The sequence below is a fragment of the Anabrus simplex genome, chromosome 7 (assembly GCF_040414725.1).
Source record: "Anabrus simplex isolate iqAnaSimp1 chromosome 7, ASM4041472v1, whole genome shotgun sequence".
In the NCBI taxonomy this organism is placed as follows: Eukaryota; Metazoa; Arthropoda; class Insecta; order Orthoptera; family Tettigoniidae; genus Anabrus; species Anabrus simplex.
Window position 1 is genome coordinate 113566115 of NC_090271.1, and position 72089 is coordinate 113638203.

At 38.4% G+C, this 72089-nt stretch overlaps 1 protein-coding gene across 5 annotated transcripts; it reads right to left on the reverse strand.

The window, feature by feature from the left end:
• Positions 1–4122: 4122 nt before the first annotated feature.
• On the reverse strand, positions 4123–41084 carry sicily (NADH dehydrogenase (ubiquinone) complex I, assembly factor 6 homolog sicily). Of its 5 annotated transcripts, XM_067150715.2 has the most exons (6): positions 40967–41078; positions 29541–29698; positions 25673–25895; positions 15493–15652; positions 6132–6367; positions 4123–4371 (listed from the first exon to the last, which is right to left on the reverse strand). In XM_067150715.2, exons 3-6 carry the CDS (start codon positions 25757–25759, stop codon positions 4186–4188), a joined length of 669 nt encoding a protein of 222 aa, XP_067006816.1. In that variant the 5' UTR covers positions 25760–25895; positions 29541–29698; positions 40967–41078; the 3' UTR covers positions 4123–4185. The 5 variants fall into 5 exon arrangements, with proteins under 5 accessions (XP_067006816.1, XP_067006813.1, XP_067006815.1 ...); XM_067150712.2 differs by lacking the exon at positions 29541–29698 and having other exon boundaries at positions 40967–41084; XM_067150714.2 differs by lacking the exon at positions 29541–29698 and having other exon boundaries at positions 40853–41078.
• Between the last annotated feature and the right edge of the window lie 31005 nt (positions 41085–72089).

Genomic DNA, 72089 nt, shown 5'->3' on the forward strand with positions numbered 1-72089 from the left:
TTTACAGTAGCATTTCATGGTTTCCTTATTTTTATACTAAGAAGTGGATTATTACAAAAATTAGATTTCTTAAATGTATGAGTGAGACCTGTATAGATTTTAGGTAGAGAGTGTTCAGAAATTCAAGCATAATAATTTCGTAATTTGTTTCCCTCTCAAGTGGTTTCATCCTAGATGTGGAATTACATGTACTGGAAGAGGATGACAAAGACGTAAGGAATATATACACTGAGCCACTGGATGTGGTTGTACATTCTATAAGGAGTCTGCTAGGGAGAATAAAGGGGGTTTAGTAGACAAACACAATAGCAGTTGTATGCATTAACCAAAATAGTTTTCATCCACAAACATGATAAACATGTAATGTTCCCCCTGATGAGGATATCCTGCCAAGTAAAAGGCCTAAAAATTGCCTCAGGTCCCCTTACTGTGACCTCCAGACTGAATCCTCCTCCTCCTTGTACCGTATCCTCTTTGGATGTTGGCTGTCATCAGGATGATCTGATTCTTATTATCATCAACTTGGAAAAGAGTTAGGGTACCGAGCCCATACCATTCTTGTAGATTCCGTAGCCAAAATATTTCCTATCTTCCCCAATTTTTCCTTCCTTACCGCTTCCCAAATCAGACTAATCCTCACTCCATACTGGAATATTTGATTGCTTCTTTGACAATGAATAAAATTACATGTTACAAATCTCGTTCTGACGCTGCAAAGGCAACTAGTTCATACCACAAAAATCGAGATGATTCTTAACCACACATCCATCAATAGTCGTTCTCAACATTCAAGCTACAGCCAACATCAAGCATGAGTGTTCCCATTTGACTATTAGCACAACAAAGAAACAATTGCATCAGCTAGCGAAGACACACACGGCAACACTCAGCCGTGAACCTTTTATAATTTTTTTCAACAAAAATAAGAAGACTGTGGACTCACCTCACAAATACGGGTCTAATAACAACAACAATAACTCCATCAGTCACACAGCTGTATATTCTATGATAATACTATAAACTTTCTACAAAAATATTTAATGTCTTTTTTAAATGATTAAGCCACGTAAGGATCGTTGTAACCATTCTACGACTTCAAATTGGGTTGCGTTTAACCAGATTCCTTTCATTTTGATCTTGTACCTCAAGGCCATAATGATAGCCATAGACTTTCTTATCATTTACGTAAATAAGGACAGTTTGGCTATTTTAAAAATGTTTTAAGGATTTCAGTGTAAGATTGCACCAACATTACTAATTTTTCTCTTACATATTTTTAAATATGTTTTAATTGTGTAAATTGTATTTTGGGAACTTACTACAAGTTTCCTCATTTTTTTAACACACATATTTCTTAATGTAACACTTTGAATAGAATAATCAGGATCCCGATCTTTATCTTTTAGGCATGAGATTACGGCTGATGATGCCCATACAATGGGCGAAACATGTCCCGTTAAATTAGAATGACAAGATGTAATAAATCTTAATTTTTAAGAACCCAATGTGTATTGAATAGGTGAATCTCAAACTTTTGTATCATTGTTGAATTAATGAGTAAAAATGAACAAAAAAATAGGTCAGTTGTGGAAGTTGACTCCACAGAACAGACCTGTATAACATGAAGAAACAAACTTCCATTTGTTTCCTCGTAACAGAGAACTAAATGCAGCCCGATTTTATGAAGAGTTGTAAATGATAGTATGTACATATACTTTTTAAAATTTTATGTGCCTATATTTTTATGTAAATACATTTTCAGGTCATTTTACATCCAAATAAAAGACCTTATCGAGTCACATTCAATAATTATGCAAGTTAAGTGTATTACCAAACTCCGTAAAAAATTTGCTTTCATAAGGGAATGTGACACCGTATGACATCAGGTAATTATTGACAATCCATAGAGCCAATGTACATGAACACAGATTTTTTTTACCTTCCCACCAATGAATATCTTCAGATTTAATCAAATAAAGCAGTAAGAGAAAAATAAAATCTCCGTCCCTTCGTATTAATAATATAATAACAAATTACATAGTGCATTACCCGCATGGTTTCCTTACACAATGAAGTAGTTTGAATGCCTGTGCATGTCATTAACGTAAAAATGTCATGTTAATATAAAACATGTTCTAGATATGCACAAATGCATTATCCACCATTGGATAAATTTCCTCCTCACCCTACACCTTTACTGCTCCATGGCTTCGGCATTCGAGCATTGAGAGCATGGGAAACATTGTATTATGTCAGAGCAGTACTACAGTAGTTGGTCAAGCCTGAGCTAGAAGTTACTGAATCCATAATGACCAATGAATTATTAATTTTTGGGAAATAAATTCATAAGTGAAGATCACAGTCCATTGCTTAAAAAAAAAAAAAAAAGAGAGAAAGAGAAGTGTCTATTTCCCACTTCGACAACAATCTGACAATGGTATTATTTTATGAAATTAATTGTAAAATATGAAATATTTACAGAATTTTCTAATATGATACTAACCAAATGCTAAATAATACTGGCAAAACCTGCTTCACTGTACTCCCAATAACAAGAAGTGACTGAATCTCATCTAGCCAATTTTACCTCTACTCTCCAGTTTGAAAACACCAGCAGATGTAGGACTCATTTATCCCAATGTAGTGTAAACCTTGAGCAAGTCTCCTGTGTTAAATATCCAGGTCTAATAAACTTGGTAACATACCCACAGTTTGCAACGCAACAGGAGTTAAAGACATTAAGAAGGTGTGTAATAGACGTTAGAGTCAGATTAGCATCCTCATTTGCTGAATTTAGAGGTTTACAGAAAGACAAGTATCATAGGGCAAAGCCCTTGTAACAAGCTTTTGAACTTCTAATGGAATGGGAAGGTGAGAGCAAGAAATTATTTCTTTAAAGTTACAGATTTGAATAACATGCTGTGTGGAAATATCCAATGATTTTTCTGTGTTTCTGCCTTTCAAAGCAAAATTAATGAATCATTCAATTACTCAACTAGAAATATTTTGCTTTTAGAATGCAATTCCATTTCAATTCATTTCTGGTGGTTTATACTCTTTCAGCAAGCAGCTTATTTATCAGAACTGAAATATATGGGGATATATCTACACGCCTTTCACCGGTTGTATTGCCTGCAGACCAACACAATAAGAATACCTTATGAAAGGAACTTTTTTGTTGTATGTGGTTACTTACTTATCATATGGCTTTTAGTGCCGGGAGTGTCCGAGGACATGTTCTGCTCACCTGGTGTAGGTCTCTCTATCTGGCGCTCATGGGTCACCTGCACATCTGGATGTGGGATGATGATGATAATGAGGTAGGGAGAGGGTGAAACCCAGTGTTGGCACATAGCTTACTCCAGCCGAATAACACCAAGGAGCCTGCTCAAAGCTTTACGTCCCCATCCAACAGACAAATCACCATCAACAGAGTCACATGCCCTCACTCCCTATGAACATTGCGGAGAGGTTTGGAATTGAATCCAGGCTTTTGGCACGCTGGCCAACATTCTGATGGTGAAATGTTTTTTGACCAACGGGACTCGAACTGGCTAACCACAATGTCAGACCCTTTAGACTTGATGCCTTAATTATCATGGTCACCAGGCGGACGTTGAATGTGGTGTTTCATGCATCTATTGCACACAAGGACAATGATAAATAAGTTAGAAACAAGCAACATTAATGGTATCGTATGTCTACCCCTTAGTCCTTTCTCCTGATATGGAATTGAGGATAGGATGAGATGAGATGAAATTATATGGCATGCTTTTATGTCCAGATGCCCTTCCTGATGCCAACCTCAGTTGAAAAGCTCATGAAGATAAGATGAATAATAGTGAATTAAACTGGGTAAGGAAGTGAAAGGAATCTGCTGTGCCTTATGAAGAGGAACTGCCCAGACGCTTTCCTGGAAGGTGAAAATAGGAAACCACAGAAAACCATTCTCAAGACAGCTGACAACGGAGTTTGAACGTACTTGTCTCCTGAAGCAGAGCTTGGCTACTTAGCCGTAGTGCATTAACTAGCACGGTCACTCTGTTCAGTAAGCAACATTAATAGTATTAAACATAGTAAAATAATTCTCTTTAAAAAAAGCTAAAAATTAAAGTCCACTGATATAGAAAAAACCTAACCATTATTTTTATTTAAACTATGCACATGTAACAAACCACATTACAATTAATATTTCAATCGTAACTTATTCCATAATAATGAAATAGGTAGGAAGTTATTTCTTTGCTGTAAGCTGCCATCAAAAACGTCGAAGTCACTCTGCTGTAGTTTCTCAAGATACGAATCGATTGTGATCGCAGGCAAAAAAATAACGTGGGCTGACTTGGGAACATCAGAACTCAGAGATCTTGCCTAAAATCAGAACACAACGAAGAAAAATAATAATTAAGACATTCACTAAAATTTCTTTAGAGGAAATAGGGCGATTGATATAATTTCCACAACTGCATTTTTAAACAGGCATGATACTGATCACAAATCAATCATTAACTGAGTTTCACACTAGACTAGTTTTCTGAAAGAGAAACTCATTGACCACTACAATATCTACATCCCCATAAAGTGTATCTTGTGCTCTAGTCTTTTAACTTCTTTTCACTGCTTAGAGATTTAAAAAAAAAAAATTCAACCTGTCTTTTGTGTTCCAAAATCAAACAGCTGGTAGGGTCAGATCAGTCAGATGATAATCTACAAGTGTTCCTAAAATAGGCAGATAGTACTGGAATACATGGATTTAAAAATAAAACAGAAAAAAAAAAAAAATCATACACAAATATATATAATCTAACATTATAAGAAGAGGAAAGTTTTCAAAATACAGGATTTCATCTGAATAATCTGAGCAAAAGGGAGGTATTATAAGCATTTCTGTTTTATCAATACCTCTGGCGGATCCATGGCTAAATGGTTAGTGTGCTGGCCTTTAGTCCAGAGGGTCTATCGGTTCAATTCCTGGTCAGGGATTTTAACCTTTAATGGTTAATTCCGCTGGCTCAGTGACTGGGTGTATGCGTGATGTCTTCAGCATTAGAATTCATCACAGGTAGTGCCCCATCCTCACAGCTGAGCAGACCGCCTATATGCATCAACTCGAAAGACCTGCATCTGGTCTCTCTGAAGGCCACACACCATTATTATTATTATTATTATTATTATTATTATTATTATTATTACAATACCTCTCATTTGTTCAGATTTTTCTAATTAAATGCTATATTTGAATGTATGAATGGTATGCTGTCATAGAAACTTTAATTAAGAATATACCACATTTCTTCACAATTTTTCACCAGTTGCCCTATTCTGACCCATTAAATTTAAGTGCACAAAATATACCAATTTAAAAAAAAGCAAAGGCCAAATTTATTCATCCTGGGTTCCTTGGATAACAAAAAATGGCCAAATCGTCTGTCCTTTCTTGAGATTCTTCATGCACTTCTTCAGACAAATGTGAAAGTGAATGTTCCAATTGCTACTCAAAAACGAGCTAGACAGGGGCACATTTTCTTGAGCAAGGGAACTGCTCAGAATTATTTCATAATGAAATAAGGCTCTTCTTGTTAATGGATTTGTGTTTGACAAGGACCTAGAGAAAGATGTACAGTATTTGAAGAGAAAAAAACACCACATGATGCTTTTTGATCTTGAAAAATAATTTGTTTTGTTGATTAACTTAAGCATCCAGAAAAAAAAACATATTCTGTATATGTAAATTTTACTTAGTTGAGTTCCTTGATTGATTTTTAAATCACAGAAGAATCGGGGGATAGCCAGAAATTAAGGCTTGAATTTCCTCTATATCCTACATCTATCGTAAGGCTCTGTTTATAAAAGAGTTAAATGCTTTTCGTTTACTATCCATAAAAAAATAAAATGTGGCACCACTAGCACCCACTAAGGGTTGCCTGGCCGATTACCATTTAGAAATCAATCTTAAAGACATTGTCATTTAACAATCCACTTAAAGCCAATGTCACTTTCATTAACTTGACATGAAAACATACTGAATGATTTACCACGTGGAGTATTTACATTGTCATCAAGGAAATAAGGGAAATAAAATAAGTTGGTTATGACAGAAGATAAACAATATATTGTCATTCATACTTTACCTTGTCAAGATGCTGTCTAGCTCTGCACGCCACATCAAAAATCACATCACGTAATGGTTTTTCACGGGAACCACGCACAACCATTTCCTGAGAGACACTGTGCTTCACCAACACGTCTTGAGGCAGAGGTATAACTCTGTGCTGTGCATTGTGAGGAATTGACCGAATAAGGTTAGTGATACCTTGCGCCTTTCCTAAGTGACTAGCTGCATGATCAGCATGGACGTTCTGCAGTCCTAAACAATAACCCATGATATATTTGACACCAGAAAACATAAGCATTAATGACATACAAGTTAAATTAACCCAGACACTAATTATGATAGCACGGCGGTATGGCAAACTTCACAAATGTTAACCATGACAAATAAAAGAAATGTTCAACACTCCAAACTTCATGCATATTTCTTAATAAGAAATTTACAAAAACATTTCTATTAAAGAGGTCTTAATCTCTAATATACTACATTACCTTTAATTCTAGCATAAACAAATAGCAGGTTATTGGATTCACCTGGAGTATTTACTGGACCTATCAATAGAAATGAAGCCTTGAAACATGAAGACATTAAACCATTACTTGAAGCCTCAGTCAGAGAAGAACGTTTAATAAAAAGTAATGTAATCGTGCACAAATACATGAGTGTCGCATCAATGACAGGTACAACAGATACTACCTAATAAAGACAGTTCAGAAATCTTTTGCTCCATATATATAAGTAATGGCATAAAAACTATCTGATTTCATAAAACTTATTCAATGTAACAAGGAAAAAATAATACTACACAACTTCACATTAATTTGGATGTACCAATGGAAGATGAAATACAGATATAATTATATATTATATGCTTTTATTCATCATAGTTCACAGCCCAGTTCAGATGAAGATTTGATCAATATACAAATATAGTCAAATATAAGTTTATTTCCAAATCAAGTAAACTTGTGCCTTTTAACTGATAAATACTACTGAGTACTAAATACAGAACTAGTATTATCTCACTACAGAGATTTGACAATGGCCTAGTTAATAATGTCCTATTCATGGAAAGAAACATACAGCTTTGACTTACTCAAATAATTATCTTTGATCCCATAATCCTTCAAAATGCTCAACATGCCTTCCTTTGGCACTTTAAATCAACAAAACATGAACACAAATATCTGTACCTCTTACAGAATTTCCCAGTTACTTGTCATATACTGAAAATTAAGTATGATTACCCCACTATAGTTTAACACCACACTGGCTTTCATCTCGTTCTAGACCAAGCATGGGTGGACTCTAGGAGAATAGTCGCTCCATTTACTTCGGACGTAGCTGCAGTTGTTTACGTCAAGAAGAACTTTGCATACACTGCCTTCTCCTGCATCCAGGAGTGTAGAAAACTAATACTGACATGTCACTGTACTGAACATGTCTGTCATAAGAATGCATTTAGGAAAAAGCATCATACATGGTATAAGTAATGGAAAGAAAGAAAGAAAGAAAGAAACATCAAAAATGAATTGTGTGTGGACTTTAATAATGCGTACTTTATTCACATGTTATTAACTTATTAGAAATACAAAAATGGAGTATTGCATCTGTAACAATGACAATGACAGTCATTTAAATGCTATAGATTGCTTACATTGTTTACTGTGGACAAGCTTATCTATATATAGGGAAGAACGCTATTCGTACAGAGATGTAAAGATGATCATTAGTTATTTGTACCTACATGTACACTGTTTTTAATCTGGTTCAGTTTTGAGAAGAGAGTTGTTAGGAGCCTTGTCCTGCTAAAGTAACTGCTGCCCAGCCAGATAGCCTGCAGATAATGGAGTGTCACATGGTCTGAGTGACAATATCCTCAGCTGTATTGCTTGGATTTCTTGACAAGCTCCGCTGCCTCTCACATTAAACAGCTCCTCATTTGATCTCACGAAGGTAACTGAAAGACTTCAACAGATTTCCATGTCTACATTATTGAATGTTTCATGAAAGGTTGCAGTGCTGCACTGATTACTGTACTTCATTTGCATACAGGTTGGTTTGTTCACACACATACTTAAAGAATTCTTCATTCAAGAATAAGTCTGCAAGCAATGATAACACATTCATTATCAATTAATTTAAAACCGAGCTCGATAGCTGCAGTCGCTTAAGTGCGGCCAGTATCCAGTATTCGGGAGATAGTGGGTTCGAATCCCACTGTTGGCAGCCCTGAAGATGGTTTTCCGTGGTTTCCCATTTTCATACCAGGCAAATGCTGGGGCTGTACCTTAATTAAGGCCACGGCCGCTTCCTTCCCACTCCTAACCCTTCTCCGTCCCAAAAAAAAAAAAATTAATTTAATGGTCAACCCTGTATTAGCCTGGATGGTGGAATACCTAGGAAGTAACTAAGATGATGTGTGACACACATTTCATTTCCCTTCATTTCTGGAAGCAGTAATTTGTCTTCAATGTCACATTCTGAATCGACTAATTCAGGGATAAGTTCATCCCCAGAATCGTCATTACAAAGAACATCTAGCACTTCCTCATCTAATAGGCTTTGAATATAACAATGTCTTGTATTTGACACTATGGTACGTTTTCACTCGCACAGCACACGGCACTGACACCAGATAGACTCCAACTGTTTAGCATAAAGATAAGATGAGGCAATGTTCACACATTCCATTTCAGGGAAGAACCACAGTACATTTGTTTGCTTTGAAGTAAAAATGTTCATTCTTCTGCTCTCTCTCTCTCCCATTAGGAGTTATGGACTATTTAAATAGAATCAACATTAAAAGTTAGAAACTTCATTATGTGCCATATTGAACTGGGACTACAGTAAGAATCAACAGTTGCAAAATTTAAACTAGTGTCTGCACGAGACCTCATCTGGCATAAGCTGGATATGGACCACTAACACTGACAACTCTTATCCATCCTATGCCAGATACGGTGCCTAACATGTTAATAGGAATACTATTCTGCACACTAATTACCTCTAAATACCAGAGAGCTTCAAAAGTTGTGATGACAGGGGATTGGTAAAGAAAAACCATTTTTTATCCTTTGTTAAATCCCATGCTGATCCAAAGAGTCTATGGAATAATTCCTCTCTCCCTTGCCATTATACTCCACTATTTCTGGCCTATTGACTGAGATCTAATGTGAGACACTGTGGCTTATTTACCCTCTTCTCCAGTTCTTCAAGCATAATCTTTATCAACATTATTTCAGAATTGGTGAATCAAATAATTTTTTGAAAAATTCACATAAATCACATTTATTTGGCTCAACCCTCAATTGAGCACAGAACATCTAGCAACTTAACTCCCCTTCTTCTGCCAATCAGTGTAGTATTTAGTGGTAGTGAGTGAGTGAGAATGAATGAATGAATGAGTAAACTTAAGTTAGGTACTGCAAGTCAGACTGAAGAAAAGAAAATGAGGTGCAGTAAACACTCATGTAGAAGGTGAAATTATTATTTTTGTTAAGAGCATACAGAAATTGTTGTAATGAAATGCTTCTGCAATGCTGAAAATGAATATATTTGAAATGAAGAAATCTGAACTAATGACCGATCCTAGCAGAATAATTTTGACCAGTTAAATGGTTCATGTGACTTGTTAACATCATTGTTAATTCTTTAGTTATATAACAATTTATTTTAACATTCTGATTTCCACTTTGTATTATATTTTTCAAAAACATGATGGTATGATCAGTCAAAAGTTCCTATTTCTTTAACAACTACATTTTTTAATGTTTGTAAATAATCAATAATAGTAAAAAAAAAAAAAAAATGAAAAATGAAATAAACAGAATATTACAGACCAATTATAATAGCCGCACACATTTCAGTATCTCAAGGATGTTTTGTGCCGTACAGAGGATTAAAAAAATATTTTTACAAATTTAAACCAGATTCTTTTGATTTAAATAACATTTTAACAATGTTGTGCAAGAGGCAAGATGGAACACTATGAATGATGGTTTACATTCTTATTCCAAAAACCCGGTCAAACATTGTTAAGGTCTGTGTAGCTCATAGAGATGACATATTGATAATTTAATTTGTACAGCAAGTCCTATGTGTTCCTAATTTTTTCTCAATGTATCTATGAGGGTTGTTATTCTAATAGTGGCAACTATTTTGTTACAGCCGATACAAAAGAGATACCTCCATGGAACTTCTACAGTCACTTAACATAGCCAGCAGCATTGTGTAGAGGCCAGCGATGCAGAAGCTGCAGTTTACTTGTTGCAATACCTGTCCTCTGAAAGGTACAAATGGAGCAGTCTACCACCTGAAGAATATCTGGAATGGTTTAGAAGTGGATGCCAAGAAACAGTTTCTTCATTTTGGAATCAAATCAAAATCACTAGAGCTTAAGTCTGGGGAGCACTTCCAGCCCCATTAAGTATACTGTATAAGTCTGCCTCCAGCCCCATTGAGTATACTGTATAACTGCCACCAGTTGTGCCACATGTGCATAAACACAGTCCTTCAAAATAATGGAAAGAACCTATTGAAAGTGTTGCTGTTTCTTTTGCAATGCTGGTCACAGGTTACCTTGAAATAATGAATAGTAATGACGCTCTTCTTCTTAGCCTGGCACATATGCGGAGCACTGGATGGGAGAAACTGCGTACTGTGAGGTAGGTTAGGTAATGACCTAATATGTGGTCTAGGCAAGGGACACTGTGTTCGTTTCCTGGCATACGTAAGTTACAAAAGTGTTGCCATTATTACATCACCAACCCTCATATTAAAAAAACTTACAACCTACTCATTTCCTATTTATTCTTGTCAACTAGTTAATGCATGTTCCTTTAAATAAATATATATATAAAACATACTTATAATTAAAGATGGTAAGTTGGCCCATAACAATAAAGACAATGCAGAAATTCTGGCTAAACATTTCAACAAGCTTTTAAATTGTGAGGAACCTACAGAACTCCTTCATTTGCACACCAACACCCCGATAAAAACATCACCAGAGAACATCAATCCCCCCACAATAAAGGAAGTATACCAAGCTCTGAATAAATTAAAAAAACTACAAAGCACCAGGAGAAGATCAGACCTTTGTGGAAATCTGGAAATATGCAGGAACATCAGCAAAAGTTGCCCTCCATCAACAACTTGTCTCTATCTGGATTAAAGAACTACCAGAACACTGGACAACAGCCCTCATTCATCCACTGCACAAAAAAGGAGACAAAACCGACCCTAATAACTACAGGGGAATGTCGCTCCTAGACATAACATACAAAATATTTTCAATAATCATCCTTAATAGGATAAGTTTACAACTTGAGAAAGAACAAGGAGAATATCAAGGAGGTTTCAGACCCCAGAGGAGCTGTCCTGATCAGATCATGAGTCTTAAGTTGATAATGGACTATAACAGGAGAAGAAACAGAGATATGGTGATAACATTTGTAGATTTCAAGAAAGCTTATGATTGCATCCATAGGGAATCTATGTTTAAAATTTTAAGACACCTTGGACTACACCCCAAATTAATAAACATGATAAAATTGACTCTCACCAACACCAAATCAAAAGTGAAGTTTAGGGGTGAAACATCAGAGACATTTGAAATTAAAACTGGACTACGGCAGGGAGATGGGCTCTCACCACTATTATTTAACTAGTGCTCTAGAAATGGTAAGGAGGGAATGGTTTAGGAAATGTCCCCCCAAAATAAAGATTGGCCGAAAAATCAAAACAAATTGCCTGGGTTTTGCTGACGATTTAGCATTACTAGCAGTGGACATAAAAGAAGCAAAAACCCAGATATCAGAACTTCAAAACATTGCAAATAACATTGGCCTCAAAATATCATTTGGAAAAACAGAAATTATGCCCCAAAAACCAACACAGCTAAAAGAAGTCACCATAAATGGTAATAAAATCAAAATAGTAACACAATTTAAATATCTTGGAAAAGTAATAACACATAACCTAAATGAAAAAATCTCAATCCAAATAAGAACAAATAGATTAGCTAAAGCACAAAAATTAACATGGGATATCTACAAAAAGAAATGTCTATCAATAAATACAAAAATAAAACACTACAACACAGTTATAAAACCGGAAGCTACATATGCAGCAGAAACACTCTTTTACCTGAATAAACAATCAAAGACTGACAGACTTCAGAAAATTGAAAGGAGGATTGGAAGAACTTGCATCAACAAAAAATACCAGAAAGTTGGACAGTGGCAGTTAATACCTAACAAAGTCGTGCAAAGAGCTAGAACCCATTACAGATACTATGCGTAAGAGGAGACTGGGATTCTTTGGACATATCATGAGGATGCAGGATTCGAGACTTCTGAAACAACTAGTACAACACAATCTCGTCTCAAAAAATACCACAACAGGATGTAAATGGATCAGAGAAGTACGAGAGGACCTGAAGGAAATAGGCCTTACAACAGAAGACACCACAAATAAGATAAAATTGAATACAAAACTCAAGAATACAAACCTCCGCTTTACCCTTACACAAAACAAACCAACAACACGCACATTTTCAACTGAGGAAAGGGCACAAAACATTGCAAATAAAATTGGCCTCAAGATATCATTTGGAAAAACAGAAATTATGCCCCAAAAACCAACACAGCTAAAAGAAGTCACCATAAATGGTAATAAAATCAAAATAGTAACACAATTTAAATATCTTGGAAAAGTAATAACACATAACCTAAATGAAAAAATCATGCAGCAGAAACACTCTTTTACCTGAATAAACAATCAAAGACTGACAGACTTCAGAAAATTGAAAGGAGGATTGGAAGAACTTGCATCAACAAAAAATACCAGAAAGTTGGACGATGGACTGACTAAAGTGATCCTATGTGGTCATAAAAGAAGAAGAAGAAGAAAAAAGAACATGTATTTTACAAAACCTACACAAAAACGGTTTCAAAACTATCATCTCCACAGTAACAAGGAAATGAACTTTTTACTTTTCTGTAATTTCTGTCTGTCTGTATGTACACGCATCACGAGAACACGGATGAAAATAATTCAATGAAAATCGGTATGTAAAGTCGGCAGATGAGCCACTACAATCTAGGCTATAAATCATTTTATTCACGCTGAGTGAAATGGTAGTTTAGGGGGAAGGCCCAAAATGTAACTCTTAAATATTTACGTTATTAGTGGTCATATCGATAAATACAACATAACTAAAGTTATATAGAATTAAATTTCCGATCATTTATGTTTTATACGCTTTTACCGTATCGCCTATGATAACAGAGATATTCATGAATTTGTATTTTTGTTGCTAAGTCCATATAAATGCCGAGTCAAGAGAAAACAGGTAGAAAGAATTTAATGAAAATTGGTATATAGAGTCGGGGAATAAGATACTACAGTTTAAGCTATAAACAATTTTATTAACCCTGGATTAAATTGTAGTTTAGTGAAGGGCCTAAAATTTAATTTTTAAATACCTATGTTATTGGTCCTATCGAAAAGTACTACATAACTAAAGTTAGAGAGAATACAATTTCCGACCATTTATGTTTTATTCAGTTTTAGCGTACCGACTATGATAGGAATGGTATTTTAGAGTCGGAAGAAAACTAAATGTGAAGGCCTACAATATCGAAAACGCATAACAGTGATCAACAATAACGTTACATTGACCATTGTTTGTTGCGATGTTCTTTGTATCTTATTGTGCCACTTACCTCCGATAAATGGGATTACTGCTGCGTACCAAGTATAACAGCCTGCCTGAATATTGGCGGAAAATTGGACAGGAGTTAGATAACTTTCTTCTTTAGCATGTCATTTCTCTGGTTCATACATTTTCTGATACTGCTGATACGTTACACATTGGTTCATCATAGTATTCAAGCTATTTGATCCGTACTCTGACATGCTGTTTTGAGTTAGCCGTGTGCACATTTAAGACAGAGGCACACTTAGTAGTGGTAGTAGTAGTACCTGGTCTAGAATAACAATTTACACCTATTCCAAATTACAGCACCACAATTCACTAAATAACTAAAAATTCAACCCTGAAAAGAAACATTTCTTAAGAAAAACTTCTTCCTCTTCACTTTTATTAAATTCTACATTCATTTTATTCCAAATTAGCAGTGAAGAGGAGATTTCTTCTCTGGCTTGGAGGAAAAATTTGCCTCCAACTCAGATAGATTTTTCCGCCGCCAGTGTAGTGAATTGAGATTTTCTGACTCCTCGGGTAATCCTATTAAACAGATGAGTAAAAGGGCATAGTTTTTGCCCTGGGACTCTACACTATTCACCCCATCCCCCCCACCTTCACTCCCCTCCTGCCCCCCTTTCCCCCGCTCCCAAAATTAAAGAGTGTTCACGCCTCACGGCTGTCTGCGGCCTAGTCATTCCAGCTCTGGAACTTTGGACTGTTAGATCGGCAGCGTAATACTGTTCGTTGAAAGTGAGAAAATGTGTGGTTGTTAATTTGATCGAGTATTTCATGTAATAGCATTGCTTTTAAACGTGACATTCCTACTGGCGTCAATGTCTATGTTGATTTCAGTTGGGAAAATCACTAAGACAGCCTTTCTGAGGTTGTAAAACGACAGGTGGAGAGTGAGTGGGTGCCATAATAATGAAAACTCCCCAACTTGATTGTTACCAATGGTAGGGAAGAGGGCCTACCATTACAATGAAAATTCCCTAACCAAGTCTTCACATAAGAAAAAACTTTTGCTGACTTCCCCATCGCGTTTCTAGGGTAATGTTAAGAGCTATACAATTTAATACAATCTTGCTTACAACATGTACACTACCTAACCTAGAATTCTGTATACGATGTAGAATTCCGTAGCGAAGCACAGGTATATCAGCTAGTTTTAAATATATTCAAGTTATAAGTGATGCCTATTCGACTACTTTCTTAGAAAGTCCCTCCTTGTTGCTAATCAATAAGGAGTAACTAACTTTCATTACCGTCAATAGAAACAGCTCTATATTTCAAGATCAGGAATATATGTTCTGCATTCCTTTGCACACATCTATCGACTTTTTTCTTTTTCTATAAATGTCATTTCCATGAGCTTTATCAACTTTAACAAGTTTCACCCAGTTTTTTTCAAATATGAGTCTAAACTATCACACACAGTATTTCACCTTGTCCCTTGCAATACAATAAGTGAGCATTTGTTGGGGAACAACATAATGCCAGCTGATCATTCTAATCCATGAGTACCTATGTTAATATATCTTCTACAGAATCTTGAAATATTATTGAAAACATTTATGTACAATCCACTGACAAGAGCAACAAGTTTTCCAATTTAAAAAGGAAAAAAAAAATCCTAATTTTGAATAATATACTAAAACAACAATACCTGAACACTCAAGCATGAGGTATAGCACAGATGAGACAGAATTTTCAGCATAAGATTCCATAGCCTCTATATTAGGGTATGTTGATGTAATTAAGTGATTAGCTCGTACACTTATCAAGCGCTTCAAATATCGCTTTGACAATTTATGTCTCTTGACTGCCTGGTGAGAGAAAAAGAAATAACAGACAGTTTCTTTGGAAACCTTTCTTTCAGTTATTATCTTTATATTATTTTACTTGTGATGCAAATAATATAAATGATAACAATAACTTACACAGTAATAGAAAAATTCAAGAGGATATTAAAATGAGTTCAGTCACTTCACATACCATATATCTGTGTGGGATAAGGGGTGGGTGCAAAATGGCTTGAGATCTTCTAATTTAAATCCGGTTATTCTCTGAAAAGAATACACACTCACAGAAATTCTATTTTACCATGGCAGAAAAAATTATCAGAAATAGAGAACAAGAATAGAATCTAAATGACTTGTAACAAAGAATGACCAACTTTATGTCTCTTCATTTCAATCATCTGATCAGGAACTTATAACAGAAAAACAATGGTTCTTTTTCATGGTCCTATTTCTCTCTATCTGACTTGATTTGAGACTTGTTTGCTCCTTTCCATTACCATCTTTATGTTATGTCTCTTCCCTTCTCCCTTGTTTATTCTTATTCTACACTTCCTGCATCAAGACTAAAAACCTGTGAAGACTGCTCCCAAGTGTATGTTGAGGCTGTGAAGCAGAAACAAACTTGTCAGGGGCTGAGAAAATATAGATGCACCAAGAAATTTGACTGAGAAGGAGAGAGTCCATCTATTTGAAAATAGCAGTGTATGAAGATGTGACTCTCACTGCCCTTTTGTGTTTTCATGTTTATCTTCGTTTCCTCTTTTCATTGCTCCCTCTTCCTACAGTGACCTACCATAATGTTATTTCTATTATGCATTCCTATTCATGTTTATACCTCTTTATATTTGACAATAATTCACAATTTGTCATGATTTAAACTTGGTTATTTTGAAACTCTCACAAGATCATTTACAGTGATCGCATTTCCACTCACATGACAGTTTTATTTTTAATATCAACATGAACACGAGTTGAGAAATGGAAAAGCCTCAACAGTAATGAGAGAGGAGCCTTTTCCCAACTGATCATCAAAGCTAATTGTTGAGGAGAGTATCGTACCCATGAAGTTGAAAATCAATAGAAAGAAGTGCACAAAGTCACCTTCTTTTGCCCCCATAAATTAACCTAATACTCATTTCTTATGTAGGCTGAAATGAACTCCAAGACCATTTGCCTCTCAAGTAGTGACAGTCTTATTCCTTAACTTCTCAAATTTCTGACAGGGATTTTAACCCACATCCTTCTGGAAGAATAGAGCACATTTTCTGTAGATTTCACTCTTTCTAACATTCACAGTTTTCTCTCCTACAAAGCCATTTAATACATTTATATAATTATAGGGGAGTCCTGGAAACTCAACTCTCAGTAACTCAAAATTATGTAAAACTTGACATCTGCAGAAATTCCTTTTTACCTCATAGTAATTAAATCTTGAAATTAGTCATTATTTCTGAATTTACACTGATGGAGCAGTTTGACTAACAGCAGTGTATATGTCCAACCCTTGTCCCATTTCTCTATGGGGTCAGGTAGGAAGAGAGAAGAATCATTGTAGCCCTTCCTGATGTCAACCTCATCACAGGAGTTAATGAGATGAAATGAACACATGTGATATATGATAGTAGGAAGGGAGAGGGTGAAACCTGATGCCAGCATATAGCCTACTCCTGTCGAATAGCACCAAAGGGTCCGTTCAATGTTTAACGTCGCCATCCGATGGAAGAATCACCATCAACAACATCATATTGTACCGGTAACGGCGGTACGAAACTAAGTCCCCGTAATGAAAATTTAAAAACTTACGCGTTACGCTCCAGACCGACAGCGAAAGACTGACTGAACAGCGAGCAACAGCTGTGTGCGTGTGACGTAGAAAGCGGGTGACGTCACAGCATGCCTCACCACAACACAGAGCCTAGACTGGTTTGGAATGTTCCTCGAGCTTCCGTGGATAATAACTTCCCCATAATAATAATTAGACAAATTTAACCATATCATCGTGCAGCCAGATCCTTTATCTACGTTCCTGCAAAGTTTCACGTAAATCCGACATGAGACAACGAAGTTATCGAACGAGATGTGAAGGCACAGATCGGATATAAATACAGTACTGTTTCGCTTAGCAGAGCAGTGTGTGACCAGCATGTGTATGTGCAAACATGGCAGTGGAATTTGTGCAGTCGGTTCGCGAGGACCGCGATATAGCGTGAAGCGGCCGTCATACTTTGAGTCCGTGGACTTTAACTCGATTGTGACGAGTATGAACTTGTACGGGTTTCTTTCAACTGTGAATGATAAACTTCTGCTCCAACGGGGCGTAATATAAATTGTGCTTCATCTGAACATCAGCAAGTGACTATTTATTCTACACGAGTGTCTAAGACTTGTGAATATTTTTCAAGTACTCGTAATTTAAAGTTTAATGTTGTGGACAGGATTTGGAACAGTTTGCTCCTTACAAAGTACTGAATACTTCAAGTTAACGAGACTGTGCTTTAATTCAGAATTACTCAAATTGCAAGCATGACTACGTCACTAATTTACCATTTCATGAACTGTGTAAATATTTGTAGGTAATGAACTGTAGATTGCGTGCGTGAACTGTGCATTTCAATTCTATTAAGAACTGTACCTTTCAATTCTACGAACATTCAGCTGTGCGTTTCGATTCAATGAACAGTCGAACCGAGGACTATTGATGCATGATTAATTTCGTTTTATTTTTTTTATGTCATTACCAATGCGTGAACAAGTCTGAATTCACGAGTGAAACACCCTTATTTTTCCCAATCCAAGTGATTACATTGAACAATGCTTTAAACTAAGAACTAAGTCGTGTGGTGTAACTTCACATTATGCCAAGTGCTACAAACTTTAAGCGACTATTTCGAAATTCGATAAGTTTCGAGTGGACTTTCATTTTATGAATGTTAAACTTATATACTCATTCAAGTTTAATGACCTTCTTTTTCATTTCAAATGATTGAGGATTTAACACGGGGTAGATTTCTACCGTGTGATAGACCTTCAAACATACATTCTCACGTGTCATGAACCTTGTTAAAACCAGTGATAAACCTTTCTCTCATCTGTGCAGAAGCAGTTTTTTGCATTAACTCGCCCCAAGGCTTAACGGTGTTCATTCACGTTCGTCATTTACGTGGTCTGTCTCAACGCCCTTCATCAGCACCGTATGGATCTTCTAGAACTTCCATCGAGGGACAAATGGTGGTCCACTGGTATGAAAAGGAGAGGAACTGCCGGAATCCAAGGACGTCGCCAGCCCTAGGACGGGGAATACTTCTACTATATCTGCTGTACAGAGGTGACATGGTTTGAACTTATTAATAAATTCAGAAAAAAATTTTTGAAAGATTTTCTTCTAAACACACCCTCTCCCTCTGTATGCACTTCAACAAATTGGTACATGCCCTGCGTTTCTCGTGCTCACCAAAGTACCACATTTACTGTTACAATATACTTATGACTAGCAGCACTAATGTTCAGAAAATACTGTAACACATAACAATGCTCCTCGAGGCAAGTAAATTATACAGAGAAATTTCTATCAACCCCCAGGCAGCAGTTTTCAAAGGTGGGACAGCTCACTCAACTACTCGTCACTCAGAGACTCCTTTCTATTTTTGCCAGTCGTTATATGGGGTGGATATCCCACCAAAAAAATCAATTGTAAAGACTGATTGGCAGGCAGTACCTATACACCTATACGAACTTCTTTCAATTAAATTTTTCATGGATTGAACTTTCCATTACTATGTGATTTTTATTTTTATTTGAGTGCTGTGTTCCTTTAGCAGTGAAAATGTTGAGTGAAAAGAAGAGTGGCAGTGCTGACAATTAATTTAAAAGGAAGTACAACTGGGCAACCATCCTCTCTTAACACTAATCAGAAGGAAAATGAAAGAAGAACAAGAAACTTGTGCATGGGCACAGAACATTATCTCTGTCTCCATCATACACCCCACTTCCCCTCCTCTTACCTGGAGCACGGCAGCGGCTTGTGCTCTGGCATAACAAATACTGCGAGTTCGTCAATTTGAATCGCGTGCCCGGAAGTAAAAAAGTAACCTCATTTTCTCTAAAAAAACATCTTCTCCACCAATCCGATTGCACTATTGTTCTTAACATAACACGAAGAGCATTCCTAATTTTTTTTGTCGGTATAGTTCTGATACATCCTGCAAGTTTATTGTCAATTAATTTATTGTTATCTAATTCATTTATTGTACAATTAAATGTTTATTGTTTCTGGATTGAGAAAATTTAGAAAAAGACATAAAGGAAATTGTTTTCGGATTTGATATAACTATTCAAATTGTTGCTTCTGAATATAAATCTTACATGAAGTGTCTCATCATTCATCCATACATAAAAACTATTCCGTTTGAATTTTACATAGTTGCCAGCCCTAACAAGTGAAGTTCCAGTGGGTATGTTTGATCAGTGACATCATACTATCTGTCACTTCCCATCAAGAAAACCACTGTTTGAATCCGGACCAATACACAAAAAAGAATTTTGAAAGATTCCACTACAGCCAGTGACTTATCATAAGATTATGGTAGCCACATTCTACAAAGTTATTTAGGTAATTTCTTGCAACCATCATCACATAAATTATCAACAAGCTAATGAAAGGATCATTACAAGATTTTTATTTTTGCTAGTGGCTTTACATCGCACCGACACACCAGACAGGTCTTATGGCAACGATGGGATAGGAAAGGGCTAGGAGTGGGAAGGAAGCAGCCGTGGCCTTAATTAAGGTACAGCCCCAGCATTTGCCTGGTGTGAAAATGGGAAACCACGGAAAACCATCTTCAGGGCTGCCGACAGTCGGATTCGAACCTACCATCTCCCGGATGCAAGTTCACAGCTGCGCGCCCCTAACTGCACGGCCAACTCGCCCGGTTACAAGATTCTACCAGCAACGATTAAACTGAGCACCAACCTAAGAAAGAACAATAACCGTTTCTACATACAAATAAATTTCAATATATCGAAGGAAACACAATCATTAACCTTTAAGTAGGACAATCTCGTCAACAAAAACTTCAGTGTAATCAGATGTTTATGTGGCATGCTAGAAAAGCCTACATACACATGAAAGCACCAAAATAATTCATGTGAAACATGAATTATGACCATCTTTTATGTCCGCCACTATCACTTTGGCTGTAACAGTTGTGAAATAGGAGCTTTAACCCTTTCCAATCAAAGATTGAATCAGCTTCTATATATTATGTAAAAGGAATGGATTTTGTGTAAACTCCTTGATTTAGTGAGTAGAGCCATATACGAGAAAACACAGAACTATAAATCACCACCTCAGATGCAAAAAAATTTGTGGGCTTACATAATTTCCCGACAATTCAAGAAAACGGGTGAGCACTAGCTCTGCCATGACAAGAAGAAATATCATAATATCGTCAGCCAACAGGCGCCAGTTAGTCACTTCTCTTCCATGAGTGCAATTAGATGATACAGTACAGTGTATCAGCCGGTTGGTCAGCAAAGCATTCATCACCAGAAGAAAGACACACACACAAAAATGGTTTGATACAGAGTGCTACATCACCCAGAAAGCAACACTGCGTGTGTTGTATAGAGCAAAGTGCACAAATGACAGAAGAGACATAGAAGAATAAGCTAAGAGTAGGAAAGAACATAAACTGTTATTTATGACTAAAAACACTGAACACATTGAAGCCAAAACTAGGGAAACAGTAGAATTAGCGAGAACAGATCACTTCTTGGCGGCGAGAGAGATACCGATAGAGACATGGGTGAATCATGCTCTGGGATCCTCAACAAGAATGGAACAACAGACCATCCAATCACAGCTACAAACAGCATCACTACAGTAGCCATCCAAATTATCCCAGCAGAAATACAAACCAATATCACGACTGCTAAGAAGGGTAAAGCAGAAGGGACTGACAAGATATTCATGGAACACGTAATAGAGCCACAATATCTACTTCTCCAAGTATGGACAGATCTGTTCAATAACTGGAGACAGCCCAAATGGCAATTCTGTATAAATGGAAAGGTTCACAAAAGATCCTAATTCTTACAGAGGAATAGTTCTAGAACCTACGATGTTCAAGCTTTTCTCCAAAATTTTAAGGAAAAGACTAGCGAAGGACGTGGACATATTCATACCAGACTGCCAATTCAGTTTCCGAGAGGGAAGGAGCACTCTAAAAGCAGTGACACTACTGCAAGCAGAAGTGGAACAGGCCTTGAAGCACCAGAAAGGGAAATACCATGTGGTCTTCATAAACTATAGAAAGGCTTTCGACTTTATTAACCGGAATATCCTCATACACAAACTAAAAGAGATGCTGGGAGACTCTCATCTTCTGGTGAGAATAGTTGAAGTAATTCTAGCATACAACCACAGTTATAAACGATGGCGTTGTCTTCTCACAGAAGGTCAGATTGATGACTGGCGTACTCCAGGGCGACCCCGTGAGTCCCCTACTAATTAACATCTTAACAGCTGACATTATGAATGTTATTTGAGACTGCCCCACAGTGAAACTAATTATGTACGCAGATGATATGGCACTAGGATCACAATGCAAAGGCGAACTGCAAGCTGCCCCTCAGAAGCTTGAATTATGGGCCGACAAAAACAGCTTAGAAATCAATAAAGAGAAAACAGCGCACATGATCTTCAGAAAAGGAGGTAAACTAGCGTCTGATGACCACCTAGTACTGCAAGGAGATATGCTGACGACCGTGAAGAAATTCAGGTACTTAGTAGTGTACCTGCAAACGACCTTGTCTTCCTACAGGATACACATTTAAGAGAAAGTACCAGCAGCCACGAAAGCCATACATAGAATTAAAGATATCACCAAACTCTCTCTTAAATGTGTACTGCAATGACATTATTTAAGGCAGTCATAATACCAGTTGCGTCATAGGGAATAGAATTAATATGGGAGCAGCTCACAAACAGCGACCTCACACGATTAGAAAGTGTGAAAGCAAGATACCTGAAGAGAGCTTAAGGAGTTGGGATACATACATCCTCAAGGATTGTCTACAAATTAGCAAGGGAAAGCTTCTTCATAGAGAACCTGAGACTGCAATTCTTGCTACCATCTACTGGTCCCTACCAAGCTAATCTCGAATTACGGCGGAGGAGGAGGAATGACGGTGACCCCGAGTTCTATGGCACGAGTGCAATAGACAGAGACTGGGCAGGACGAAAGACATGTGGTAACAAGACTTGCGATTCATGACTTTCACCACAAGGTCCGTCGAACTCTCATGTTTCATCAACCTAACAAAGAAGTATGACTGCTATAATTTAATAACGTGTGCAAAAAGAACAAAAACCATCAGAGACTACAGTGAAAACTAATTACAACGTATGACTCAGTTTTATGTACTGTGTAGGTTAAATAATGCTCTTTCGAGTGCCTCTTCATTTAATTATTAATTCGTGGCGTGTGCAGTGTTTGTTGTTAATGTTTTTTCTTGGGTTCACACTTTTTTTTTGCTTTACGTCGCACCAACACAGATATGTCTTATGGCGACGATAGGATGGGAAAGGCGTAGGAATGAGAAGGAAGCGGCCGTGGCCTTAATTAAGGTACAGCCCCAGCATTTGCCTGGTGTGAAAATGGGAAACCACGGAAAACCATCTTCAGGACTGCCGACAGTGGTATTCGAACCCACTATCTCCCGATTACTGGATACTGGCCGCACTTAAGTGACTGCAGCTATCAAGCTCGGTTCACACTAAGTAATAGGATGATTTGTTGAATTCTTGTTAAATGTTGGTGACAGAAAGAAATCTTGTAAACTACAAGCTTGTTTGCCGCACAGTCACTCATGCCTAATTGAAGAGCCTTCCGCTGAAAGAGAGATCAAATTCATGAAAGCATTCAGGTGATACTGCAATGACTGACTGTTTCGCTCTGTGCAGAATGCTCTCACTCGCTCATCTTCTTATGTGCACCTCTGTTTATTTACAACATGGCAGCGCAGACAAGTGCTAAGTTAGTTGTAAATAGTTTCTTCTGTTACAATATAAAGGGCTTCAAGAACCAGTAATGAGCACAATCAGAAGAAACGCATATCATTTTTTGGACATCTAATCAGGACACCAGAGAACAGGATCATTAGGAGAATAATAGGAAAATTATGGAATAGTAAGTGCAACATTAAGTGGATTACAGAAATCAAGAAAGATATGGATGAACTACAAATTACAGTGGAAGACCTAAGAAACAAAACTGACAAAATCAGGAAACTCACAGACAAGCAAACCAGATTTTCAATGAAGAAAAAGATAAGATTCCAGAGAATGAAGATGTACTGGGCTGACAGGAAACTGAAAAATTCTTTGTATAAATTTGGCTAGAGTGGTCCAATGCATGCCATAAAACGTAAATAAATAATAAATAATAAAGGGCTTCACCTCCAGAGAATGCTTTGGCAAGAACCATACAGTGAAAATAAATATAAGTGAACAGTAGTGTATTGATTTCAGTGAAATATTCATATTTAATATGATTACCTGTGTAAATATGTATATAATTGTTTTATTCACATGATTTAGGTTTCAAAAGAGTTTAACCCTGGAGTGAGCTGAAATAAATGAGAGTACATGATAGGTTACGAGAGAAAGTTACTTGCAACAAGAGTTGGTAATTATGGAACTGAAATAAGTTTGTCTAAAAGAGATAATATGTTCAAGTATATACAAGGAAAACTGTTACAAACTGTTGAAAATTTCCTTATAATATGTAATGACACTGAAAACTGTATTTAATCACCTTTACCCTCTCTTAATAGCAAACTTGCTATAAGGATCATTATTGCTAATATTAGATCTGTTGCTCCACATATATTAGATTATTCTTCTTCTTGTCTTTTCCCAACTACATTGGATCAACACTAATGTGAATTAAGCTCAGTTTTACGACGAGATGTCTTTCCTGATGCCAACTCTACATTAAGGAATGTGTTCAGTATTGCATGTTTTTGTAGTGGTTTATAATGCGACATGCTGCATGCAAATGAAGATGTATATTTAGGCGAACACCGACATCTAGCTCCTGAGCTGGAGGAATCAACCAAACACGGTTAAAATCCATGGCCCAGTAAGGAATCGAACCTGGGGCATTCTGAACTGAAGATCTGTATGCTGACCATTCAGCCAAGGAGCCAGACAGTTTATTAATCAGATTGATTCATCAGCTAAGTTGATTTAAATACTGTGGAGTTTTACCATAATATACTGACAACGAGAAGAACATAATACAAACTATTTGAAATGTACTTCTATTCTAATTTTTATGGTAAAAAAAATGGAAATGGCGTAGGGTTTTTAGTGCCGGTAGTGTCTGAGGACAAGTTCAGCTCACCAGATGAAGGTCTTCTTGATTTGATGCCCGTAAGCGACCCGCGCGTCGTGATGATGAAACGATGATGATGATATGGCACATACAACCAGCCCCCGTGCAGGGGAATTAACCAATTATGGTTAAAATTCCCGACCCTGCTGGGAATCAAACCAGGACCCCTGTGACCAAAGGGCTGCACGCCAACCATTTAGAGATGGAGTCGGACATTTTTATGGTGAGATTTACTAATCATCAATCTTTTATAATAATGATATTTGCCTTACAAACCACTAACTACTTTTACAATTTTCGGAGATGCCAAGAAGCCGGAATTTAGTCCTGCAGGCGTTCTTTTTCGTGCCAGTAATTCAACTGACATGAGGGTGATGTATTTAAGCACCTTCAAATACCACCGGACTGAGCCATGATCAAACCTGCCAAGTTGAGGTCACAAGGCCAGCACCTTGCGTGATCAAGTTTGATATAGCAGATGGTAATTATGAATTCTAACTATACTTGAATTTCCCATATCAATTCATTGCTACTCAAATACATGTTTGGCAAGAAATACACAGGTCTGTGATTACAGTCATATATTTCAATGATAATATTCCTCTAAAAACAAAATTTTTAAACCTGCTTAACAGATACTCACTCGATACAGCTCCATTGCAACAGGATGCTTGGGAACATCATTTTGATATATTTTCTCCAAAGTATCCTCCCAGAACTTCATTCTCATCTGGCCAATTGTCACTTCACTGACACTATCTTGAACTCTTGCAACTTCAATGTTGAATGCTCTTATGGCAAATGCTGAGGTTCGGCATTCGTTTGGCAGCAACAGAGTACACAAGAAGTTTTCATAATCATGTGTTCTGGAAAACAAGTGACATTAAACATTTTTATCAAGAGTATACTATATGTGCAGGAGTGATTATATTAATTTCATGTAACAAACAATACCAAAATTTATTGAATATTTCTAAAAACAAGTTTCAAGCAGTTTCTTAGAGATTCAAAATGTCTACCTTTCCCATCAAGTTAATTTCAAGAACTTTACTTCCAACAACACTGTCATACACAATATCAAATTGGAAATGTCTGACAAGAGAATGGAGAACCTTGCTATGTCAAAAATACATTCCAAATTTTATTAGTTTTCAGAATTTAGGAAAAGAAGCCTGCATACAAAAATTATCTACCAATATAAATGGAAGTAGCTCAAACATAAAATTGTGAAATCAAGTCATTTTCTTTAACATTCCCACATCTAAAGTGAGTTTTGGATACTACAGTGGATTAAACAATTAGAAGTTAGCATTAGAATACAATGGAAGTCTGGTATTGCTTCCAATATTAACTACCAAATGAACTGATCTGAGTAATTTTCACTCCCAGTAGAACTTTGTTCATTTATCCACTTTGGTGCAATCCTCAAAAGTTGCCTAAGGTTCAGCCTCATCACCAGCTGTTTCGATTATGGTTTTTCAGCAATTTTCAGTTCTATAGCAGTTAAAATATTGCATATAGGCTCTAACAAATAAATACTGAAAGTAAAAAAAAAAAAAAAAAAAAAAAAAGTAATGGGATAGGATTTCCACATGATAGAGTTGATCATTCCCTAACAAGCTGAAGATTCACAGCACTTATTTTAAAATGTGTTTATCACACTGTGCTGTGGGTGCAAATACTTTGAGTCACTTGTCTGCAGGCTGTTGTTCTGATGCAGCTTCCCATGCTTCACTCCTTAAGTTATTAATAATAATTTCATGTGGCTACTGCTAGCCTGGTCTACCCCTTGTAAGGCAGACCCTCTGACGAGGGTGGGTGGCATCTGCCATGTATGGGAAACTGTGTGTTACTGTAGTGGAAAATAGTGTTGTTTGTAGTGTGCAAGTTGCAGGAATGTTGGGGAAAGGACAAATAGCCAGTCTCTGTGCCAAGAGAATAAATTGTTTACGATAAAATCCCTCAATCTGGCTGGGAATCAAAACCGAGACTCAAACCACCACTCAATCATGGAGCCAGACTTCTAAGTTAGTAACCTGGTTTCATAATTATGATCATTATATACTTTCATTATTCTTCCATGATAGAATCAGGAAGCCAAATTGAGAGGTTCAACACCAGGCATAGAAATGAATTACTGGCATTTATCTTAAGTGTGGTGTTATTTCTAGGAATTTTATATCTAACCTTAACAGATGATGATATTTAAATACAATGTTACATTGAAATAATTTCATTAACGCCATTATTGTCAGTTGTTGGGTTATGTGGCCATGCTAGATGGGTCATGCCATCTCCCACGGGGAGAGGGGCAGTCTACCTGCTAGCATCAGCCTGACTACAGACTGTTTGGAAGATGTGTTGTAGTGTGGTCAGGCATACAGCGTGTTGCCTGTGTATGCTGGTAATGTTTTTGTTTGAGCAGTACCATGCTTTCACCATAGCATGAGTACAACGTGGCATGATCATCATCAGCTGTTTACCTTTCCATACGGCCAGAGATCCCAGCAACTAACAGTAAAGGAATACAATAATCCAAGTTCCTTATAACAACAGCTTAGAAGACATATGTAGGCAAATGTGTGTTTAACATCCTTCCAACTACTGTACCTGGATATTAAAAGAAGTATCAGAAATTAATACTGAAAAGAGATCTAATACAGTATATCAGTGAATCTACTGACAAAGGTCTCTGTCAAATGGCAAAATGTTTTCAGACTGCCTAACAGCAACATTTAAAAATCAAGTTACCGTGTCAAATATTTTCTTCTATTAGAATGATAATTGCATAGATGTGGAGAGTAATTTGTTAGCTTTAAATTGTGGGATGCTACTGATGCAGTGAGTGGGAAGGCAGGAGTTGAGTAATAGCATTGGTGTGGGGTATTGCTGACGCCCATAGCAGCAAGACATTGTTTCCACCAACAGTGCACTAAGAATGAGCGCTGCGCTCACCCTTGATCTGCAGTGTTACTGTATTCAGTCAATTATTGTCCAGGATTTTATGTTTTACTATCCATTCTACAGAATTTGGTGGTAAACAACAGCTCAAGACAAGAAGATTAGACAGCAGCTGATTGAAGAGATGGATGACGATGTTGCCAAGGATATATGCCAAGGGAATATTGATGAATCAAGAGGATTCGGATGCAGAACAACCTGCGAATAGCGAACACGACTGTTCTATGGAAATTTCTGGTGATGAAGCAAACGCCGACAAGCCCAACAATCCTGGCCCTGAGTATGTTGGTCATGATAATGTTACATTGTGGAATGTTCATCTGTCTCTCCAAAACAGGTGAAGATTAAAAAGGAATATAGTAATTTATCCACCCAGAGTGAAAAGACTTGGACAAACTTTGAAGACTGCATATGAATCGTAGTCTCTGGCTTTTTTTTTTTTTTTTCCAGATAAAGTGCTTGAAAAAATTGTGCATTATACAAACGCTCGGTTACGTCATATAAGAGCTAATTATTCCAGAGAAACTGATGTTGTGGATGCCAACTGTGAATAAATAAAGGCCGTTATACGTCTGCTGTATTTAGGCAGAGTAATGAAATCATTCCATTATAATCTTGAAGATCTCTGGGCAACTGACAGTACGGCTCCTGAAATTTTTCATGCGGTTATGTCTTGCCACAGATTGTATTTATCGTTGAGAGCACTTTGGTTCGATGATGCTCAAGACAAGACAGGCCAGAAAAGCCTGTGATAAACTTGCATCAATCAGAGATGTTTTTGAGAAGTTTGTGAAACAATGCCAAGAGCTCTTATTCTGTTGGGGGAATGCATTACAGTGGATGAGATGTTAAGAGTCCTTCCATGGACGATGCAGTTTTAAGCAATTCATGCCTAGAAAGACAGCAAAGTACGGACTCAAGATTAACGGACATTCTATATGCCTAACATGGAGGAATGAATATATTTGTTGGTATTCAACAAGAGGGCCCATCTGTGTCGGATAATAAGCCAAAAAGTATTGTGAATAGGTTGATACAACCAATCAGGAACAATGGTAGCAACACTACGATGGACAGTTGGTTTTCTTCCATTGATCTTGCTAATGAGTTTGTGAGGGAGTACAACCCTGTGATGGTTGGTACTTTAAGGAAAAATAAGCGTGAAATCCTACCTGAAGTTGTGAACTCACGACCTAGGCCAGTGTCTTCTAGCTTGTTTGCTGTTGGTGAGGATGTAATGTTAGTATCATAGGTTCCAAAAAGGTTCAAGAACGTGATACTGGTCTCCAGCATGCACAATTCAGATGAAATTGATGAACTGTCTGGTGACATGAATAAACCATGTATTAATACATTTTATAACCTCACAAATGGTGGGGTGGACATGGTAGACAAACTGAAAGTCCAGTACTCGGTCGCAACGGTTTGTTGCCGATGGCCCCTTCGCATATTCTTTACTTTGCTGGATGTCGGTGGAATCAATGCCCACATCATTCTTCAGTGTAAAACATCAGAAAATATCCCTCAAAGAAAATATCTGAAAACCTTACCTTTGGCTATGTGAAGAACCACTTGATAACTACGGCCTTATATAGTGGCATTCACTCCAATCTAAAGTTGAAAATCCGGCAAAATGTTGGCCTTCCTCACGAAGAGCCAGAATTTCAGCCCCAAGGTAGCCACGGACAAGTCAAACGTGCCTACTGCCCTAAGAAAAAATTGGAAAACAGCAGTACGATGTACCAAATGTCAGTCGGCAATATGTGGTGAACATACTGTTCATATCTGTCAGATATGCCACGAAAATGCCAGAAAGCTCTCCAGTGGTAGTGACTAACTGCTATTTGTTTTACGTCGCACCGACACAGATAGGTCTTATGGTGACGATGGGACAGGAAAGGCCTAGGAATGGGAAGGAAGCAGCCATCGCCATAATTAAGGCACAGCCCCACTATTTGCCTGGTGTGAAAATGGGAAACCACGGAAAACCATCTTCAGGGCTGCTGACAGTAGGGTTTGAACCCACTATCTCCCAGATGCGAACTCACAGCTGCGCGCTCCTAACTGCACTGCCAACTCGCACGGTGATAGTGACTAACGAGTAGACTAAGTACAGGTCTCAATATAAGGCATCATGTGAATATAACTTCTCTCTGAATGATGTTGCTTGTTTATAATAAGAAGAAGTAGTTCAATAAAGATAGCAAAAATGCAAAATACCCAAGAGTGAGCACAGCGCTCACCCACGACCAAAAACATTACGAAAAATGGCTCGACCAGCAGAAGGCTGAATATATTTTAGAATGGGCCTCTCCCATGGTCGTCCGTGTAACAACCAAATAACAATATAATTTTTTTACAACCATTGCAAAGAGTACCGGTATACCGGTATCTCATTACAAGAAGCAATTCATTCTGACTATGGGCCTCACAGAAATGGAAGTTTTTTAAAACATCATGCATTTTTTACAGGTTTTTTTAGAATTTCATCAAGACTGCAAAATATATTGCGAACAAATTGAGGCTATGTCTATTACTCAGACACTTAAATGCAAAGAACACACAGAAGTTATAGAATTCTTTTAAAGTCACACTGAACTTTTCCATCAATCATGCCTTTTATCCACATTTCTCACTTCTGATATTGTAACTTGTCTTGTTTCCATGTATACTAGCTGAAGATGACCCATATGGGGTTGAAACATGTCCTAGTCTAACTAGTTTGTATGAGTAAAAACCATTTAGTTTTAAGTGGTTTACATCACAATTGTGCTGAACAGGTGGGCGAATATAAATAAAGTATATTCTTCTAAGAACGTATTTAAAAAAGTTTGAACTCATGCCGATAGATATAGCTGTGTACGTCATCATGGTAAATATGAAGCAATCATTTCACTGAAAGAATCAAATTATTATTTTTAAAAGTAGAAAATTCACAGTCGTGAGAGGTTCTTTTTTTTTTTTTTTTTTTTTTTTTCAGCTGTTGAAACATTCTTGTTTTCTCAATATCACTGAATGACAGACAGAACAGGGATTTTATGCACGATTTATATATATATATAGTTGGTTGTTATTTTTCTTATATTATGCAAGAATGAAGAAGCACTTGAGCCTAAGATATAAACATGTTGAGGAAGAAACCGGGAAAATTTGATATTATGATATTCCCCACCTCCTGAAGGATGAAAAACGGTTTTATACTTTTATACTTTTACTAGCAAGATACCCATGCTTCGCTACAGTTTTGATCTGATAGTTATTATTTAAAATTCTGTAGTTTGGCGAGTCCACTGTCAGCTGAGCCTGAAAATATGCCCCCAGTTCGTACATTAAATCGTTTTGGGGGGATGATTATATATTTTCTGATCTAACACTCACTTGAACCCCATACAGAAGAATTGGGATGTTTTTTAAACCCTATCCTATTTAACATCTAGGATGTAAAAGCGACCAACCCGTAAAATTTAGATTTTGTACGTCGAATGGAGGAATTAATACTTTTTAAGGGGTGAATGTTTATTAATATTTATTAACATATAGGATGTAGAAGACCACCCATCATTAAAAAAAAAAAAAAAAATTAGTTCGTGCCTGAAATGGTTTCGGAAGAATGAATATTGTGTTTTCGAGAGTCAACCACCATGCAAACCCTTTAGGGGAGAAATATTTTTACTTTCGTATGTTAAACAGTTTCAGAGGAAGGAATGAATATATTTGTTTTTGGATCTTAACCCCCATTAGCCATTTAACTTTCTGCTAGAGGCTTTACGTCGCACCGACACAGATAGGTCTTATGGCGACGATGGGATAGGAAAGGCCTAGGAGTTGGAAGAAGGCAGCCATGGCCTTAATTAAGGTACGGCCCCAGCATTTGCCTGGTGTGAAAATGGGAAACCACGGAAAACCATCTTCAGGGCTGCCAATAGTGGGATTCGAACCTACTATCTCCCGGATGCAAGCTCACAGCCGCGCGCCTCTACGCGCACGGCCAACTCGCTCGGTTTTAACTTTCTGAGCGGTTAAATTTGTTTCAAATCTTCTGTTATTTAACACCTAAGATATCATTTGAAATTTTAACTTCTTAATTCAAATGGTTTCATATAGATGCATATTTTTTTTAAATCATTTCTCACCCCCCAGTCAAAACCTCCCTTGGGATATATTGTTTTAGGTCACTTATTTGTATCCTCATAAAAAGAATTCAACTCCTTTTACACACACACCCCCAAGTTGATTCCTCCTCACCCCTTCCCCTGCCACAATATATGTGTGTCATTATTTTTAAAGGAGATTCCTAATACCAATTTTCATGTCTGTAACATCTTCAGTTTTTGATATATAAGTATCCTCATAAAAAGAATTCAAGCCCTTTTTCAGTCCTTTTTACAACCCCCACCCCTTAGATGTTTTTTCTGAAACAAAAAATGTGTGTTACTTTATTAATAGAGATTAAAAATACCAATTTTCACATCTGTATATGTTTTCTCAGATATATTATAGATGGGCTCATTTAAAGAATTCACTCCTTTAACACTTCCCCTTAAGAGGATTTTCAGAAAACAAATTATGCATGTTCCTGTACTTTTACAGGAAATTCCAAATACCAATTTTCACATCTGTAACATCTTCGGTATTTGATATATAAGTATCCTCATAAAAAGAATTCAACGCTTTCTTCAATTCTTTTCACCCACTCCACCCCCTTAAGTGAATTTTTCGAAAACAAAAAAATATGTGTTTCTTTATGTTTAAGGAAGATTCCAAATACAAATTTTCATGTCTGTAACATTTTCAGTTTCTTTTTTTTTTTTTTTTTTTTTTTTTTTGCTAGTTGTTTTACGTCGCACCGACACAGATAGGTCTTACGGCGACGATGGGACAGGAAAGGGCTAGGAGTGGGAAGGAAGCGGCCGTGGCCTTAATTAAGGTACAGCCCCAGCATTTGCCTGGTGTGAAAATGGGAAACCACGGAAAACCATTTTCAGGGCTGCCGACAGTGGGGTTCGAACCTACTATCTCCCGAATACTGGACACTGGCCGCACTTAAGCGACTGCAGCTATCGAGCTCGGTATTTTCAGTTTTTGAGATATAATTATCCTCATAAGAAATTCAACCCCTCTTTCAGACCTTTTTACAATCCCCTGTAAATGAATTTTCCAATAACAAAAAATGTGTTTATTTTTAAAGGATATTCTAAATACCAATATTCACATCTGTTATAACTTCAGTTTTGGAGTACCAGTAACTTAATAAAAATAATCAACCCCTTTATCAGTCATTTTACCCCCCTTGAGTGCTTTTTCTGAAAACAAAAAATATGTACTTTATTTTTAAAAGAGATTAAAAATACCAATTTTCATGTCTGTAATATGTTAAGTTTTTGAGATATACTATAGATATGCTCATTTTAAAAATTCATCCCCTTAATACTTCCCCTTAAGTGGATTTTTAGAAAACAAATTATGCGTGTTCCTTTACTTTTATAGGAGATTCCAAACACCAATTTTCACGTCTGTAACATGTTATGTTTTTTAGATATATTCATCTTAAAAATTCATCTCTTTGTCACTCCTGTTTACCCCCCTCTTAAGCAGACTTTCCAGAAACAAAAAATATGTGTTTCCTTATTTTTAAAGGAGATTCCAAATGCCAATTTTTATAACTGTAACATCTTCAGTTTCTGAGATATAAGTATCCTCATAAAAGGTATTTAACCCCTTTTTCACCCCCCTTAAGATGATTTTCCAAGAACAAAAAAAAATATGTGTTTCCTTATTTTTAAAAGAGATTCCATATACCAATTTTCTCATCTTTAAACTGTTAAGTTTTTGAGATATAGATACACTCATTTTAAAAATTCACCCCCCTTTTCACCCCCTTAAAGAAATATCCAAAAATCCTCCCTTAGTGAACATCTACATTGTAATATAAATGTATACTCAAAATTTCATTTGTTTCTGCCCAGTAATTTTGGGTCGGCGATGATGAATCAGTCAGTCAGTCAGTCAGTCAGTCAGTCAGTCAGTCAGTCAGTCAGTCAGTCAGTCAGTCAGTCAGTCAGTCAGTCAGTCAGTCAGTCAGGACGTGTTATTTTATATACTGTATATAGGCAGATACTTCAGAATAATTACTGAGAATTCTGAGAAACATCAGAAATTAAATCCATTATTCTGCTTCACGGAAGTACAGATTTTAAATGTCTTGGGTCTCGACCAGCTGGTTAGCAAAGATTTCCGAGTGTCGCACTAGTGTGAGCAGTCAACTTGGTTAATAGTGATAATTGTTCTGAGTCAATATCATCCTGAATTGTACCAAACTGATTATCACGGCTGTGTGTGAGAGCCTTAGGGCCAAAATTGTAGCACTATTGAAACCAGGAAAGACACCAGTCCAGCCAAAGAATTTCAGGCCAGTCCCCCTTCTGAGTCACCTTTTCAAGTTGTTCGAACGCCTTATTCCTAACAGGACAATCCCGTCTCGCAACAGTAAATTGATTAAGCAGCAGGCAGGTTTTAGACAAAGGTGTACCAAGCGACGTAGCCATGCAGTGAGGGGCGCGCAGCTGGAAGCTTGGATTCAGGAGAGAGTGGGTTCGAATACCACTGTCGGCAGCCCTGAAGATTGTTTTCCATGGTTTCACATTTTCACATCAAGCAAATGCTGGGGCTGTTCCTTAGTTACGGCCACAGCTGCTTCCTTCTCACTCCTAGATCTTTCCTATCCCATCATCACCATAAGACCTATCGTGTCGGTGCAACACCTTGAAAAAAAGAAAGAAAGAAAAAAAAGAAAGGTGCACAAATTCTACTTCAGGCTTTCTTGTCCCAAACAGTAAAATGTTTTCCGATATAGTGCATGCTATTCAGTCTGGTATCTGTGCATTTATCACTGATCTGTGGACAAATAATCTCAAGGAAATGCACTATATCAATGTAGAGTGATATTTGAATAAACATATAAGGTACCGTATTAATGTGTTCCACCTAACAAAACTGCCCAGAAATTGGTGCAAATATTTGTAGTGAGTTGGAAGATAATTTGAAAAGGTCTAGGCCAGGGTTTCCCAAACTTTTGTTTCTGAGGCCCCTTTGGCATATTGCTTGCATGTTCAAGGACCACCTAGCCACAGAACATAATACTGGATTCAGTAAACAAAAAACAGAATTTTGTAATGTTACAATGTTTGATTTTATAATTTAGGACTAATATTTACATTCCTCTTTAAGTTTAATTTATCATCATTTACATAAAGGTACTTTATATATGTATATAAATTATGAAACAATAAGATACCTGACTAATAATAAGTATGAATTTGGAAACTTACCTGAGAAAATTCACTTGGTGCAGTTGTTGGATCAATGGGATGGATGGTGCTGTTTTCCAAAGACCAAGCGTTTTACAAGCATAGTTACTCAAGCCTCTACATTAACTCTTTTTCTGTACTTCGTTTTCATTTGTGTGAGAGCAGAAAAGGTACATTCACACAGATATGTTTTCATGAAAGGCATTAAATGCAGAATTTTCTTTCTAGAAATTGTAGGGTGTAGGAGATGTCATGAATCCAAAGTCGATCAGAGACGTGGAGTTGTGATATAAGGTCTTCAAAGGAGATTCACAAGATACTTCAGCTAATTGATCTTCCTCAAGGGAGGACAGTACATGTTCAGTTTCCAATAAAGGAATTTCTGATACGCAAAATTTTCTCAATGAGAGCAGAAAATATTATCCAAGTGTGGTTAATAACAATTTCAAGTGTCTCACCATTACATCACTTACACTGCCTTGTAGTATTTCTCCATTTTCAGACAGGAGATCATAAAGTGCTGCAAAAGAATCAAATTTGGTTTTGCTGATTTGGTGTGCCCATACTGTTTCTTTATTGTTCAATCTATTTTGTTTTGGACTATGGAGAGTGTGACTTGCGTTCCTTGCAGATTTAAATTCAATTAATTCAAATAACTGAATATATCTGCTAAATAACCATGTCTGGTAAGCCACAAGAAACCATTCCATCAAGAAGAAATAGCCTAACTTCATCATGCAATTCAAACAAGCGGGTCAGAATTTTGCCTCTCGACAACTACCTAACCTCTGTATGCATTATTTTTATTTTTAATTTTTTTTTTTTGCTAGGGGCTTTACGTCGCACCGACACAGATAGGTCTTATGGCGACGCCTCTGTATGCAATAGCAAACGTTCATGACCACACAATATATACTTATATACAGTACCTCCAAAAATAACCTAGAATTTAGAGGCCTGGCTTTGATGAAATTAACAACTTTCAGATCTTCTTTCAGCACATCATCCAGTTCTGCGGGCATGTTGCGAGTTGTTAGTGCTTCAAAGTGGATGCAACAATGCGTCCAACATGAAGGGCGACAGTCCTCACGTGTACAATTACGCCTTTATATTTTCCAGATAAGGCGCTAGTGCCATCGGTAGTTAATCCAACCCATTGCTCCCAGTTAAGTCTAAGTCACTTTGTCATGAATGTGTTGAGAACCACAAAGATACTTTCGACCTTCATGTGCATGGGTAACATTAAACAAAAAAAAAAAAAAAACAGCAAATTCTAATGGATCATGTTTTCAAATTCCTATCGAGTTGAATTTAATCATTTTGCAATGTTAGCAATATCAGTGCTTTCGTTCAGCTATAACGCATAGCACTCGCCAGTCTCCCCTCACTCCAACAATGTATCTCACACATGCTGCCATTTCTTCTACTCTTCGCTTTACGGTGTTATCAGATAAGGATATGGCACCCAACTGTTTTGAGAACTTTTCACCAACTACAGAATTTACCGTCAGTTTTGCTACAGGTAGTACTAACTTCTCTCCAATGGTATGTGGTTGACCATGTTTTGCAATTAATAGGGAAATTTGATATGATGCTAAAACTACATTCCCTCGCTTCCTCTAACACTCCTCGTGAGTACTTTCTTCATTTCATGAAGTTCAGGAGTTTATTGCAAAGGTAGTCAATTGGCTTGTCAGCTGCACAGCCATGTATGGTTTGGAGATGTTGAATTTCAATGGTTTCATGGATTTCTTATATAAAACGTCACCACACACCAAACACTGAGGCTTCTGATCATATCCAACATTCACCAAAGTAAATCCCAGTAGAAGTATATATCGTCATATTTATGTTTATGCACTTGTTGAACAGTTTTTCAGCTGGCAGATCAGGCTTCCAGAAAGTTTTCATGAACCTTTCTTCAACCAGCAATCCAAATTACCATTTGCAAGTTCTATGAAACTTCATTACTGTTCGCTTCTCGATTCTTGCAATTTTGAGTGCATCGAAGAGCGAAGATAGTCTCATGTTTATTTATTTTTTTATTGGTTATAGAATGTCCCAGTGAGCTAGTGGCTCAAGGAGGGACTGCCCTTTACAATCACAGCTTGGCAGCTTTAAGTTTCAGTTAACAGATAAGGCATAGGCCTACACATATAACATACATATAACAGTAAAATTATGGCATCAGGGGGCACGCTTGACAACGCTGGTGCAACTGGCTTTATACCAAACCAAACTGCCAATGAAGACACTCCAAGATATCTATCAGCCACTTTTAGAGTTACTAACAGATCCACTGCTAACTTATAGTTAAGTGTTACTCTCTCCTTTTTTTTACGTCGCACTGACATAGATAGGTCTTATGGCGACATGGGATAGGAAAGGCCTAGGAGTGGGAAGGAAGCGGCCGTGGCCTTCTTTAAGGTACAGCCCCAGCATTTGCCTGGTGTGAAAATGGGAAACTATGGAAAACCATCTTCAGGGCTGCCGACAGTGAGGTTCGAACCCACTATCTCCCGGATGTGAGCTCACCGCTGCACGATCCTAACTGCACAGTCAACTAGCTCGGACAAATTTATCCTAGACAGACTGTCATGGGCACATTTGCAATTATTACACATTTTTAACAGACCAAGAAAGCAATGATGTTAAGGCCCTAAGCATATACAAACAACTTCCATCCAGGACTCAGATTATTAATACAGTCTTGAAGCATATTTTGAGAGAACCCTTTCAGAAAGAAAATGTAACCAATGTATTTACTACTACACATTCAGTAAAATCTCTGGTTGGCTATAAATGAGATTACAATTATCAATAAAATAGTATGTTGCCACTCAGTGGACCGATGTATTGACTACTACACATTCAGTAAAATCTCTGGTTGGCTAAAAGTGAGATTACAATTATCAATAAAATAGTATGTTACCTCTCAGTGGAGCAGCTACCGGTATTTCGACATGTTGCAGTTCGTTCACCCTCAGACAAATGTCATGAATGTCTTGAGAGAATGAGAGGCCACTCGGATAAAATGTTAGGCTATGATCAGGAAATTACTGGCCAGCATTTTATTAAAATAGCATGCTACCACTCAGTGAAACAGGTATTATGACATGGTGCAGTCAATTCACTCTCAGATAGATGCCATGAACACTATTTTAGAGACCGAGGGCCCCTCCGATAAAACGCTAGACTATGTTCAGGACATTACTGGCCAGCTTATAGTGTTTCCCAAAATATTTAAGGAAGTCTTAATTTACTGATCTTGAGGGTGAAGAGGAACTGACCTTTGTGCTACTTTTGTAGCACAGTAAGGAGGAGGAAAGCAAGCAAGCCAATGCCTGTACCCTTCCCAAGTTGGGCTGAGCTTGACCTGGTCAGGAGTGCAGTCCCTTGCCTGTACTGTTGTTTACATGTGCCTGCCTGCTCTCCAACCAAGCACGGGCAAGTTAAAAGCTGACAAGACCTATCTGTGTCAGTGCGACGAAAAAGCCAATTGTAAGTTAAAAGCTGAATCTGCAAACATCAGCTTTCAGACCAGGAAGATCACATACTAACCAAATCCTGAACCTTAGGCCTACTCAATACATTGAGGGCAGATTTTTGGTCTTGCAACTGGTGCTGTTTTCATATATTTCACTGTTACTTATGATACTGTCAACAAGCTGTTTAAATTGACAGAAGATTTCAAACTTGCAAGAAGTATTCAACACCTCCTGCAGAATAGATGATTCCAGGTATAAATAATAATTTCGTGTGGCTATTTCTAGCTGGGTGCAGCCCTTGTAAGGCAGACCCTCTGATGAGGGTGCGCGGCATCTGCCATGTGTAGATAACTGTGTGTTATTGCGGTGGAGGAATAGTGTTATGTGTATGATTCCAGGTGACACTTCAAGATTAAGGGTATCATTGAAAGGATTTTAAAAAATAGTCTCCCACAGGGTAATGTCCTTGCATCAATCCTTTTCAATGTATAATGAATGATCCACCTATCAGTGAGGACACAATGCACTTTTTGTATGCTGATGATCTTGGTGTTGGAGCACAGTCAAAGTAATAGAATAGCTTACTTAGTAATAGACATAGAATCCCAGCTGCAGACCTGCCTCAGTAATCTGTCCAAGTACGACAAAGACAAATTTCTAAAACCAAATCCTAGCAAAATACTGGTCAGACTGTTTCATCTTAACAACCATGCTACAAACCATAAACTTAATATCTGTCGGAAAGGAAGACAACTTGAGTTCTCCGCATCTGTAAAGTACCTTGGAGTTCAACTACATCATTCAGTCACATTTAAAGAATACTGCCATTCCATTGGCATGAAGGTTAGAACAAGGACCACCTTACTTAGGATGTTAAAGAGACAGCACATCCAGCAACTGTGCAAACTAAAACCTTGGCACTTGCTTTCTCTACAGCCAGTATGCCTGTCTTGTATGAGCCAGTTCTGTACATTCAAGAAAGTGCTGCTTTGAATTAAACTTGTTATATCGTCTCTGCATGTCTCAGACTAATCATTGGGAAGAAAGTCAACCACACCTACAGTATGCTACAGCACCAACCACACCTGTAGTACAGCACCACACCCTGCTTGATAATAAGTAGGAGCTGAAACTGAAAGACAGACAAGTGCCTTCCTTTTCATGGCTAGCCAGCAGTAAAACGGGATCTCAGATCAAGGAACAGCATCAAGCCTGCTACAGCTTAACCAAGAGAACTCAGGAACCAGTAATGGCAGCAACAGTCGACACTGCCGGACTGGAATAAGCCAAGAGAGGGAACTCCAACTCGTGCCTCACAATCATTGCCAGTATGGAGAACGCTTAATAAGATAAGAACTCGTATGGCAAAAAAAAAAAAAAAAAAGGGTGGGGCTCCCTGCACAAATTATGAAATTATGCCTCTGACTGCAGTCCTTTTCATTCACGATTTGGAGTGTTCAAACTGCCCTGTGGGAACTTAGCATGAAGATTTTGAGGGGCAGTAGCTGCTCCATACTAGCGCCACTTCAACATTCGGGAAGAATTGAATACGATCATCATCATGGTATCAGGTAGTTACTGGTAAAGGTTACTTAAATGATTTCCAAGTAAGGGGCATAGAAGCATACGAGACTACAGAGCGAGCTAAACGTACAGAGTTTTGCATTTATATTCCTTATGTCTTTCAGTTTCCAAAATAATCATCGCCTATACGCTGATAATTGAAAAAGGAAACAGTGATCTTAAGTGAATATTTTACTTTCATGACCGCATTGTTCGCGACATAAACTTTCAACGTATTAGGTAGAGTTCCGGTTGACCATTTTTGTTCCGAGCTTAACAACTCTTCGCTATGTAGGACTAATTACTGATCACAACCTGAACGGTAGGTTGTGGGTTCGAATCTTATTCATGTCCGATTGGCCTTTTCTCTCTCTCTTTCTACTTAACATCCCTTCGATATGTACTAAATGTATTGAACTTGATCTAATACGTTGATAGTTTATTTCGAGTGATCTTATTGTCTCAACAGTAAACTTCCATTATTGGAATCATGACATACCTTACCATGTCAACACAATACTCTGCGGGAGAACTTTGTTTCGATGTGCTATAATCACAAATGCCAAATTGATAGCTGGTACTAACAATGCCAGTGAATTTGTTGCCTATAAAACTTACGTGCCGAAGTAATTTCATACTGATTCAAACGTCAGATTCTTTACATAACCTATAAATCGATTCCATAAAGTAAGGTTATGTCACGGTCACCAAATAACTTGCGCTGCTTCGCCACATTCTTCTTCTTCTTTGTTTGTTCTTGGACTCTGCGCAGCGCACTACGTCCAGTCACTGGGTTGTTTTAAACTTCACCAATCAAAGTTTCTGTTACAAAAAGGGATAGATTAGAGGGTAGTTGGAAACGGAAGTACACACTAGTGTATTGGGAGAGGTTGTGTAGGAAAGAGACATGAGGAATATTCGAGGCGTCTAATACTACAGATATGTACAGCAGAACAATTTGACATGTGTTAGGTTGCAGGGATTTAGCACGGGGACACAGGGTTCTACATCTTCACGCCAGTGTGATCTATCACGGCGATTTACTACTATAGACATACATGACCAGATCACAAATAAGGGAGGCAGGACAAATACTTTAATACACCAATACCGGACAGCTGTATCTCAACAGCATTGAGTGGAGTGCGAACAGCGATGGTGGTGACATCTAGCGTGTTGGTGTGAACTGCATACTTGTCTGTGCTACAGCTGAGAGGAATGCACCACACTCATTGGAAATATTTTTGTTAAAATAATTGAATAATCACAATAATTAAGAATGAAATTTTAAAATATGAAATTCCTCCTTCATAAACCTCCAAACGAGCATTGTGTTAGCCGTGCCTTTCGCTATGTCTTAAAAATTGTAAAGCAGAATCTGTTTGAGGATCCACCCAGCCTCTGGAGAAATACTTAATAACTACACTCTTCTCTTCTTTCTAACCTTTTCTCAATTACCTAGCGCAAGATTTTGTATGGACTTAGCCTAGTTTTCCGGCCGGATGCCTTTCATAACAGCAATCATATGTGGAGGGATATATACCGTACTCACTAGTGTTTTTGTAGTTGTTTTTTGCATGTTGTGTTGTATATACTTGAAGATGCGTATGAATACGAACACAAACCCGTAGCCCTCGATCTACAGGAATTAACAGACGCTTTTAAAATCTCCGACTTAGCCGGGAATCGTACCAGGGCCCTCTGAACCGAAGGTCAGTACGCTGACCATTCCGTGGTGGTGATTATTTTAAAAGGAAGTACAACTGGCCAGCCATCCTCTATTAACACTAATCAGAAGGGAAATGGGCCGGCCCCGTGGTGTAGGGGTAGCGTGCCTGCCTCTTACCCGGAGGCCCCGAGTTCGATTCCCGGCCAGGTCAGGGATTTTTGCCTGGACCTGAGGGCTGGTTCGAAGTCCACTCAGCCTACGTGATTAGAACTGAGGAGCTATCTGACGGTGAGATAGCGGCCCCGGTCTAGAAAGCCAAGAATAACGGCCGAGAGGATTCGTCGTGCTGACCACACGACACCTCGTAATCTGCAGACCTTCGGGCTGAGCAACGGTCGTTTGGTAGGCCAAGGCCCTTCAAGGGCTGTAGTGCCAAGGGGTTTGGTTTTAGAAGGGAAATGGAAGAAGTCCAACACTCCAAAGAATGAAGGTATCATAAATGGGGGGGGGGCAACGAAGAGCTAACCAATCAGCCAAAGAGCCAACGGGGACAGATAACCTAACAACATCCATGATTTATTAAGATTTTGGGAAAGAGAAGAAGCTGTAATTAAGAAACAGTAGTTTGGTCCATTATGTTGACTTCTTTCTTCTTCTTCTTCTTCTTCTTCTTCGGTACGGCCGATCTTTCCGAACTCTACAGAGCAACTCAACCTCACGCTGCCATCTCGCTTTTGCCGTTCTTTGAATTTTCTGTTTTACCTCTGAAGACAAAAATACATAATATATAACACATATTGGGGTTACGTGAGTGAACTACGATGTTCCTGACAAGGATGAAGGGTCCAGAATTTCCTACAGTCTCTTTCACAAATTAATGCATGAAGAATTACCATACACACGTTTTAAATTAATTGGACTGGTGCTCAAGCCTATGCCATTAATGCACTGAAATAATTTTCTTACGCCGGGCTGAGTGGCTCAGACGGTTGATGCGATGGACTTCTGATCCAATTTGGCAGGTTCGATCCTGGCTCAGTCCGGTGGTATTTGAAGGTGCTCAAATACGTTAGCCTCGTGTAGGTAGATTTACTGGCATGTAAAAGAATTCCTGCGGGATTATATTCCGGCACCTCGGCGTCTCCGAAAACCGTAAAAGTACTTAGTGGGACGTAAAGAAAATTATTATTTTCTTACAGTAAAAGAAAAGGTGACTGGATTCGAAACTCATGGCTTTGAATTTTCAATTTCAAGACTACCACGATAACCATTACGCTACAGACCCACAAGTTTTCGATTGTGAAATTTATGGCACTGTTTAAGAATATGGACCCTCAAGCTTGAGTATACTAGAGTTGCATATTTGTTAATATTATTGGTTTTACGTCCTACTAACATTTCAGTAGGGTATTTGATTGAATTTCTTAATATAAGGGGCATAGAATGTAACCTCAACACAGATGGAAGGTCATTACTTTTTGTAATACTTGCGGTCCTTATCATTTCCCACGCCCATTATCTTGCTGGGTAATTTGTTCAGCGCATAACACTTTTCTTGGAATATAACTGCAATGTAAGATTATCTAGTGACAAACACTGATACATTATAAACAACACGGCAGTGCGCCAAGAATCATGCAGATGGCAATATGTTTTTGAAGAGTTGGTCACACCAAGCCATGTAGGTAGCAGCACTATCGGCTTTCTCGCTGAAAACAGCAAGCTGTCCGGTATTATCATATTAAAGTATTTGGGCAGGATCGTACAGATTAAATCAGGATATTACATGCGTGAAAAAAGTTAGTCAGTAACTCAGCTAAGCGAACTGTCGGATGGTATACTAAACAAGAAATAGTGAGAGGAAGTTGAAATCCGAGTGATAGTAAAGTGGAAAGGAGATGTTGTTGCTGTCGGGGATATTTCTCACATTGAAACAAAATATGATTTATAGTGCCGACATAGTGACCACAAGTACACAAGTTGTTTTCCTTAATCTTTAAACGATACAGATGTTCCGGTGTACAGGCATGATTCAAGCGAAGTCTGACTAGAGTAGTAATATGACGTCGAGTGTACTTTCCTTTTGCGAACCATGGTTTAATAGCAATGTTATTTTGAATATTGTAGAAATGTTTACCTTTAAATTGTGCAGATTGACGCCAATGTTCGTTCCGCTTTTCTCGGAGAAATTTCTGACAAATTGTCCATACATCATTGTGTGCGAGTGCAATATGGTAGCGTAGGCCTTGTCCATCAGCTGCCTCATTGGCCAGTTTATCGGCCATGACATTGCCTGTTATGCCAGAATGTCCTGGCACCCAGGTAAATAATACGGAACGATTTAGTATAGTTAGATCATACAATAGTTGTCTTAGATTTTCTATATACCAATTGTCCGCCTTTGTAGGATTTTCTAATGCTTGAAGAACACTGAGAGAATCTGTACAGATGAGGGCCTTTTGGATCGTAGAATGTTTAATATATATTAACACTTGACGAACTGCAAATATTTCAGCTGTGTAGATGGATGCGTATTGGGGTAAGATGAATTGTTTGGATAATTGCAGCAGAGGGGAATAAAAAGCAGCTCCTACGTCGGATGTGTCTTGATGTTTTGAGCCATCAGTATAAAAGGGAATGTATTGATTATATTGATCTATAATAATTTTGAATGACTTAGTTGCTATCAGTCTGTTTAAATTCTCGGAGATACTGGAATCATCGAATTTTGTACGGATGATATTAGGTAACTGTATAGTCGCAGGAAACATGATAGAGTACTTAGGGTGAGTTCTTGTTTGAACAACGTGAGGTCGTAAATATATAAACTGAACATAAGCCCACAGGAGTGCCGGATATTTGTGTGTACTACAGGTCCATTTCCAAAATATTCAGATAATAACTGCAGCTTGGGAAGAATCGGATGATGATATCGGGCCATTTTCTTGAAGATATTTAGTAGCGACATGTTTGCGTCGTAAATGTAACGGTGGTTCGGTAATTTCAGCTAGTAAAGCATTTGTAGGAGTCGAATTCATGGAACCTGTAATCAGTCGAGCAGCTTTGTACTGTACTTTGTCTAATCGCTGTTTTTGATCCAACGAAGCCATATCTATAAACTGACTACCGTAGTCAAAAACAGACCTGATAATGTTTTTATATACAGTTAAAAGGGTAGCTGGGTCAGCTCCCCAGGTTCTGTTCGTTAAGGATCTTAATACATGTAGCTTTTGTTCCCTTTTGCGACAGATCTCTGCAATATGATTTTTCCACGATAGTTTATTATCAATCGTTACCCCTAGATACTTAACGGTTTCTTTGACGGAGATTTCCTGTTCACCGCATCTAATGGGAGACTTATCATATATACGTTTGTGGGTAAATATGAGAATTGAACTTTTTGCCGGTGCTATCTCTAAACCATTTTGTATCATCCACGTCTGCAAGAATTCTAAAGTCTTCTCTAGAGTAAGACGACATTCTTCTATGGTATTTTGAGTGCAGTAGATTACTATATCATCGGCATATTGCAGTATCCGAGCCGTTTTGACAATTTTCTTTTCAAGATCCGCAGTATACAACATATACATAATCGGACTTAAAATGTCCCCTTGTGGAAGCCCAACGGATACAGAGCGGCAATTGTTTTGATGAGCGATTTGAGGGAGACTTACGCGTCGATACGTATATAATTGTCCTAAGATATTAAGCAACGTGGAAGGAAAATCCATAGTACTTAGTTTCTGGAGTAGGATGGGAACATGAACATTGTCATAAGCACCTTTAATATCTAAAAAGGCAGCCATAACGTGTTGTTTTCTGCATTTTGCTAACAATATATCGACTAATAAGATATTCAAAGCATCTGTCGTGCTGCGGTCTTTGAGGAATGCAAACTGGTACTTCGGTAGTAATTCATAATATTCTAGAGCCCACATTATTCTGTTGAGTAAGATCTTTTGAAACAGTTTCCGAATACAAGAACTTAGACAAATTCCTCTGTAACTAGTTGGATCATATTTCGGTTTACCAGGTTTCTTGATAGGTACTAATACGAAATAGTTCCACTCCATAGGTATAGTACCAAATTCCAAGATATAGTCAAATTTGTAAAGGAGGATATTCTTAGCTTGTGGGGGTAAACTTTTAAGCATATGATAGGATATATAATCCATTCCTGGGGAAGTGGTTTTCGTATGATATAAAGCAACATCGAATTCCGATGGGATGATAGGTCGCAGCAAGGTTTAAAATTTATGCGTAATACCAGTTATCGGATATTGGAGCTGAGGTACGACATAATCAGGAGTTAGAGTTTGATAAAATTGAAGGAGAGTCGTACTATCCCAGTCGTTATGGGGTGGATTATTGCGGTTGGAGTTGCATAAATTTCGAATTGCAGACCAGACGTCTTGAAGAGGAGTTTGCCTATTTAATGAAGTTGTGAACATTTTCCAAGCCAATCGTCGTTTCTCATTGAATAATTTTTGGATCTGGGCGGCTATTTTCTTGTATTGAAGATAAGACGCCATTGTCCCGTCATGCCGGAATTTCCTTAAAGCATTTTTTCGACGCTGTACACATGCCGAACATTCTTCATCCCACCAACGAACGTGTGGGGAATATTGAGACGGGTATTTAATTTCAGGTGGATGGTACGTGTCTAAATACAGCGTTATAATATTTAGTAATGTCTGGTATTGATCATTATTCCCTCCGTTATCGACAAGGGACAAGTTATCCTGAATATACCTTTGAAATAAGGAAGTATCCATATGTTTCATTTGTCGTACACTTTTCGGAAATTTTTGTGGCTTTCGGAGCTCGGTTGATGTGATAGTAATAAAAATAGGAAAATGATCACTTTGGTGGGTATCATTTCCTGTTTGCCACAAAAGCTTATGAGCCAAATCAATAGTTGCAATAGTCAGATCGACAGCACTGGGATTAGTATTGGGCGCAGTGATCCGTGTTGGTGATCCATCATTCAAAATTGTAAGAGGGGATTTATTTATGATGTTCTCGATATCCCGGCCTTTTTTGCAGCAAGAAACACTTCCCCAAATTGGATTATGGGCATTGTAATCGCCCCCAATAATAGTGGACGTGTGGAATTGTGCGAAGAAATTCTTCCATTGGTCATATGTCGGTCTAATTTTAGGAGGACAATATAAGGAAACGACGGTTAAATTATTGGTAGTAATTGCGATTGTTTGAACATTGGGAATTTCATATTTGATCTCTCTGACTTGGAAATCGATACTATTTTTAATAAGGATACACACACCATTCGCAACATAACCATCTAAACGTATGACATTGAAACCAGTGACTCGGAAGTGATAGTTTCGTTTGAGCCATGTTTCACTAAGGATAACGATTTGTGGATCAAAAACTTGTATAATCTGAATTAACTCGTGTTTCTTGTTTAAAATACTCCGACAGTTCCACTGCAAAATTCTCATTGTTAGTGATGTGTTAATAGAGTAATAACTTCATCGTGTAAAACTTTAAGTAAATGACGCCACTGAACATCTTGTCCCATTTGATTCATTATGAAGTCAAATTTTTTCGATAATTCTTGAAATTTCCCCTCAGACTGAATGCGTACATTAGAAGATTCACCCTTCTTAGAGACAGAAGCCTCAGGAACACAGCTCCCAGAACGGACTTGGTCTGTACTAGTAGAACTATGAAGTTGGGGTACATTCCCAGAGTTAGAAAGTAACTGAGATCTGATTGCCGGAATAGATTGTTGGTCTCGTGGAGGGTCCCTTATCAAATTCATGCAGTTACTTCTATCGAAACCTGGTCTACATGGTTTTCGGGGTGGGCTAGTTACAATAGCAGAAAACTTCCTTTTACGAGGGGTTAATGGGTCAGACGTACTAGAAGAAGGTACCAACGAGGGGAAATGTTGCGGTAATGTTAAAGGATTAAAATCCTGTTCCAAAGGAGCAAAATAATTTTTTACTTCCAAGAAGGACTTATTCTCAACACTCATGATCCGTTTAATTTCCTTCTGTCTCTGATGTTCGGTACACCTTTCATCCCCTGCCGGATGATTTCCGTCACAATGGATGCATTTCACCAATGTCTGTGTACACTCCTGGGTGTTATGAGTTAATGCACATTTCCCGCAGCGAGGTTCCCTAGCTCTGCAATTTGTCGATGGATGGCCATATCTTTGGCATTTACGACAAATGAGAGGTGCAAAAATGAATGCTTGGACTTCCAGAATGACATTAAAGATGGAAACGGTCTTTGGTAGTTGTTGAGATTGAAAGATGACCTTTACCGTACCGGTAGGGATGTATTCGGTCTTACCCTCTTTGGACGATCTGCGATTCATTCTTTGAACCTTGATCACTGGGTATGGGGAATCAATGTACTGTAATAGTTCAGTCTCTGATATAGTTGTATCTACCCCCCGCACCAGACCTACTCTGTGGATATTGGAGGAAGGTACAAATGCCTTCAAGCGTTTCTCTTCAAGAATCGGGTTGGAAAGAAAATTATTGGCATCCTTTCGAGTGCTAAAAGTAATTTGAATTCGATTTCGGCCCTTTTTATGAATGGCTTTGATGTTGGGAATCTGCCGTTCATAAAAAAGTCTGCCTAAAGCCATCGGGTGTAGGTATCCTATTTTTTTTCCGGATCATCCGATTCGACATAGACAATATACGGCCCACTGATCTCTATACCTGGATGGCTGGTAGCTTGGGTAGCAGTAAGCCGAATAGAAGATGACTGGCGTCGTAAGATGGCAGCGAGCGCATGGTGCAATAGACCACGAGGAGCGCGCTTGCTTTGTTTATGCTTAGTTCAGTGACGCCAGGCCTCTTGATTGTAGTTTCACGAGTGTTCCGTGCTGTGTTATTGCAAAGTAAATAGTAGTGTATTTTACGAATTTAGGTTCGTTGCCTTGTAGTATGCTTGTGAATTACAAGATTAAATTTAAATACGTACGTGTTTATCTGAAATATGAATGAAGAAACATTCTACGGGGTATTAACATACCGCAGTATTCAGCTTATGGATGTACAAACAGAACCGATCAGCAGAAGGAGAAATCATTTCATCGGGGAGTTTTAATAATAATGTTATTTGCTTTACGTCCCACTAACTACTTTTTTAAGGTCTTCGGAGACGCCGAGGTGCCGGAATTTAGTCCCGCAGGAGTTCTTTTACTTGCCAGTAAATCTACCGACACGGGGCTGTCGTATTTGAGCACCTTCAAATACCACCAGACTGAGCCAGGATCGAACCTGCCAAGTTGGGGTTAGAAGGCCAGCGCCTTAACCGTCTGAGCCACTCAGCCCGGCTCGGGGAGTTTTATACTGTACATAAGAATCTTCCTAGGGTAGTGTTTTGAGTTTTAGGTTTATTGTATCTTATTTCGCATATTCCGGGAGCAAAATGGCAATTAATTTTTGTAGGTTTCCTTTCTCGAGACCCGAACATCTAAGATCATCGATTAGGAGTATCAGGCGGGAGAATTGGGAGCCTTCTAAAACAGCAGTTCTCTGCTCGGATCACTTAGAGGAAGACTGTTTTGATAGAAATGGACAAACTGTACACCTTAGAAGTGATGTACAGCCAACTGTTTTCAATTTTCCTGAACATTAACTACAAGTAAAGATTTACTTATATATATTTTTTTATTTCTCATAATTACTGACGGTTTCGATGAAATAATTGACGTGACCTTATAACAATCTTCGAAAATGAAGTCTGGAGGAATTCTAGACCTTATTTACATCAGTAATAATTATGGGTTTCAGACACTGGAGTGGTGGAAGAAGGGAAACTGTGGTGGGTGTTTGGGGCTATTCCATTATACTATTCGTGGTATTTGGGACTCTTTTAACTGGTGTTACATATTTCTGATGATGACTATCAATATCGCTTTGCTAGCTGAATTTAATTAAAGAGGTCTGTAATAGTACATTAAGCTGCAGGTAATGTGATATACTGACTAGTTTTGAATATTTGCTGGTTTTATAAATGTGTACATTTGCTTCAATGATATTTTAATTTGATAATATGCGCGTTATTTCTTGGAAACAGGAAACAGAAATTCATTATCAAGCACCGATTACGATATGTCGAATCTAGGCCTGTATATTGAGCTACGTTTTTAGGTACATCATTTTAAGAATGCATAATTTCGTAGCATACATGTATACAATTTACAGCAATGTTTCCAGAAACTGGTTTTCACTCGTATTGTGTTACCGATCGCTAACTGCATGTATTCAGCACCTAAGTTAATATTTGCCGGCCGTTATTATACACTCATTTTTATTGCTATCCCGGAGATTTACTGACCTCGGAATGACGTGTCAGTGATCCCAATGTCCTTATGCTTTGAGTGAACATGTCTCTATATTTTTAATTATTCCAATGCGCCATTAATTGCGACTTAAAATTGACTATATTATCATTGCTTCCCCATAAGGAGAGTTCGAGGTTGGGTACGCCAACATGGCGAACCGCGCGTTCAACTTGGCGTACTTTCTCCTGCAGCGGAGACCTGCCATCAGCGATCCATGTATAGAGATCAGTGATACGGCCCTATGTGCATGTCTGAATTTGTGTTGGGTTTATCATTGTGAGACACTGTATTATTATTAGTGTTAGGAGTTGTAACTCTGTCTCTATCCATAACTTCTTGATTAGGTATATCTTTATCCACAATCATCCCTTCTAAAGAAACTTGTTCCAGGATTAGGTTTTCTTTCGATACAGGAATCGAATCTGGAGGTCTACCCAAACCACCACCTCCACTATCTAGAGACATCCCTTAAAACTATGCACTCTATTACTTATCTATAGGTAGCCAGTGACAGGACGTAGTCGCTTCACACACTCCGAAAAGTTCAACACCAGGCAAGAACAGCGAACACTATCACCGATCTGCTTCAGTTGAATGCTCGCACGACACTGATGTGACACTTCTTCTTCACCGTTTGGTAATGCGCTTCGCCACATTTACGCCGTGGTTTTTTTTTATTTTTTTTTTTACACCACGGCCGACTTGATGCGTCGCTTTGTTTTAACAAAACAAAATACTTGTGTCTTACCACAGCCGACTATAGATGGCTCTGATACCTACACTTTATTTTCTTTGGAAACGAGTGTGTAATGTCTACAAAATTCATAAAAATATATATATATCTGGTTTAAAAGGATTGTTTGATTTGTGGATAATTTGATTATGTTGTGGTAGCCGTCCACAGCCAGAGATTAGTGGTGGTGATGGAGCGCTGCGGAACAGTTGTTGTGACGTCATCACTCGGTTGTACCAAGCAAATACTACCAAGTGAATGTAATGTGGCGGCACGTTTAACCCCTTCAGACCCAGTGTCCATTACAGTGGACACAACATATTCCCTCTTATAACTGAAATGAAATGGCTTCTACAGTGCTTTTTACTATTTGTCCATCTCACTTCACATGTATACTCAACATATAGTGCTGCATCCAGTGTTGGCAGCTGGAACTGCAGGAATAAACATTCTGTACAAGATGGCTGCCCCTTCCAGAGACAATGAAGGTATGCTATGTTTTTCTTTCTATTCTGAGTACTTAAATGATCTAGATCTTCTCTTGTTTTATCAGTATTTAAGTTAGGAATATATAAGAAGACATTTGGTTGTAATTCCTCATTTGCTTCACCACTCGAGAATATATGGTGAGTTGTCAAAATATGATGCCACAGCGACTTACTATCGTCAGAGTATCATTGTGTTATGTTATACTTTACGGTCATTCAGTGAATGATAAATTCTTGTTTGAACAATGCATAATTACATGTTTTGTTAACTTTTTTGTGACTAGCATGAGTTTTGATAAGTTTGTTGTGCATATATTTTATCACTAAATTTTTATGCTGTTCGACTTCAAAAGATGACTTTGCTGCCTTTAATAATAAAAATAACAATGTGGTTGCATTGTTTCAGAATATTACAATCCTTCACCTCCATCAGGAGCAGAAAAATTTCTTGACCTGTTGGAAAATGGTATCCTATCAGATTTTGATGTACCGATATTAGAAAGTGATCAGAAAAGCAAGCAAGCAAGAAAGAGAGAGGCTATAATGACTAGGTGACAAGCTGGTATGGAAACACTGAGCTGTGCAAATGGGTTGATAACAGATCTGTAGTACTCGCCTCAAACTTTGTTGGAGTTAGTGAAGAAGATGAGGTACAGAGATGGGACAAGAAAACTAGGATATATATTATGGTGAGGAGACAAGAAATTGTAAAGCTGTATATCCATAGCATGGGTGGAGTTGACAAGATGGATCATCTTGAACTTTACAGAATTTTTATAAAATCAAGGAAATGGACATTGCGCATTTTCTTTCATGCAACTGATATGGCTTGTGTCAATAGCTGGCTTGAATACAAACGTGATTATGAAAAGAATTGGATCCAATCCAAGAAGATCCTGCACTTGCTGCATTTTAGAATAAGGATTGGAGAAACCCTAGTCAAAATGAATAAACGAGCAAATCTCCAAAGACGAGGTCGACCCAGCTCCAGTGACATCAAAACTCCGTCATCTGGGAAAAAGCAAAAGGTTGAAGTTCGACCAACTGTTGAGATTCAGAGAGATTTGACAGATCATATGCCCAATTATGATGAGAAAGAGGAAGCAGTGTGATGTACGTACACCGGATGCAAAGGGAAAACCCATGTGTACTGCGACAAATGTAATGTCCATCTTTGCTTCGTGAAGAAGCACAACTGCTTCATGTCTTTACACAGGAAAAGTCTTTAGATTGATGAATCATGAGGAAAAAAGACTTTTAATACATAATAAACCTATGTTATGTATTAAATAATGCCATATTGTGAACATTGGTCAGATAATTTGAATTAAAATAATGTATAATGCAAATCTACTTGTATAGTTATAATCAGTTCAACTGTTACTATTGAGACCATATGTCCACTACAATGGACATGCTATATTTCCGAATAAATTTTTAAAATATTCAAAGAAACATAATTTTTCATTTGTTTGGACTATTTTAAGGTGGAAATTACAACCAAATTATTTTTAGTGCCTGTAAAAATAATTCAGGTCTGAAGGGGTTAAATACGTTATTGATATGACAACGTAAATTCATTTTGCCCTTTTCTCACAACATAAATGTCTTGCTGAATACAGCAATGTTGTTTTTTGCTGAAGAAGTCGACCTGCTCATTTCATCCTTGTGATGCCTCTTGATATGATCCCACAAATTTGATACGCCACCACCGTCCCGTAAATGCGGCCGCAAAATTTGCATTTTGCTGACTTCTCTTTCTTTCTTAATCTGCTTACCCTCCAGGGTTGTTTTTTCCCTCGGACTCAGCGAGGGATCCCACCTCTACCGCCTCAAGGGCAGTGTCCTGGAGCGTGAGACATTGGGTCAGAGGATACAACTGGAGAGGATGACCAGTACCTCGCCCAGGCGGCCTCACCTGCTATGCTGAACAGGGGCCTTGGTGGCGGATGGAAAGATTGGAAGGGATAGACAAGTAAGCGGTCGTGGCCTTAAGCTAGGTGCCATTTGCATTTGCCTGGAGGAGAAGTGAGAAACCACGGAAAACCACTTCTAGGATGGCTGAGGTGGGAATCGAACGCACCTCTACTCAGTTGACCTCCCAAGGCTGAGTGGACCCCGTTCCAGCCCTCGTACCACTTTTCAAATTTCGTGTCAGAGCCTGGAATCAAACCCGGGCCTCCGGGGTGAGGCAGCTAATCACACTAACCACTACACCACAGAAGCGGACTTGCTGATTTTTATCATCAGTAATTTCAAAGAACCGCCATGCATCAGACTGTTTTGCGTGGCATTTGTGGTAAATATTTCTGTAAACATTTATTAAATTCTTTAAATATTCTAAAACGTGAATACCATGTAAAAATGGTATTCAATATCAAACAAATACCACAATTATTATCTAATATAGTTTGCATTATCTACAAAACACAACAAGCAGAGGAAATATAGACGCAAATTAAGAAGCACAGACTGAATGCAGGTACAATACTCTTCCAAGGGGAGGCCACGATATTAGGATCACGGAGTATCTTCAAACTTTGTACACATTTAGTAGTCCATTAGGACAGATAATGTGCAAGTAGTACATTGTACTACTGAGGCATTCTCGAGAAAATTGCAGAGAAGTTTTCTTGTTGAATTTGTACCGGTGCGTTGCAACCATGAGCACGAAATGGTGGTGGTGGAGTGGTTAGCATTCAAACTCTGTAATCACTGGTTCGAGTTCCGCTCGTCGTTTTGTTTTTCAACACTGGTCATGTTCTTTCATATATATTACAATTCAAAGGTAATATAATGATAAAAAGGTGTATTTCCATGAACCTTTATTGGATTTCCAATTTTATTTGGCTCTTTACTAATGTTTATCATTACAAAAATTATTCTTTCCTTCTTCTATCTTAATCTGCTTACACTCCAGGGTCGGTTTTTCCCTCGGACTTAGCGAAGGATCCCACCTCTACTGCCTCATGGGCAGTTCTTAGAGCGCGAAACTTTGGGTCGGGGATACAACTGAGAAGGATGACCCAGTACCTCGCCCATGTGGCCTCACCTGCTATGCTGAACAGGGGCCTTGCGGAGGAATGGGACGATTGGAAAGGATAGGCACGGGAGAGGGAAGGAAGCGACCGTGTCCTTACGTTAGGTAGGGGCCTACATCCTGGCATTTGCGTGGAGGAGAAATGGGAAACCACGGAAAACCACTTTGAGGATGGCTAAGGAGGGAATCGAACCCCCCTTCTACTCAGTTGACCTCCCGAGGCTGAGTGGACCCCATTCCACCCCTCGTACCACTTTTCAAATTTAGTGGCAGAGCCTCGATTAGAACCCGGGTCTCCGGGGATGGCAGCTAATCACACTAACCACTCCACCACAGAGGCAGACTACAAGGAAATATATATTATTTATAATTATCAACAAGTAAATGACCAAATGCATAAAGTTTTCCTGAAAATGTATGCCTGTCATGATTTGCAAAATCCCTCATACCTGACAGTGAAATCGGGTAATGTACCCGGAACTGCTTTGCACCTGGACGCTCTGACCTGCAATAGGTATATGAAAGAATATGACCACTGTTAAAAAAAAAAGCAGGACTCGATCCAGTGATCCAGCGATTACAGAGCTTGAACGCTAATCACTTGACCATCGCAATCTCGTGCTTGTGGTGACCGCAATGCACCGGTACATATTCGATGCAAAAATTCTCTTGCTATTTTCTCGAAAACGCCTAAGTAGTACGCCTTACTATTTGAACATTATCTTGCCCTAATGGACAACTAAATTTACAAATTTTGAAAATAATCCGTGATCCGAATGTCGTGGTCTCGCCTTGTTAAATATGTCCACAATTAAGTATTTATTATTTTCCACCTAGTTGATACAATGATTGCTTAAGGCAATTTAATGGTTAAAAGTGGTACATGTTTCGTATTTTATCAACATCTTCAGCCACATAACACTGTTTAGATGAAAAATATATAAATTGACAAAGTAATGCTTAAGAGTGAAAAATATATAAATTGACAAAGTAATGCTTAAGAGGAATTTTCATCTAAACAGTGTTATGTGGCTGAAGATGTTGATAAAATACGAAACATGTACCACTTTTAACCATTAAATTGCCTTAAGCAATCATTGTGTCGACTAGGTGGAAAATAATAAGTACTTAATTGTGAATCTATTGAAGTGTGATACGGACCATGAAACTGATTTTATGTAATTGTTAAGTATGTGTCGTGCGCTACACTGTGCTCTGGTCCTCTGCAAGTACTTGCAGTTGCAAGCGGAGAGGATTGGTTGTGCACTCTACCGCTACAACCGGATTACTCATCGGTATTACTCGCTCCGCTCCCAGCTCTATTGTAGATCCTTCTCGGACAATTCCAGACAATGCTTAAGAAAAATATTCCAAAACATTCTAGTAGAGCGTCTCATTTGGTGTCTTGAATTTTACCATATAATTCGTAAACACCACTACGGTATCTTGATGAGGACACCCTTCTTCATTCCATATTAGTCTTAGAAGTGGCTCCATGATTTCCGCTGTTAAATCTGGATCTACCTTTAGGGCTTCTGGGATAATGTTATCTACACCTGGTACTTTCCCACTCTTCTTTTGTTTAACTGCTTGTGCAATCTCTTGTCGTGGTGGTGGTTCTACCGAGATGTCTGGATCCTCCAAAATGGTTTCAACTTCTTCAGTTCTTGATTCCTCACCAAGATTATTGAGTACTTCCATGAAGTGATGTCTCCATCTTTCCAATTGTTGTGTTTCAGATGTCAAGGCTACTCTGTTTGCATCTCTGACTGGTTTCTGTCCTGAAAAGTTCCTCCTAGAAAGCTTCTTTGCTGTTGCTGACTCTTGCTGCTTCTTCTGCTTGTGTTGCCAGTTGATCTGTAAACACTTGTTTATCTCTCCTCACTTTCTTCTTAACCTCCTTGTAGGCCTCCCTGTATTTTTCCATTGCTACTGCTTTCTGGTTTCTTGTTCTACTGGAGTTGACGAGTGCCTTGTACTCTCTTCACTTTTGGATTGATTCCCAACTGTCATCTTTCCTTCTTTCCTTGCTGGTTCTCTGTAGCCCACTATCTCTTCACATGTGTCATGAAAGAGTTCCTTGACCATATACGATTTAGTATTTACTTCTTCATGTGGTTGTTCGGTAAGGGCTTCAAACCTGTTCTTCAAATGTATCTTAAATTCTTTTTGCACCTGAAGTTTCCCAAATTTCCCGGAGTTGAAACGTTTCATTCGTACTGCTGCCTGTTTTACTGGTGCTGCCACCTTCAATCTAATATCGGCAATCACAAGGTGATGGTCGCTCCCTACATCTGCTCCACATTTATTCCTCACTTCCAGGAGTGAATGTCTCCATCTTTTACTTATTGCCAAGTGACCAGTTTGGTTTTCTGTCGAGAGTGAAACTCCCTTCTTTTCAATGTACTTTCTTCCAGTACCCTATTCCATTTAGTCATGGAAGGTAAAACAGACTTGAATCTTAAGTTCTCCATTAGGAAGATTTCCCCAGGGATCTTCTATACCAGTTTTGAGCATGTCTATTTAGATACCTTCTCCTAGGACATCCATCAGTTATCTTGTTTTTACCTTTCCTAATTTTCAAAGGTCTTAATACTTAGTTTTTCAAGATTATCTCAATTCCATATGCGAGTACTGGAACTATTCTGGCATCAAAAAGTGCCATGGCAGACTTAAGGGATAATCTGGTTATAATTCTGATGTTGAATATCTCTATAGCTTTTGTAACTGTTGCCACTCAGTCTTATGTGGACCTTGAATGAGCTCATTGTCATTTCTAAGATCAAGCCTAGATCTTTAAAACTATTTACAGTTTGTAGGGGTTGTCGCCAGTGGTGAAGCATTATATTTTTTGGTGGGCTAAGCTGAAAATTAATGAATCTCGAAAGTATCAAATATTTAAGTACTCCCCTTCTCTTGGCCCCATTACATGGAACTCATTTCAACACCACCATATCAATCAAAAACTTTTCAACATTTTATCAAAAAACAAAAACAAGATAACTTAAATAAAAAGTTAGAGAATCTTAAGAACACAAAATCAATCAATAATTTGGGGACAGATTCTATTTCTGCCAATGATATCACCACTCATATTTTCCACCCTCCTATCAGGAATCTTACTGAATTACCATTAAATGAAATAGAACAAACCATCTTAAGTAAAGGTTCTAAACCCAATTGGAGTTTTTCTGGTTCCAATTCAAAGAATTTAATAACCACGGTAGCCAAATCAGGACACACTATATGTAAATTACCCGTAGACAAACAGGATGAAATAAGATATGAAGTAAGGGAAAAACTCAACAACTTACACAATAAAAACAAAAATCTCAACATTCCAATATCTCCAATAAACAGATAATAGGTCTCAAATGGAATATAAGAAAACAATAACATCATAGTCATTAAAGCCGACAAAGGTAACACCACAGTCCTGGTAAACAAAGATGATTATGTCAATAAAAGAGAACAATGTTTTTTAGACAATAACCTTTTAATAACAAGAAAGGACCCCACCAAAAAAATCCAAATAAATCTGAAATGGTTGCTCAAGAATTCTTCCTTCCTTTTCAACAAATGCAAAAGGTGGTGGTGATTATTGTTTTAAGAGGAAGTACAACTAGGCAACCATCCTCTATATAACACTAACCAGAGAGAAAAATTGGAAAGGATCCGACACTTCGTAAAATGAAGATATCGGCCAAAGAAAGCCAAGGGTCACGAAGAACGTGGCCTCGAGTGTTCTAAAACCATCGGGGGTGGAAAAGAACAAGAGTTGACCAAGGAGGTCAGAAAGGATAGACAAAAGTGAGGGGCCTGGCACAAGTAAGTGGAAGCAATGTCAGGACTCAGCTAAGGGCCATGTGCACCTCTGGAAGTGGAAATCTTGTTTCTTAAATTTTTTACTTCCTGACAGGGAATCGAATCCACATCCTTTCTAGTGAACCGAGCTTGCCTTTACCACCTCGGCCAGGCAGCTCCTACCTACAGGACAAGCAACAATAATTCAAAGCATTTTTATAACATGCACACACATTGAATCACAGTATACTGTAAATATTTAAACTCCAGTGTTATAAACTTAAAAGACCCCAATATGACAACAGTTACATAGTAAAAACAGGGAGACATTTTTCAATTCGGTACAAAGAACACATTAATGCCAAGAACTGCAACAAATTTTCAGCTATGGGTGATAATAAGATTGAATCTAATCACTAATTTTCTTCCATACAGCAGGATCTAGACATTATTTACTTAGCTAACAAGGGTGTTCTACTAAATATACTGGAAAATATTTATGTATACTTAGATCAAATAAACAATCCCAATTTTAATCTGAATGAAATTCCTGAAAGAAAAAAACAAGATCCTTTTGATGGTTTAATAGATAACAACTCAACATCTAAAGCCAATAAAGCAATCACAATACGGGACCAATTATTTGCCTCTCCCCTTCCCCACTTCACCACCACCCCTCCCCTTCCCTGCTTTACCGCCACCCCTTGGTAACATCAGCTCCCGGCTGCTGCCTGCCAGTGTTAGTTCCAACATCAATGGAGCAAACATGATGGGACAAAGAGAAAGGGGAGTAAATAATTTTAGATTTCCCTTCACCCAATTTGTTTTTCTTTCATCTTTCTCTTTTCCTTTCTGATAGTTTAATTATTCATATTCTCTCTTTCTAGACTTCTCCATTTAACCGAATGAACTTTCAAACACTAATACACACACCAATGTTTCCGCGTTGACATTTAATAATACCAATATTTTTGGACCATTATTGGACATTATAAATTTTTCAGTTAACTCATTCCTGATTGCCAGCGTTTTGCCTCAGTGTGCTAAGTTGGGCTCATCAGTTGGTAAATAGCACACGTAACAAGACCAATGTCCAATAATGGACCAACTATATTGGTATTATAAATTTACTCATTCAGGACAAATATTTCAGGTTCCCTATGGAAATCAACATCTATATCAATTTACATTCAGTAATCATAAACTGTCCATACAAGTCCAAGGTCAATCAAGAAATAACAGAAGTTCTTAGAACAACATGTCAATTTTTATATCAATAGCTTCACAAATACATTGTGAATTTTAATAAAGACAGGAGAAGAAAGTTTTATGACAAATTCTTCACTGAGTGTTTTAAATAATGTTTCACTGACTCATTTCACTCATCATTTATTTGTCCATTCATTCATAGATTTTAAGGTGTTTTCTAATGTTTTATTAATTATATATGACTGATGATGACCATAAATGGTCAAAACATTTACTTAAAACATAAAATGACTAAACTTGTTTGAGTGTTAGCTTTCATACAGACCCTCTAGAGAGATAATTTGTTCTGTCTGCAGTGACGAGCAAAAAACTGGTGCCCTAAATGATTGCACAATTATATATTGAAACAGGATCCATCAAAGGAATGAAAGCTAAATGCAAGGAAAAATTAAACCAGAAAATCAGGCCCATTGCAGAAGCAAGTTTCACCTAAAATGAAGTGCTGGTATATTAGAAGAAAGGAAAAATGAAAGAATGTTAAATTCTGAATTTCCTATGACCAAAGCATATTGATAGAGGAGAAACTGGTTAGCTATTTTCTCCTTCTCGAGAAGCAGGTTGATTTGTACACTGGCAATGATAAAGATGATTCTTTTTCCAAGAGAAAATGTTTTTTTTCTGCTTTTGTATACGGTACTTTAAATAAGATCTAATTAATGAAAAATGTATCCAATAATATTGGTTTTAAGCAGTTTAATGCTCCAGATTTTACATAAATTCTACACATCTGCCAAATAACAATGCTGACTCATTAATCCAAGTTAAATATGAAAACTTACATAACTTACATGATGAATTAGTATTTTGATTACAAAATCACATTAAAATAGTTGTTTTATATGTAGTGGCTGTTACATAAGGAACAGCAAAAATTATTATTTTGGTTTACCATATATGTTTATTGAAGGCCAAACACAAACATTTCCATGATGCTCCTCGGTGTGTTTCATAACAGCAAATATTTTATTTGCAAATTTTGTCCAGGCTGCTTCTAGAGGAGGGCTGGAATTCTTTCCAAATGCTTTTCTGAGGTGATTTATCAATATTCTTGTAAAATTCTGGAAGCAAGAAGGTTAATCACATAATGAGAAAGGAATTTACATACCGTATGTAAAATTACTAATACCACAATTAAATATTTCATAACACGTTGACACTATCATATTGAAAATGTTCAAAAATGTTTTTTAAAATTATTCTAATTCTGTACACCTTGTTGATTTCCGACAAAAGAGTAGCGTTACAAAAATATTGCAAAGTTTGGGCTGGAAAGACTTGGGAGAAAGTAATAATAATGCTATTTGCTTTACGTCCCACTAACTACTTTTTGGTCTTTGGAGACGCAGAGGTGCCGGAATTTAGTCCCGCAGGAGTTCTTTTACGTGCCAGTAAATCTACCGACACGAGGGAGATGTATTTGAGCACCTTCAAATACCACTGGACTGAGCCAGGATCAAACCTGCCAAGTTGGGTCAGAAGGCCAGCGCCTCAACCGTCTGAGCCACTCAGCCCGGCCCTTGGGAGAAAGGAGACGAGCTGCTCGACTAAGTGGTATGTTGATGATGATCCATTATTGGACAACGGACCAACTACATAAGTGGTATGTTCCAAGCTGTCGGTGGAGAGATGGTGTGGAATGACATCAGTAGACGGATAAGTTTGAGTGGTGTCTTTAAAAGTAGGAAAAATCACAATATGAAGAAGAAGTTGAAATTCAAGAGGACAAATTGGGGCAAATATTCATTTATAGGAAGGGGAGTTAGGAATTGGAATAACTTACCAAGGGAGATGTTCAATAAATTTCCAATTTCTTTGCAATCACTTAAGAAAAGGCTAGGAAAACAACAGATAGGGAATCTGCCACTGGGCGACTGCCCTAAATGCTGATCAGTAGTGACTGATTGAAAGCATAACTGAACATATTCATTGTATGATAAATGTAGGTTGACATTAGATTATGAAAACTGAATGTTTATGTAACTCTGTTGCTGTTTGCATTTTGGAGGACGTTGATAAGATGATTAGAAGTTCCTGCAAAGAAATTCTGTTTCTGGCAACTGATGGCCCTGATAACATGTTGTTAGTGAATAGTGTGTTAAAGGACTGTTTTTATTACACAGCTTAGGAAGCATTTTTGCAACACTGCAATGTGTAGGTATTTGTTTCATTAGGACTCACAATGATAATGTTAATACACTGAGACCACTGGAAAAGCAGAAGTCGTGTAACACACTTGACTTTTCATTGTCCACAAAGCTGATGAAATTAGCTGTTAAGTATCTTTGACAAGATCTTCACCACAGAGGACAAAACTGAGTTTCACTGTGAGGAAATGGAAGATGAGTTGAGATCTTCAGTGACGAGACAGGGGCTAATAAATGGGTTTCAAAGAAAGCAGACTTTTTTGACATTTGAAGAAATAACTTGCCTGAAAATGAATGTGAATTTAGCAGCTGTCAAGAGTTATACCTTACAGCTCTCAGGACCGTAACCAGTGCAGATAACCTGGAGACCCTTTGGACATCTTCCAGGATAGTGTTTTTGCTCGGAAATTCACACCATAATTCAATTACATTCCATATAGCCATTGCCTTGAAAGTCAACAAATGGGTCAACTGCCTTCTGTCTGTCATATAGATATAATTACCTACTCTAAAGCTACAAGAAGTGGGCTAATAACCGATGCTAAAAATCCATTTTGAAAAAGCAGTGGCTGTCTACCATGAAAAGAAGCCAATATATGACCCAGCAATTTGATACATCAAGGATATATTCAACCTGATAAGTATACATGTAATCGGCCTCCTTACTGGTGCATGTGGCTGTATAGTTTGGGTCTGAAGATATTAACATTAATAAGTTCCACCTTTACAATAATTACAAAAGGTTTTTTTCTTAAAGCAAAGTTTTAGGTACATGTTTAGTCACTCTGGGGGACACCCTCAGCCTAGCGAAGAATGAAAGTTAAATAGTAAGCATAACCAAAAAAAGGTGTTATATACATGTCCTAAGAGGGACGAAACATGCACCTATAACTTATCTTTAAGTATAAAAACTTTTCTAAGTATTGTAAAGGTGGAACTTTAAACTGTTCAAAGTTGACAATACAGGTTAAACATGCCATATACAGGGCAATTCAAAATGATGGACATGATTTTATAAATTTATTCTGTGAAATCTAATAAACATAACGTAATGTGAGACATGTGCTAAGAACGGTAAATTCTCAAAGTTTTTTCAGTCATATCACAAGTGTTCTATGTGAGAACCTTGTGTAGTGTGTCACGGTCAATCTCTGCGATGGCTGCTGTGATGCGGGCATGAAGGTCGTCCAATGTTAGTGGAAGAGGTGGTACGTAAACATGATCCTTTACGAAACCCCACAAGAAGAAATCACATGGGATTAAGTCGGGGGGACGCGGTGGCCAAGGTGGTGGTGATTATTGTTTTAAGAGGAAGTATAACTGGGCAACCATCCTCTACATAACACTAATCAGAGAGAAAAAATGGAAGGGGTCCGACACTTCGAAATATGAAGGTATCGGTCAAAGGAAGACAAGGGCCACGGAGGGCATGAAAATGAAAGACTCCCTAGCCCTCGCAAACCTAATAACGTCAGGGTCGGAAAAGAACAAGAGTTGACCAAGGGAGGTCAGATAGAATGGATGAAAGTGAGGAGCCTGGCACAAGTAAGTGGAAGCAATGCCAGGACTCAGCTAAGGGCCCCGTGGTCGCCAACCCACGCTCCAAATTTCAGAGTCCCTGGGACCCCTTTCAGTTGCCTCTTATGACAGGCAGGGAATACCGTGGGTGTTTGGCCAACAAATGAGAGTTCGATCCTCCTGAGTTGCACGACCTATCCAGCATTGTGGCAATGTCTCGTTGAGACAGTTCCGAACGTTGCCATGGTAATGCGGAGGGACATCATCCAGTTGAAGGATGAAATCTGCACTATCCTCTTCGATCTGTGGCATGAGCCATTGTTGCAGCATATCAAGAAAAACATTTCCTGTCACAGTAGGTTCGATGAAGTAAAAGGGTCCATAAACCTTCTCATGGGAAATGGCACAAAACACATTCACCTAGGGAGAATTGCGATGGTGTTCCACAACTTGATGGGGATTAGAAGTTCCCAAGTTCCTTACATTGTGCCTATTCACAGCCCGGAAAGGTGAAAAGTCGCTTCATCACTGAAAATTACCCTATCGGAGAACCCATCCTCTTCTATTAATGCGAGAAAATCAGCACACTAGGAAGCTCGAGCAGCATAATCAGTGTCTTTTAAGGCCTGCACTAGTTGCAAGCAGTAGGGTTTCATTCGTAAATGTTTCCGCAGTATGCGCCAAACAGTTGCCTGTGGAAGTTCAAGTTGCCTCGTTGCCCGGTAGGTGGACTTCTGCGGACTCCACACGAAACTGGCGTGAACACATTCCACTGTCTCTTCCCCAGTCGAAGGACGGTCAGTTGACTTTCGCTTACAGATGCAGCCCGAGTCTCTGAATTTTGCATACCACGCACGAATGGCTTTTCCAGTAGCTGGGTCTCTTTCATACCTAGTACGGAAATGCCATTGAACACTAATCACAGACTTGTTTACATGGTTATCAAGCACACACAACGACTTCTGCTCTCTAGCCACAGCCATTTTCTTTACTCACTTCCTGCGCACTCGTAATGGCTCAAAATGAAACCACGTGGGAAGAAATCTAAAATCAATTAAACTTTGAGAGTTTGCCTTTCTTTGAGCATGTATCACAGTATGATATGTTCATTAGATTTCATAGCATAAATTTATGAAATCATCATTTTGAATTGCCCTGTATTACTTGTAATGGTTTGGTTCTCGTAGATGTGAGCTTACATTCAAAGATAGTGGGTTCGAACCCCACTGTCCGCAGCCCTGAAGATGGTTTTCCATGCTGGGACTGTAAAGATCGGGCCAGGTCGAAAGACGGCCGGTGAGGGGAAGTGTGCGAGTGAGAGAGCAGGAATGTGTGAGTAAGAACGCTGACTCCCCCTTCTTGCTTGGTGTTGTGGTATAGTACAGTCAGCCCAAAAATATTTTTTGTAACAGACATATAACACTCCACAGATTATCTTGACACAAAACATTTTCAGTTATTGGAATTTCCTTCCGGCTGGAAATTAGAGACATTAACACCTTCTATACTGTCACAGGTAGACCTAATGTACACCACTTACCACAATTACAATACGAGAAATTAGAACATGGTGCGCACGTCTAGGCAGCTGAGTATAAACTTATGCACTCATCTCTCCTTGTAGCAGAAGCTCTGATAGGAGGAACTATGCTATGCTGGATTGTTCTAAGTGCACATGCGCGGTCAGATGTCTTCATAGCTGGCCCATTCTCTACCTCAATTAAGGCCGCGGTCCCTTCTTTCCCACTTCTAGGTCTTTCCTATCCTATCATTGCCTAACACCTATATGTGTTGGTGTGATGTAAATCACATTATTTTTTAAAAATAAATAAATAAATTAGTACATGTGGTGCTATTCTAAAGTCACTGATGACATTCTGCCATACCTATGGACAAGCCTCATAGATGGCATTGACACATGAGAGATGACATGTCCTTAGAGAGAATGAATTTGTTGACAAAATATGCAAGTATGTTTTGCTCTAAATATTAATATATCACAAATAGTTTGATATATAATTATCCATGCACTCTAGAAAAGAGACGTTAGCATTCCTGAATATAGATGGTGCTTTCAAGGACACATCCCTTCATTCTATGACTACCGTGGTCATGGAGTGTGGAATTGATGAAATCTCATGTAGTGGGTTGAGACAATGCTCCAAAGCAGAGTGATACACGTATCTCTTATTGAGAGCAGTCTAGTGGCTAGAGTTACTGGTGGCTGTGTGCTGGGAGGGGTGTTATCTCCTCTGCTGTGAAATCTCATAGCAGACACTGCTGAATGTTGTCATCAGTCTAGACTATAACATCTTTGGCTATACTGATGATACTGTTATCCGAGTGCAACACCATTAAGAAATGAACACAAAAATCTCTTCATTTTGTTTCTAAATAGGCAGTAAATGAGGGACTTAAAATAAGCTCTCATAAAATTGCAATTGTCCCCTTCACCAGGAAAGGAAATGTAGAGGAATTAGGAACTCTAATTTGGAATGGTGAATAAATTTAAATGTTGGTCGAGTTTAAGTACTTGGGAGTAATTCCTGACTATGAGCTTACTTGGAACCAACATACCCATAGATGCACAGCACTGCATTTCTGCAAAAGAGAATTTACTTGCTTACTATGCATTCTCTTAGACAATTGAGTATTGTTACTTTTTCTGTACTAGTTTGCACATCTGTGCATTTGCTTCTAATTTTCAGGTGAATTCGCTAAATTCCATTAGGGTAGGATAAATTAATAATATTTTTCATTTATCTCTCAATTGTACTCAGACATCTTCGTGGTCAAGAAAATATTAAACTTGAATCTTATTCATTTTGAAATTATCTGGGGTATTGTGAATTTGTATATTATAAAATGTGTATCTATTTTAATTAGTAAGCCCTCTTTTTTGATATTTTAAAATTCTGCACTGAAATAAAAAGTAAACTTGTGTCCTCATCCTGAGGTGGTGCAGCTCTTTTCAGGCACACCCCCATTGGAGGTGAGCTGCATGTACCATTTCAACCACATACCAGCCCTCCTGCCATTCTTAAATTTCTGGCAGTACCGGGAATTAAACCTGGGCCCCCGAGGACGGCAGCTAATAACACTAACCGTTACGCTACGGAGGTGGACTGCACTGAAATAATTGTTTATTTATGTACTTAAACAGTGATGGCAAAGTCAGCACTGAAATATTCAAATTGACAAACAAGTTTAAACATATTTTTCCTGATTAACAAGCGTTACATTTTTAAAGAAATAATTCAATGGGCATTTAAGGGTTAAGGAATTTTACAGAAAATTCACAACTGCTTTTGTGGTAATCAGATTAATAAGTAATACTGTAGATAGAGAGAAAGTACTAGGATGATTACTAGTTGTAAACTAGGATAATGAAACCATCCATACTGTACGGTACTTTAGTCTGGTGGATTAAAGCACAGAATAAAAATGCTCTACTTCATCTGAGCGAGATTCGAAGAGTGGCTTGCCTGGCTATTACAGAGGCTTTCAAAACAACCCCAACTCTGGTGATGGAGGGGCTATTGAGTCTGAACTCCACTTGATATGTTAATCAAGGAGGAGGCCAGGGCAGCACTCCATAGAATACAACAGGGTATCAAGAATGTTTGCTATAATCTGAATGGTAAAGAAATTGTCCGCCTCTGTGGTGTAGTGGTTAGCGTGATTAGCTGCCACCCCCGGAGGCCCGGGTTCGATTCCCGGCTCTGCCACGAAATTTGAAAAGTGGTACGAGGGCTGGAACGGGGTCCACTCAGCCTCGGGAGGTCAACTGAGTAGAGGTGGGTTCGATTCCCACCTCAGCCATCCTGGAAGTGGTTTTCCGTGGTTTCCCACTTCTTCTCCAGGCGAATGCCGGGATGGTACCTAACTTAAGGCCACGGCCGCTTCCTTCCCTCTTCCTTGCCTATCCCTTCCAGTCTTCCCATCCCTCCACAAGGCCCCTGTTCAGCATAGCAGGTGAGGCCGCCTGGGCGAGGTACTGGTCATACTCCCCAGTTGTATCCCCCGACCAAGAGTCTGAAGCTCCAGGACACTGCCCTTGAGGCGGTAGAGGTGGGATCCCTCGCTAAGTCCGAGGGAAAAACCGAACCTGGAGGGTAAACAGATGATGATGATGATGATGATGATGAAAGAAATTAAAATGTTGGGTGAGGTTCAATACTTCAGAGTAATTCCTGACTCCTAGCTTCCCTGGAATCAACATTTTAAGAAAATTTACAGAAAATTCAGAATAATTTTTGTGGTAACTAGACATCATCATCATCATCATCATCATCATAATATGCAGTTTCCAGCTGTTGGCCAGGAAACATAAGCCTCACCATCTCCTCTTGTCTTCCATCACTTCTCCCTCATCACTCTTGCCCAATCCTCTCCTCTTCTCTGTACACACTCTTCTACTCCTTTTATCCACTTGACTCTTGGTCTTCCTCTCGATTGTCTTCCTGTTATCTCCATTTCATGCATCCTCCTCGGTATCCTTTCTTCTGTCATTCTCTTCATGTGTCCATACCATCTAAGTCTAGATGCCTCCATCCTGTTGTGTAGTGGCTCATCTTTTATGATATCTCTAACCTTCTTGTTTATCATCTTATCCATTCTCGTCACTCTTATCCTGCTTCTCAGAAATTTAATTTCACTTGCCTGTATCCTAGTTACGGCTCTCTGCCTCACTACCCAAGTTTCTGCTGCATACGTCAGAACAGGTATATAGTGCATCCTGTACATCACTCTTTTGCTTCTCTGAGGGACATCCTTGCTCAAAACCAGGCTTCTGATACTTTTCAGGAATAATCCTGTTTGTCTTCCATGCTCGATTATTTCCTTATCATTTTTTCCACTTTCCTCTATGGTACTTCCCAGCTACTTGAAACTCTCTACCTTCCTAAGCTGTTCCCCTCCAAACATTCTCATTCTCATAGGTTTCTCCTGCTTTCTAGTTTTGATCACTATCTCACTCTTTTTGGCATTAAATGTCATTCTATATTGTTGTACCCCTCTTCCCATGCATCTAACTGTTCCTGGATATCCTCTTCCTTTTCTTCCCATACTGACAAGTCATCTGCAAACATCATCACTTTCATTGCTCCTTCCCCAATTTTCCTTGTCACTTTTGTAATTAGCTCTTCCATTACTATAATGAAGAGCAAAGGTGACAGAGCACTTCCTTGTCTTAATCCACATTTTTGCTCAAACCAGTCTGTTCTCTCTCCTCCTACCTTCACACAACTGTCACTCCCATGGTACATCTCCCCCGCACATTCTATTGTCTGCTTCTTGACATCTTTATTCTGCAAATATAAGTGTTGTGTAATACCATTACATGCAGGAACATATTTAAGGAAGTGTTACAATTGGTTTGCACTGAATTTAATGTTAGAAACACTTCTTTATACAGCTCACCTCACTTTACAAAAACATAGCGGCCATTACTCGCTTCCAATGTTGTTTTATTTTTTTATTATTGTCCAGCATGTGGCACTGCCAGCAAAATGGCTGACAGTATTGACAGCAAAGCCTGATGCAACATACTCCCACCTTGAGTAGCAGAAGGCTACTCAACAATACCAACAAATACAAACCTGCTGCTTACAAATCAAGTCTGTCAGGAACTCTCACCGCTCGAGCACTTCGAGTAACCACTGGATCACCACTGTTGTCATCCTTTGGTACACCTGAAGAATCACTGTTTCTAGAGAGCACATTAGGGTCATCAGCAGACACTTCCAAGGGATAAATCCTTTGTATTGGACGTAATAACTCGCCCTGACCAGTTCTGAGCTTCACTGTTCGGATGACCCCATCCTTACCTGGTATAACTTCAACTATGTATCCCAATGGCCAGTCTATCCGCTTGAGATTGTCACACCCAATCAACACAACGCCCCCCACTGCTACAGTACGGGTGCCCTCTTTTTCACGATGTAACTCTAACTGCCCCAAATATTCACTTCTGAATCTCTTCCTCAAATCCCTTTTCAAAGTTTGTCGGTACCTATACCTCCTTTTGAGGCTCTGAGTGTCTATCGTATCGAGATCAGGAACACCAATCTCCCTTATATCTTGCAGGAATAAAGAAGGGGAGAGAGGCACTAGCTCAGAACCTTCTTCCATGATATAAGTCAAAGGTCGAGAATTCATCAAACTCTCACAATCACATAATGTAGTCATCATCTCCTCGTAAGTAAGACATGACCTACCCAATATCCTCTTCAATAAATCTTTGAGGAGACGTATCAAGCGCTCCCACCATCCACCCCACCAAGTTGCACTGGGGGGATTAAAACGCCATTCAATACACCTAGCAGTGCTGTACTTAGATATATCCTCCCAGTTCAGAGTTCGAAGCAAATTAGAAGCCCCAGTGAAGTTCGTCCCATTGTCACTGTAGATAACAGAACATCTTCCTCTGTGAGCTACAAATCGACGGAGTGCTTGCAAGAATGCTTCTGTCGAGACTGATGATACCAATTCCAGATGGACAGCTCTAAACACTGCGCAAGTAAAGAGGCACACCCACATTTTAATCCCACCTTGTAGATATAAGGGCCCGGTTAAATCCAGTCCAACAATCTCGACCATGGCAGCATCCCGTACTCGACTGGATGGAAGTGGAGGTGAAATAACTTCAAGATATCTTTCACTGTGTCTCTTGAATATGACGCACTTGGACAAAACCGACCTGATAGCTTTCCGACCGTTTAAAATCCAATAGCGTTCCCTGAGGTTATTTAGCAGCATTTGCAATCCTACATGTCCTTGTATCTTGTGTTCCGTCGTGATTAACCTCTTCACTACCTCGTGTTGTGACGGAAGTACTGCAGGCTGACGAAAGCCTTCATGGTCATCTCGGTAGCCTTTTTTCAGCCTTATTAATCCTTCATGGTCTTGAAATACTCTGAGCGTTCGCAGTCTGTCGTCCCTTAACCCCGAAAAGGAGTCCTCTTGAATAAACCGAACAACTCTTCTTTCTGCAGTGGCATACTCTTCCACAGTTAATTCACTTCTCTGACGCAGATCTGTAGGTAAGCGGCTATTGCGTATAAACCTTAGCAACCACCCCAACATGCGGACAATTCTTGTAAAATTAGAGAAGTATTTGAAATACCAGTCCTTTTGGTCCTCTGAAACCAAACAGTTAACATTCACAACAGCTGGGGATCTAACCTTTTCCATGTTGATCTCATCTTCTTTGGGATCATCATTGCAAGCAAACCACTTTCCTGGTGATTCCTTCAACCATGCAGGTCCCTCCCACCATCTAGAAGCAACTAATTGTTTAGCTTTGCAGCCCCTGGAAGGTAAATCTGCAGGGTTAAGTTCCCCTGGGACATACTTCCAAGATTCAGAGCAAGTGATTTTCCTTATTTCATCAACTCGATTTTTGACAAAGACTGTCCATTTGTCTCCCCTGGTAATCCATGCAATTACTGTAGTAGAATCACTCCAAAACAAAGTCTTCACATTTTTCCATTCCAATCCATCCAGAACAGACTTCGCAAGCCTTGCTCCTATAGTTGCAACCATAAGCTCCAAACGAGGCATAGAAATCTTTATAGGAGAGACTCGTGTCTTGGCCGCCAACAGATGAAGCTGAACGTGTTCATTGTTATCACTACTTACCGCATAGACCAGTTGTAAAGGAAAATAGTGCAACTACCAGAATCAGACCTGTTTTTGATGCTTCAGCAAAACTAGGCAGTTCTCTATCTTTAAATCAATGTCTTGAAACTGGTCCGAATCTGATTGAACTCATCCCAAATGTTCTGTTAAGATTTAGAGAAAAGAAGATAGGAGTGGTTCCACTGAACGTTGTCGCTTGTCTCTACCCTGAGGAAAACTATTGCAGCATATGCCTTTTGACTGGCATCACAAAAGGTGTGTAAAGTGCATTCCTCTATATTCACAGGTTTCTGTACCCATCGGGGGATGCCAATTTCTTCTAACTGAGGGAGTTCTTCATACCATGACAGAAATTCTTTCTTGATAGCATCGTCAACTTCTGTATCCCAATCAAATTCCATCTTCCACATTTTCTGCAGGAGCAATTTAGGACACAACATAACAGGGCAACTAAAACCTATAGGGTCAAACACTTTGTGAGAGATCGACAGGATTGTTCTCTTGGTAATGGTGTCAAAAAGAAAATCTCTAATCCAACTCATGTTAACTTTGAGTTCATCACTTTCTCGATTCCACAACAAACCCAGTACTGCAGAATAAGAGTTATCATGAGCACTCTGACACTTGTCACTTGTCCATTCCCAACCCCTAAGCTCGAATTTGGCCTTTGCCATGACTTTGACCGATTCTGTCATAAATGCATTGAACTCAGCTTCAGTGTCCACACTAGAAACAACATTATCAACATAAAAACTGTACAGTAACTTTTCTTTAAGAGAATGATTTGAATCCTCTTCTCTCAATAAGTGGTGTTCGATTACAGATCCTAAGAGGAAAGGACTACACTTTACACCAAAAACCACTCTTGTGTGCCGGAATACCCTAACCTCCAGTTTTTCATAACAATTCCACCATAAAAAACATAGAAAGTTCCTATCTTCAGGGTGGATACCAATCTGTAAAAATGCACGTTTAATATCAGCAACCACTACTATCTTCTTTTCTCTAAATCTTAACAGAACATTTGGGATGAGTTCAATCAGATTCGGACCAGTTTCAAGACATTGATTTAAAGATGGAGAACTGCCTAGTTTTGT

Bases quoted from the DNA above. Each gene is read 5' to 3' on its own strand.
- sicily (XM_067150711.2), bottom strand. From the start codon at position 40,984: ATGAAATTACTTCGGCACGTAAGTTTTATAGGCAACAAATTCACTGGC. The intron at 25,896-40,847 runs GTATGTCATGAT...CTTGTTTTCCAG, and splicing joins TATTGTGTTGACATGGTAAG to AACACATGATTATGAAAACT. The intron at 4,372-6,131 runs GTAAAGTATGAA...TTCTGATTTTAG, and splicing joins CTAGACAGCATCTTGACAAG to GCAAGATCTCTGAGTTCTGA.